The sequence below is a fragment of the Hemitrygon akajei genome, unplaced genomic scaffold, assembly GCF_048418815.1.
Source record: "Hemitrygon akajei unplaced genomic scaffold, sHemAka1.3 Scf000113, whole genome shotgun sequence".
Taxonomy (NCBI): Eukaryota; Metazoa; Chordata; class Chondrichthyes; order Myliobatiformes; family Dasyatidae; genus Hemitrygon; species Hemitrygon akajei.
Genome location: NW_027331999.1, coordinates 69,548 through 141,636, shown reverse-complemented (window position 1 = coordinate 141,636; position 72,089 = coordinate 69,548). Strand labels below are relative to the sequence as shown.

General features: G+C 45.4%; 2 protein-coding genes across 5 annotated transcripts; one reads left to right on the top strand and one right to left on the bottom strand.

Moving 5' to 3' along the window:
* The first annotated feature begins 9,592 nt into the window (after nucleotides 1-9,592).
* Nucleotides 9,593-25,078, top strand: LOC140723442 (uncharacterized). The gene is made up of 3 exons (XM_073038017.1): nucleotides 9,593-9,693; nucleotides 14,873-15,040; nucleotides 23,136-25,078. Exon 3 carries the CDS (start codon nucleotides 23,537-23,539, stop codon nucleotides 25,076-25,078), a length of 1,542 nt encoding a protein of 513 aa, XP_072894118.1. The 5' UTR covers nucleotides 9,593-9,693; nucleotides 14,873-15,040; nucleotides 23,136-23,536.
* Nucleotides 25,079-32,083: 7,005 nt separating this feature from the next.
* Nucleotides 32,084-64,425, bottom strand: LOC140723443 (uncharacterized). 4 transcript variants are annotated; one of them, XR_012097901.1, is made up of 4 exons: nucleotides 64,293-64,425; nucleotides 57,994-58,166; nucleotides 56,620-56,796; nucleotides 32,084-34,741 (listed from the first exon to the last, which is right to left on the bottom strand). XR_012097901.1 is itself a non-coding variant. In XM_073038018.1 (4 exons), the coding sequence occupies exon 4, from the start codon at nucleotides 42,158-42,160 to the stop codon at nucleotides 41,108-41,110; it is 1,053 nt and encodes a 350-aa protein (XP_072894119.1). In that variant the 5' UTR covers nucleotides 42,161-42,559; nucleotides 56,620-56,796; nucleotides 57,994-58,166; nucleotides 64,293-64,425; the 3' UTR covers nucleotides 38,409-41,107. The 4 variants fall into 4 exon arrangements, 3 of the variants coding, with proteins under 3 accessions (XP_072894119.1, XP_072894120.1, XP_072894121.1); XM_073038018.1 differs by lacking the exon at nucleotides 32,084-34,741 and adding an exon at nucleotides 38,409-42,559; XM_073038019.1 differs by lacking the exon at nucleotides 32,084-34,741 and adding an exon at nucleotides 38,409-42,559 and having other exon boundaries at nucleotides 56,620-56,792.
* Nucleotides 64,426-72,089: the final 7,664 nt, after the last annotated feature.

The window sequence follows — 72,089 nt, the reverse complement described above, 5'->3', positions numbered from 1 at the left end:
GGTATGGCGGTGACGAGAGCGGGAATAGGGAAAAAAAAACAGAAAACAAAGGGAAGAGCGAGTGTAATAATTGGTAGCAGGTGGAGGTCGTGAGCTGCTGGTGACGTAGGGTCTGTTCCGGAAACTGTGTCTTGCTCAGGTTCTGAACAAGTTTTATTCTCCCCCGCTGCCACGTTGCCGGTGACCGCCAGTTCTTTAGTGTCCAGAAACAGTGCGAAGCCTCTAAAAACACCTCAGATATATCATTTATTAATCAGTTGGATAACTGACGTGAGCGGATATTTCGCTGCGCTGATGAACTGCTCTCTGAACTTGGACTGAGTCACCCCATAAATAAACGTGTTTGTGCAGCAACTTAACACCAACAACATATCTCCGGAGTGTCGAAATATATATTCCGAATCATTGTAATCATTGTGATCCATTCCGGCAATGGTGTAGTAAAGGAATTCGGCAACATTCACCGACCACAGGATGATGAAGCTTCCGGAGATGGTGAGAAGTAAGATCACAGACCTCCTCCTGCTCTCCATCTCTGGGTCACTGCCGTTCTCCGCCTTACTCTGACCCCTCAGCCCCTTAACGGACGCGACTAGTCACTAAAATCTGTCTGACTGTCAGAGCGTTGAGCAGGAGTATTAACACAAACGGGAGTAATGGCGTTAGAATGGTAGTAAGCCAGTCATATCCCACCCACCCGGGATCCGTATAGTAGCTCGGCTTTCGAATACAGTCCCAGGGTATGTTGCTAATCATTTTCAGAGGTTGGTATATAAAGAGGAAGGGTACATTTTGAAAGCAAAACAGAACGCCGGTGTTGTTAGAACCACAGCCGCAGTTTTTCCGGTGCAATACGTTGCTCTCCGCTTCTGGAAACAGATGGCGACAAACCGATCAAACGTAAAAGTGACCGTGAACCAGACAGAACAGTCAGTGGCTACAAATGTCAGGGCAGAGATCGCACTGCACACGGGGGTGATGTCCAGTAAAGTTCTGGGAAGTAATTAATAACTGATCCGCCACCAGTATAACCTGAGATATGATGGTTAGTAGATCCGCCGTTGCCATGGCCACCAGGTAGCGAGTGGTGCAGGGTGGAGAGGCCGCACTTTCCCCGGGAGAGGATCGCAATCGCCACTAAATTCACTGCGGGAACAGCAAAAAAACAAAATGGGAATTACTGTCTCACCGTTCCGTGGGTCTGAAGCCATAGTTAAGCTGGAAATTGAGCACATTACAACTTGGCAGACAACTCATTTCTAGAAGCTTACAAATGTAAAACGGCACGCTGCTCGGTACTGGAAGAGGAGGAGTGTTTTGGAAAGAAGGCATTGTCAATTGATTGCCGAGAGGGCTTTGGAGAAATTAATGTAAATCTCCAGCAATCAGGTTTTCGAGTGATACGTTGAGCCTGGCTACCAGGGCAAATTTCTCAGCCATGATGGTTGCCGCGTTACTGTCACCTATGATCTGTCACTCTCCCGATACAGCGGTCTCGCTCCCTCCGCCTCTGTCCACTTACACAGTCCAAAGCAAATTTACAGCCACCCGTCGCAAGTCCTCGTCCCCTCTTTGATTTCTGTTCGTCACCCGCCCGCAGGGGCCCCGCTTGCCTCGCTTCTTTTAAATTCTGCAGCTACTCCTTCCCGGGGTCCTTCACACCATGTCAAAGTGTCCGATCAGAAAGTTTCTATTCGCCCTTTTAATAATTTTGCCTGGTCCACTGAATGCCTGATGTATCTTGCATGTTAGTGCTTTGAACATCCAATACATAAAGACAAAAAAAGGAATAACATAGGCGCTTCATAAACATTGTCCTCCTTTAGGCTGATGTGTAAAGTCTGGATACTCTTGTGCATTTCTCACTGCCGCGATCCCGTCACCGATGTACTGACACTCTCCTCATACAGCGAAGCACCGCCTATCCGCCTCTGTCCATTAGAAAAGCAGATTTCCCCCGTTCGTATGTCTTGTCATGACTTGCTCCAAACTGCTACAGCATTGTTCCAAATACTTCAAAGCTCATTGTTCCTGAGCGGAGTATCGCAGGGACCTTACCCCGGCTGAGCTCCATCAGACACCGCTATGTTGTCCCTTCACTCCCTCTTCACTTCACGGATAACAGGTCATAAAACAAATCCTGCTGTACTAGACCTACACAGAACTTTTTCTTTAATCTTTCGAAACTCCGGATGTTTGAGACTGGCAAGTGATGTCTGTGTTTCTTCCCGAAATCTCAGCGGCGATTCTATTCTCGCATTCCCTTCAAACTTGCAGTGATTTCTAAAGCACAGCGCAGTACCTTTCAATTTGAATTTAAAGTATCCTACAGTATTGATACGGAATTACACCAATAGTCCGTAAAGGTGCCCAGCGCTCCGGATTATCGGAATTTACTTTAGCAGAGGCTTTGCATTGATAAATTAAAACTGCCCGCCATGAATCCACAAAATAAATTCGTCTCCGCGATCTTCCACTCTACATCTGTTTCAGCTGCCGATCTATTTTCGGCCGAGTCCACGGATCAAACTGCAAAGAAACTTCTGAACGAACGCGGAGTGTTGTCACAATGCCTCCACCGCACTCATAACCGCATAACAACCGAACTAGTCAAAAGAACGCGCAGTCACAGCCGCAAATGTTACTTCGCCCATGTTCTTACCTGGAACACCGATAACGGCGATGATCATGTACCATATCTTTCTTACACGGTAAAAAGCTTCAAGCATGCTGCGTGAGATTCAGCCTGTCTTCCAGCTGCCCGTGATCTCGCTGAAGAAACTCTGAGCTGATGAATCTCCACGGTCATTCATTTATACTCGGTCCGGCACAATGAATATTCAATACTACACAAGGCTGACGTGTCTTCCAACAGCTGAGGTAAAAATACGCATGATGTCATTCAAGTAAAATCCCAATTGTGATGAGGTATGGCACTAAATTGTAAAATCTCAATGTACAAATCTAAATTGGACACTTGGACTGAACGCAGGGAAACTGTTAATCATATTGATTAACACTTTCTGGAGCACCTCAGCTCTATCCACAAAAATGCGGAAATTCACAGTGCCAGACACTATCAATACATTTCCCCACTCCGTTTCCGATATGTTTGTCCATGGCCTCATCTTGTGCCATTATGAGGCCACTTTTAGTTTGAATAAATAACACCTCATTCCGTCTAGTATCCTCTAATCTAATGGCATCACCATCGATTCATCTAACTTCTGATATGTTTCCCGACTTCCTTCCTTATTCCTCATTTCTCCACCTTGGTATCTTACCTCTTCTCCTCTCCTGCAAACCTTCATATTCTGGCAACTTCTACTTCCTTTTCAAGCTCTGATGAAAGACTATGGGCGAAAACGGAAACTGTTTATCCATTGCCATAGATGTTGCTTGACATACTAAGGATCAGAAGTGAGTCCTCCAATCACACACCAGTTAACTTCGCGTATTACCATCATCCATTCAACCATTAATATCCCCACTCAAATACCAATCTTCTTTCCCTCTGATCAAAGATTCCCGCACCATTATTTCAAACCCGTTCTAACCTAGCTCCACACTCCGAGTAATATCTCCCGTCACCGAACACCCCCGACACAACGATTGCTACACTCGTATTACAAACTCATTCTAACATCCTTCCACAATCCGATTAACATCTCCCGTCCCCTAACGTCCTCTCCCTATACAGAACGATTACTACACTAGTGTTTCAAACCCATTCTAAACTTCCTTCAGACTCCAATCAATATCTCCCATCCCCTACCAGCCTTTCCCTCTATACATCCATTAACCCATCAATGAGTATCGTTACACCTAGATCTCCCTTCGAAAAAAAATAATTTCGCCGTCTATTCCAACCCTTTTCTCTCCCTTAATACCTCACCCTGCACAATGTCACCTCCTTAGACCAGACAGAATTCCAAATTCCGCTTTATCCACTTAACCTGGTACACTTCACCTAGTGTAATTCCATAATGTCCTTCCCACACGCCCCTTAATGCTGTACCCAATGTAATCCTTTTTGCCTCTCTCTCAACCCACCCACTAATATTCCACCGTCTCATCAAACTCTGCAATTCATCCACACGCCCATTAAAACAATAATTAGTATAATCCCTCTTTCCTTTGACGTAACGATGAATCTAATATTTCACATCATTCTGCAGCGTGAATGACACCAGCAGTATGAAAGAAGGTTGCGACTGTTATTGATGGAAGTGAGTGTAGTTGCTATTGCTAAGGAGAAGATGCTTGAGAGGCTGAAATACGGGAAGTTAGCAGCACTAATCAGCTGGACCAGATGGAGGAGACCAGGATGCTCTGTCTGGTTCACTGCCACATTGATATCTGATCAGTTTGTCGCCATCTGTTGTTAGATGCAAAGTATTTGCACCGGGGAAACTGGGGCTGTGGATCTGACAACAGCCTGCGCTTTCTGAAAGACGTGGCTGAGGACGGCATTTGCGGTGAACTTTGAATAATGATTGGATTTTGGAATAATCCGGAAGAGTGAGAAGTATCAAATGTCAATCTATTCCACTCTGAGAAGAGAGGTGGACAAACGGCAGGGAATTATAGGCTGGATAGCCTGACCCCACTGGTTGGAAAGATGTAGGATCCATTATTAATGATGAGATTTCTCGTATATGCAGAGTAACGATAATATAGAGCGGATTTTCCGTGCGTTCCTGAAGGGGTAATGTAGCTTTATAAGTCTGTTGGAATTATTTGAGGGTTTCAAAAGGCAGATTCAATACAGGAGAGTCAGTTGCTTACTTGTATTTTCAGAAGGCCTTTGACAATGTGCCGCGCTTGAGGCTTCTAAACAGTATAAAATGCCCTTAATACAAAAATATACTGTGATGGATGGAAGATTGTCAGAATGGCAGAATGCAAGAACTGGGACTGTACAGAGTTGATTAGTGATGTCCGGTAAGTGTCGGATTCGGGGCAGTTTCTGTTCGCTTTGAGTGAAGGGAAGAATTCTATTGTCAACAAATAAAATCTCCCATGGTGCAGGCGGTCAAACTGTGATTTATTCAACTATGGATTCCGTCATGGAGTTTTTTGAAGAAACTTTCACATTTATTTCACATAGATGCTTAGTCATTCTTCGGGCCAGCTATTCAATTCTCCTTCCCAACCTGCTTCCAGATTGAGTGTTTTTCCCTCTGAAAGAGGAGGCAATCATTCTTCAGAAAAGTCTTTATTCTCATCCGACATTTCAGATATTCAAAGCCCGCAGCCCCCTCCTTTGTCAGAATCGCAAGGGCACTAGTGGGTTGGGTCAGTGGACCCAGGAAATGGGAGAGAGACGTGCCGAATGCCTCGTTCCCCAGCGATGCAAAATGACGCAACATTGGCCATTGTCTCTTGGAGACACATTTATGGATTGGGGACTAGGATACGAGCAAGCCCTCGGGCAAAGTGGGCTGGTTGAGAGAGAGATTGCATCACCCCCATCCTGATTGACATCTACTACCCTGCGAGTCAAGATAAAGAGGGGCTGTAAAGACGGCCCCTCAGACGCACCAGAAGAAACGCTAGCGATCCCGTAATAGCGGGAAGCCATTTGAAGGAAGCCACATGCGTTCGGTTCCCTTGTCTGGGAACCGGTGGCTGATACCACAGAAAACGACTTTGAACTAACAACGGGGAACCAACTCCCCCGACTCAACGGATTGGCCTCATCAAAAGACCCGGGCAAGTCTCTCTCCCCAACCCGAAAAAGAGCTGCATCTTTAATGACAATTGACTTTTATTTCTTCATCGGACAATACAGTAACCCCTAGACAAACGATAGAGTTATTTCTTATTGATGATTATGATTATACCCGCGCTTTAGATTGAGTATTGACGACATATATTATCTGATTATTTGTATTAATCCTATTTTTGTGCCCCTTTATGAATAAAGACTTTTAAAAATAGTGCCATCAGACTTCAACAGACCTCTCTATCTTTGCTGGTAAGTGACCCAGTTACGGGGTTCGTAACAGCAGCCACAATGCTTAGCTACAGTGAGTGTTTTGTCGTATATCAGCTCAATGTAGTGTTGTAATGTATCTATCTGTGTGGATGGTACATCAGGCAAGATTGTCACTGTAGCTCAGTACATGATGATAATAAACAAATTCCCCATTTTAATTGTGTGGAAATATTAGACAGACTGAGCTTCTGCTCTGGAACCAGAGAAGGAAACTGAACTGCTGTCATTTCAGTGGAAAGCAAATATATGGAAAATGCTTCAATCTCACATTACGATCTGCAGTAACTGGGATCAGGTGACCGGTGGTGTGTCTCCCATATCAATATCAGAATCAGGTTTAATAGCACCGGCATGTGTCATGAAATTTGTTGTCCCTGCGGTAGCAGTAGAACCTAATTCATAACAATAGATTTTAACAATTGTGATTTAAAATAAGAATATACATATATATAGTACAAAAATTGAAAAAAAAATGTAATAAGCTATTATAATTGTGTGGAGCAATTTGACTGACTGGGTGTTGCTTTGGAAATTCTGAAGTGAAGCTGAACTAAACTTTACACATTTATGAGCTCAGATAAATACAAATGGCTAAATTCTCACATAAAGGGTCAGACACCCAGAAACATTGGCTGCACTTCAGCACCTCAAAACAGTGGAATGAAACAACAGAAACTATTGCAGAAAAAAAAACATTGTCCACCCACAACGAGAGGATGTGACAGATCCGGATCTCACTGACTTGTCTGAACGGGGAAAGGTGAAACTACACGTACACATAGAACAGTGACCCACAGATGCTGCAGATCTGCAGAAAAACACGAACAGGAAAGGGGATCAGGTGACGGGTGGAGGGTCTCCCACCTGAACCGGTGACTCTGCTCCTCTCCCCTCACATGCTGCCTGACCCATCCACCACATTCCCCACATTATTCCATATTTACCCCAGATACATGATTATTTTTCCACACCATATCTTCCCCGATCCCTTTCCCTCCACCTCCAGGTCACAGAGTCACCAGCTCAATTCCCGTCCAGGCCCAAAACATAATTCAGACCCAAACAGGAAATGTTCACGTTTCATTTAAATCAGTTCTGTGTTTATAAACACTAATTTCTGTTCACATTCCTCCGGACTCAGTGGACAGGAACACTGAAACATCAAGTGAGAAACAGCAGGAGGTGGCCATTCGGCCCCTGTAACCATCAACAAGATGGCGGCTGCTCTTATCCACATGTTTCTTTCCATTCACCGCCCTTGGAGTGGAGACACTTCCCCTCATTTCAGTCCCAGACAGTCCATCCCTGTTTCAGAGACTGGGATCCCTGGTTCAGCCGGTAATGATGTTGTGCATTTCAATATATTCACCTCTCAGTCCTCGATTCCCTAAATGAAAGGGTTATCGCATTTCATCTTTCTTCATATGATGACCCCACCACTCCAGGGATCGGTCTGGTGAATATTCATTACACTCTCTATAACAAATACTCTCTAACCTCTTTGTTAATCCTCTATGGAATTAATTTCCATCTTCTGCAGCCCCATGTTGCCCCAACCACTCACCTCCCACCCCTGTCACTATTTCCATCTTCCCACCTCCCCCCTCACCTGGATCCACCTCTCTCTTCCCAGCTCTTGCCCTATCCCCACCCCTCACCTCTGTTCTCTGACTATTCCCGTCCACTCTCAGTCCAGAGGGAGGGTCTCAGCCCGAAATGTTGACGGTCCATTTCCCTCCACAGATGCTGCCCGACCCACTGAGTTCCTCCGGCAGTTTGTTCTTTGGTCTGTATAACCCGTGTTAGTATGGGGAGCGGGATTTTACACCATATTCCAGGTACAATCTGAACAAAGCACAAATAATTGTCACTTTGTCCGGACCATCGGCCCCGCTTGCAGGGCAACAATCTGCCGGTGTTTGCCCCCAATGTGGTGAATCCCTCTGCTCGCCACCACCGTGGACTCAGACATTTCCACAGATGAGCCCCTCCTGTCCCCATCGGGACAAACATCCTGTCCGCCCCCTCTCTCACCATCTTCATCCTTTCAATAAAATCCCTCCCCGGGGAACTGGCATCAAACCGACGGGCCGAGCGGTCTCCTCCTACCTCTCGGCGATACATCAGACTCCGGCCGCGGGAGACGCTTCACAAACGCCCCAACTTCCCTCGGAGGGAAATGGAAATAAATCAGAAAGCGGACATTTCTCCGCACTGTGGAGGCGGTCGGCGCTTGAGCGGGAGACGGACTCAGCGGGGTAACGCCCACTCGGCCTGTCCGCCTCCGCAAATGGTTGTAACCTGTGATTGACATCTCTTCGCACTAATGGGAATAGCGCAGCTCCTGAATCCTCTGTTGACAGCGGTGGGGGAGGGGCTGGTCACGTGATTATTAGCCCAGCCGTTAAACCGATAAAGCTCGAGCACAGCAGCGCGTGGGTGACGTAAGACACCGCGCACGTGAGGGCAGATCCCGGTGTGGGGAGCCCATGTGTGACGTCAGTCGCGCGTGGGGGGAGGTGCTGTGTGACATCACCTGTGGGATTGCGCTGGCATTTAAAAGCACCTTAATGGACTTTTCAGTGGGACAACAACATTAATCCCGGGTTTCATCGCTGAATCCAGTGTTGTGGGATGTAAAGTCCCCTGTTATGTGTCCGGCTGTGCCGTGTTGTTGGTGGAGTGGGCAGCGTGGTGTTTGTCTTGATTCGGGTCACAACACCAGAATTGCCAGCGGGGTCCACACACAGTGTATTAGTCAACAGAAAATCTCTCGTCCCTGCAGTCTTTGTCTCCTGGTAAACTCAACACCCTGACAGTGTGGACCATAGATACCCCTGCCTCTCAGAGTCAGGGAATCACTCAGACAGCTGTTCGCTGAGAGGAATTATATTTATTGGTCATTAAAGTTCGCCCAGATTCGATTGGACGGATTTGATGCGGAGTTCGGGGGTTTCACAGTGGACGGCCGAACTCTCTCCGTTGTCCAAACATCCTTCCAGGTGAGGCGACACTTCACCTGTGAATCTTCCGGGGTCGCCCGTTGTGTCCGCTGCTCCCGATGCGGCCGCCTCCACACTGGTGACACCGGCTCCTCCGCGGTTGTGCGGGGTAGGGGTGTTTTTATCGGGTGTCGATATTATTGTTCCCTTTTGTGCGGGAGGTGTGGTTTTTGGGGTTTGAAGATTGGGATCCCGTACTTCTTGATCCGGGGGGTGGGGTAGGTTTGATTTTTCTCTGTGAACGACTTTCATTCTCTTTCTTTGTTTCGTGGTTCTCTGGAGAAGTAAAAAAAAACACAGTTGTTTATGGATATCTGCTTTAATAATAAACTAACCTTTGAACTATCCGCTCCGAGCGGGACTTCCCGGTGTCCAAACATTTTCATTCCGATATCCATTCCCGTTGCTACCCGGCCTGCTGTGTTTGGCCAGCATTTTGTTTGTGTTGCTTTGGATTTCCAGGATCTGCAGACTTTGTCGTGTTTGTGATTTACCTCTCCGTTGTCCCTCCGGCCTCCGGCCACTGGAGGCGCTGTGTGGATCTCCGGCCACTGGTGGCGCTGTGTGGATCTCCGGCCGTCGGCAACAGTTAGCAGACCTCCGGCCACCGGTGGTGCTGCGGAGAAACGCCTGTGAACGCATGCGCGGTGCCGACTGCAGCTGTTTGGCGGTTCTCTGATTCGAGCAGGGGTGAGTAGGGATTGATCCCGGTGTTGTGTAAATGTGGGCCGGTTGCATTGGGAAAGGGCCGGGTCCGAGCTCTACCGGACGGCTGGAGCAGGGGTGCAGTGGCAATTTTTTAGCTGCCGGATCTGTCCGGGGGGAGGAGGTTGGTTGATTGATAAGTTCGCGGCCTGAAGTTATACAGCGCTCGGTACCTGCACGTGTAGTTCAACTCTTTGAGTGATTATGCAGAAAGTTTGAAATTAATAACTTTTGTGGTATTTCTGTTTTAGATAATTGAAAATTGCTAGGTTTTGTAAAATTGAATCCTTCCACCTTAGGCCACGAACTTATCAATCACCCCTAGTTTGTGACACCCAATTTGTGTACTTGCTCATTTCATGTACTGGGCAACTGCCTTGCCCCATTCGTGTAATGAGCAGGTACACAAATTGGGTGTGACATATATAGGGCTTCTTGTAACGTCAAGCAGTAAACCAAGATGAAAGAAATATATGAATTCCAGAGCTCCACAGAAATATAGTGATAGTTAAGACATTAACAAGATTACAGCCTCTCACTACATTTCAGTGTATAACTGGTACAATTAAACATATAATACTTAATAATATGACAAAGTATTGCACGGTTGCACTTAGCTGATTATCATAGAATATAATTATCAAGCAAGTAAAATAACTTTGTTTGCTTAGAAGTCAAAGGGTTGTATGTGAGAAAAACTTACCTTAGGATTAGCGAATAATCCACGGACGACTACAGATGTAGCCTCACTAATACGACTGAGTCGGAGCAGACGGCAGGGCCCGCAGCGCTTAGCAGTGTTCCTCAGAGGTATAAAAATAACAGAAATAAACCAATTCATTTTTTTACACTTTTAGCCCCTAAATTGGAACCAAGTAATCAACTATGAAAAAAGAACATCTGATGAACTATTGCTAAAGCCACGAATATTGCTGAATATTAGTCTCAAAAGTGGTAGGTTGGCAACTCTGCCTCGTACCGTTTCTCTCGCAGAAATGGTTGGACAGGAAGTGTACCTGTGAGTGTTGATAGTCACAATATCCTCACATGACGGGTGTTACATGGTTAGACCTATACAGACCCTGTTTAGTCTTTAAATATATAAAAAGTTAAAGAAGCTTGAATCTTTATTATTATTGCATCTATACGAATAGAAAATATTGTATTTTGAAAGTGATAAATGTTAACAGGGGAGGACAGCAATTATTTGGGAGGTTTGGAAATGTGTTTTGTCTCATTCATTGCCTCACTAAATTATTCTTCTTCCCATCAACACAAAGAGAAAAAGAGCCTCTTTCCCATCAGCTACAGTTGGTGGAGCGAGGCCAAGGGGTTGATCCGCTATTAATGATAGTTGAAATGACGTAAAACCAGCTTAAAGCCGAGAAATGTCTTTTTTTTCCATTTGGCTTGTAAAGCAAAACTAAATTTATCCAGGTGTAGAAGAGGATTTTGGATGATTAGCTTGTGTATTTCATCAAAATCAGGATGAAGATGAGCGAGCAGTGAATTTTTCTTTCATTATTTTTGACTTTTAAACTTGGGTTTCTGTGTTCATTCCTTGCTTAATATAGCTCTTTCCTGGAATCCAATGGTACCCATTGGAAAGAGCGGAGAAATGCTCGCACTTCTGTGCAGGTATTTCCCAGCTTCCAAGGACAACGGGTCGAGCGAGAAGGAATATCACAAATACCTAAATTAAAAACAGTCACAGCTCCAGGATTTCACCAAAAACGATCAAATATCCTAATGTTATTATGGTATTTTCCCCACCAGCCAACACCCCCTCTTCCCAACCCCCGCTTCCGTAAAATTCCCTCTATTTAATATGCGGCCGCTGTTAAATTCCCCACTTGTTTATTTTGACTTTTTTACAGAGGTGTCGGAGCGGCTCTCCGGTGAGCTCTGGTAGCACTGCACCCCTGAATGTATGAGACAGTACAGTGTTAAATGCAAAACCCTGAGCAGTGTTGATGATCAGAGGGATCTTAGACTCCAAGTTCATCAGTTCCTGAAAGAGACTGCACAGATTGATCGGGTGGTTAAGAAGGCAAATGGCACGGTTGTCTTTATTAGTTGAAGCACTGAGTTCAAAACTCATGAAGTTGTGTTGCAGCTTTGAAAAACTTGTTAGCCCACATCTGGAGTGTTTCATACAGTTCTGGTCACCCCCATTCTCGGAAGGATGTTGGGGCTTTGGACAGGGCGCAGAAGAGGTTTACCAGGACACTGCCTGGATTAGAGGGCATGAGCTATAACAAGAGGCTGGACAAACTTGTGTTGTTTTCTCCAGAGTGGCGCAGGCTGGGGTGAGACTGGATGGATGTTTGTAAGATTATGAGAGGAATAGATAGAGTGGACAGACGATGTATTTTTCCTGGGGGTTGAAATGTCTGACACATTTAAAGTGAGAGGAGATGTGAGGGGCAAGTTTGTTTATTTCCACAGAGTGCTGGGAAGCTGGAGAATATGCCTGGGGTGTTAGACCCCACCAGTCACGTGATCTCATTTGCCCCTCCCATTTTCTGCAGATATAACGATCTCTTTGTGCATGTTCACAATCTCCAGATGGGTGGTCACACATCCTCCATGTTGTGTTGGGAAATCTGATGTTGGCCACTGAGTCCCATTAACTTCCCCCAACTCACCTCGTTTCCTGAGGCTCCTCACATTTGTCCTGGAGCTTTATGGCTGTTGTGTCTTCTCCCAGACTGGGGTGGGTGAGAAAGGAGAACGTCCCAGGTTGTGGGGATCTTTGATTTCACTGCCTGCTTTACCGAGGGACTGGGAAGTCTAGGGGGGAGAGTGGTTTCTGTGATGTGCTGATCTGGATCTAAAGGTCTTACCAGTTCCTCGCAGTCACGGGCAGAGTAGTTACCATGCAAAGCGTGAAGTGTCCGGATGGGAAGCTTTCTATGGTGTGTTGATAAAAATTTGGTGAGGGTCAAAGTATATCTGGCAATGTTCTTGTTATTTTTGCTAATTCTGTCATTTTAGATTTTTTTGTACAGTCGTATGTACTATTCATTCAGTACCTATGTGTTGCTGGAGGACCATCAGTGATTATCCTTGATCCCTTCTCCCACCTGGTTCCATCTGCTCATCTTGTTCAACCTCTGTCCAGTCTCCTCACACCCCCCAACCCCGCTTCAGTGATATACATCTCCCATCTGGGTCATCCTCAGTCCGCCTCGTATCCCACCTCCTCAATGTTATGTATCAGCAAACTTTCTTCCAACCCTTGTCTTCATTGTGAAGTGTTCTTTTGTACCTTTGGCCTCACTGAGTCATTTCCAGAATCGGTTATTGTTAGCTGGAATGCCAGAGGGTCATCAGGTCCCAGTTCTGTTGTGCATTGGTGTGGAGGTGCTAGTTTATGAACAGTGACGGGCTGACACACTGCAGCATTTTACTGGCAGCAAAGGGTACTGGGAGAGTTGGTGCTTGGGCTCTAATCCTGTGATCGGCATTCCAGGCAAATGGAACTGTTGGTGTTTTGGCTTTGACGTTGATTTGAGCTTCTACAGATGGGGCTGGATGCTCGTCCTGCAATGAAGCAGAAATTTTGAGCAGCTGGACATTGGTTGTGGTGAAATCCTAGATTGCACTACCCAGTGTGAGATGTGGGGCCGATGTGTGAAACGTTCAGGGTCGGTGAGTGGCAGATTCAGCTGTGTGAGTCTGTGAGGTTGGGTCCTGGGAGATCACGGTTTTTGATCCAGGTAAAATGGACCACGGATTGAGCTGTTTGGGCTTGTGAGGTGTTGATCGAGTATTTCTGGTCTGGGATCAGATGTTTGTTTCTGGAGTTCCTTTGGAAGCAATGACTGCCAATCTGAGGAGAGGATGAGTTCCCATTCCATCCTCACAGGAAGAGGCTGTGAGTAAATGGGCTGTTCCGTGTTTACAACAGTAGAAATAGACCCTGAGTCTGGTGTTCAAACTGTGTTTGGAAATCCCCCCCTCACTGTCACACAGTGGAAATCAGGCAGCTGTGCTGGAGATCTACACTAAAAACTGAAAATGTTTGAACTCAATCTGATGAAATGTTATTCATTGAATTGTATTGTAAGCTGTTCCTTACCTGCTGAGTGTTTCTGGTAATTCCAGTTTCTTTTTATTTCTTGGTTTATATTTCATGACATGGACCTGTCTTAACCTGGAAATGAAAATGGCTGTGATAGTTTGTAGGCCTCCATTGGAGTCTCTGCAAGTCACCCCTCTCCACGCCACCGATGTTGTCCAAGGGAAGGGCATTAGGACCCATACAGCTTGGCACCGGTGTCATTGCTCAAGGACACACACGTAGCATCAGCCAAGGCTCGAACTAGCAACCTTCAGATCACTAGACCAACGCCTTAACCACTTGGCCACGCGCCAACACGTGATAGTAGAACAGTAAAGAAAGCACAACGTTTCCCTTTAAATTATCCTGATACCAATCTGTCTGTTATTCCTGGAAATGTGCTCAGTACAGTTGTTGCTAACAAGGTTTACATAAGTAATCTCAGGAATGATCGATGGAGCATTTGATGGTTCTGGACCTGTGCTCAATGGAGTTCAGAGGGACGGTGGGGGTGGTGGAGGGATGTATGGTTAAGTAAACCTACCGAATGCTGAAAAGCCTGGATACAGTGGACATGGAGAGGATGTTTCCATTAGACAGGGAGTCTGTGATCTGACAGTACGGTCTCAGAATAAAGATGCTTCCCCTAAAAAGTAAGATGAGAAAATTTTTTTGGCGAAAAGATGTCTGATCTGTGAAATTTGTTGCCACAGAGGTTGGATGAGGCTGCCATTTGGGTATATTTATGACAGAGATTAATATATTCATGATTGCTAAGTAGCTGCAGGGTTACAGGAGGAAGGCAGGAATGTGGTGTTGGAATAAAAATCAGCCGTGATTGAATGGTGGGCAGACCAGATGGATCGAATCACCTAATTCTGTTCCTGTGTCTTATGTCTTACCATGACTGAATGATGACTCCTTCTAATCCCATATTATCCTGTGACGTGTGAGGGACAATAAAAGATTGTTCACTGAGATCATTAAATCTGCCTTCAGTGTTTAAATTTCAGTGAGTTTTGTTCTTAGTAACATTAAGCAGAAGTGTTTAGTTCTCCTTTTCATTATTAATGTGCTTCATTGTCTCTCTGGTTAAAGTTAGACCTGTGGTGAGAGATTTATTTGAAGAAAAACCCCAACTGGAGGCAAACCACGACTGAAGACGAGGGAACAGCAACAAGTGAACCAGCCCGAGGATTGAGAGCATCAACTGGAGAGAACCCATCTGACTCGGAGATTCCATTGATTCAGTCAGGAGAAAGTTTGGTGAGTCTCGTTTACTCAAACACTGGTCCTTTAGACATTACGTACCTGTGTAAGGGAAGGTAGGAAATGGTTGGAGTGAGACTGAATGTGCCCAGAAGTACCAGTTATGCCTCTGTCAGACCCAGTTGCAATCACTCCAGGTCTGGTAATGTGCTTCCAGCAGCCCAGCCCTTTAAAACCACTCCCATTCCCTCACAGTGGTTACTCAGTTCAAGATCTTGCATCCTCTGATGTAGCTGTTGGTCAGTTCTGAGTGGGGAGAGGGAAAGAGAGGGGAGTGTTTATGCTGACTGCCTTTCAAAAAGATTAATTGTTTGAACTTGCTGCAAACTCTCTACCCATACCCTGTACTTTCTCAACCAGATTATTGACATAGATGACAAGTAGCAATGGGCGTAACCTCAGGAAACGTCACTAAGCACGGGACTTGAGTCCAAGAAACAGCCTCTCACCATCACCCTCTGCCTCCTACCACCCAGCCATTCCCAGACCCTGGGGCTCTGTAACAAACTCAGTGTTAACAGGAAGATTAGTCAGTGATTAAGATGATGAGAGAATTGTGGCCTCCTGAAAGGACACGCGAGCTGAGCTGTCTGATCCAGTGGACCAGATCCACCCTCGTTGACAACGTAATTTACCCCTTGCCCATCCACCCAGGTCATGTTACTTCCGATAACCCACAGTACCCCAACCACCCTCCGTCCCGCCAGTGGCCCCACACCCTTCTGACCATTCACCCCACACCGACACATAGACAGGCCCCCTTCACCCACGTCCACCCTCCCAGCTTGGGGAACCAGAGCAAACTGATACCGCAATCCCGACTCAGTGCAAAACTAAATCCAGGGATGCAAGACTGGAGAGCCCGGAGCCTCCAGCTGTCCGGCTCGGTCCCGGCCCTTTCCCACTGCAACTGGTCCTCGATTTACACAAACCCGAGATTAACACCTTCCTCACCGCCACCTGAACAGGAGAAACACCCGCATCAGCTGGGGTTGAGTTGCAGTTGGTCCCCGTATGTGTTAAAACTCCCCGCTGTCAGATATGGAGACCAGAATCGTACACGGTAAAACCATATAACAATTACAGCATGGAAACAGGCCATCTCAGCCCTTCTAGTCTGTGCCGAACGCTTACTCTCACCGAGTCCCACTGACCTGCACTCAGCCCATAACCCTCCATTCCTTTCCTGTCCGTATACCTATCCAATTTTTTTAAAATGACAATATCGAACCTGTCTCTACCACTTCCATTGAAAGCTCGTTCCACAGAGTTTCCACTCTCTGAGTAAAGAAGTTACCTCTCGTGTTACCCCTAAACTTTTGCCCCTTAACTCTCAACTCATGTCCTCTTGTTTGAATCTCCCGTACACTCAATGGAAAAAGCCTATCCACGTCAACTCTATCAATCCATCATAATTTTAAATACTTCTGTCAAGTTCCCCCCTCAAACTTCTACTCTCCAAAGAATAAATACCTAACTTGTTCAACCTTTCTCTGTAACTTGGGTGCTGAAACCCAGGTAACATTCTAATAAATCTCCTCTGTACTCTGTTGACATCTTACGTATAATTCGGTGACCAGAACTGTAGACAATACTCCAAATCGGGCCTCACCAATGCCTTGTACAATTTTAACATTACATCACAACTCCTATACTCAATGCTCTGATTTATAAAGGCCAGCATAGCAAAAGCTTTCTTCACCACCACGTGAGTTTCCACCTTCAGGGTAATATGCACCATTATTCCTAGATTTCCTCACACTGTCTACAAGCTTTCTCTATTTGTGAACTAACCTCCTCTCTCCCGGTCTCTTCAATTTGATTCCCACCCCTCAACCATTCTAGGTTAAAGTCTCCCCAGTAGCCTTCACAGATCTCCCCGCCAGGATATTGGTCCCCCTAGGTTTCAAATGCAACCCGTCCTTTTTGTACAGGTCACACCTGCCCCAAAAGAGGTCCCAATGATCCAAAATCTTGAATCCCTGCCCCTGCTCCAATCCCTCAGCCACGCATTTATCATCCACCTAATTCCATTACTACTGTCACTGCCGCGTAGCACAGGCAGTAATCCTGAGATTACTACCTTTGCGGACCTTCTTCTTAACTCCCTTCCTAACTCCCTATATTCTCCTTTCAGGACCTCTTCCCTTTTCCTACCTATGTCATTGGTACCTATATGTACCACAACCTCTGGGTCCTCACCCTCCCACTTCAGGATATCATGGACGTGATGAGAAACATCCAGGACCCTGGCACCAGGGAGGCAAACTACCATCCGGGTCTCCTGACTGCATACACAGAATCGCCTATCTGACTCCCTAACTATCGAGTCCCCTATTGCTACTGCCTTCCTCTTCCTTTCCCTACCCTTCTGAGCCACAGGGCCGGACTCTGTGTCGGAGGCATGGCCGCTGTCGCTTCCCCCAGGTAGGCTGCCCCCCCCCAACAGTACTCAAACAGGAGTACTTATTGTCAAGGGTTACAGCCACTGGGGTACTCTCTAGTACCTGACTCTTCCCCTTCCCCCTCCTAGCCATGACTCCCCTGTCTGCCTCCCATGGCCCTGGTGTGACCACCTGCCTGTAACTCCTCTCCATCACCTCCTCACTCTCCCTGACCAGACGAAGGTCATCGAGCTGCATCTCCAGTTCCCTGGCACAGTCCCTTAGGAACTGCAGTTCGGCGCACCTGGTGCAGATGTGAACGTCCGGGAGGCTGCGAGACTCTGGGACCTCCCACATCCGACACCGAGAACAGCAATCTGCCCTCACACTCATCATTTCCAGCATGGAACCGTAATCCCACGGTGGATTTGTTCGGTGACTTGTGAACATACATGATTAATGACCCTGCAACTGGGGACTGAGTGAATAGTTAGTCTAACAATTCAAATCATACACACCAATCTCCTTGTCTTTCTCCCTCACCCCTAGCTACTTACCCCATTTCCCTCACCACACCCTCTTCACAGTTCCTCTTCCTCTACTCCAGCCCTCCCTTCTTGCTCCCTCTCTCCCTCACTGTCTCAATTTTCCCTCACCCCTTCCTTATCATCGCCCCTCAATCATTCTTGTTTCTTCACCGCCACTCTCCCTCCCCTCTTCTCTTCCCTATCCCTCTCAGTTACACTGCTACTCGACCAGCCTCCCACTCTTTCACCCCTTTCCTCATGCTCTCCTTCTCTATCACCACTCTCTCTACTCCTCTAGTAACAAATCGTACTCCTCTCTCGTCTCTCTTCATCTCCTCACTCTCTCATGCCTCTCTTCATTTCTCTCACACTCTCTCCCCTCTATCTGGTTCTCTTACTCTTCCATTCTCTCTCTCCCATCCCACAATCCCTGCCCCTACCCCTATCACCCGCCATCTCACTCTCAGTCACCCTCTGCCTTCCCATCTCCATCTCCCCCTCTTGCACACGCTCTCGGCTCCCTCTAACTCTCTCTCACTCACTCACCTCCACCACTCTGTACCCTCCTCCATTTCCAGCCCTCTTCCTCTCTATCTGTCTCCCTACATCCCCCCTCCCCCCCAAACACTCTCCCTGCTGGCTCCCGTATCCCACACTGTCTTGCCTTCTTTGTCACCCTCTAAATGCACCACTCACCCCACGCGTTCACCCTCTCTCTCTCTTAGTCTCTCAACCCCCTCTCCCTCTCTCAATCTCTCTCTCGCTCTCCTCTCCCTCCCTCCCTCCTGTCACACCCCTCACTTTGCACCTCATCCCATACATACATCAACAATATTTAAATGCAAAGTGGAATTTATAACAAGGATCCTTGTAGGTTGTAGATCTTCAGTAATGGTCTTTATATATGAGGATCAGAGGGATCTTGGGGTCCGAGTCCACAGGACACTCAAAGCAGCTGTGCAGGTTCACTCTGTGGTTAAGAAAGCATACGGTGCATTGGCCTTTAATAATCATGGAATAATCAAGAGCCGAGAGGTAATGTTGAGGCTATTTAGGACCCTGGTCGGATCCCACCTGAAGTATTGTTTTCTGTTCTGGTCGCCTGCTGGCTCCTGTATCCCACACTGTCTTCCCCTCTTTCTCACCCTCTAAATCTACCACTCACCCCACGCATTCTCCCTCTTTGCCCTCTCTCAGTTCTCCTCCTCCTCCTCCTCCCCCCCTCTCCCGTCACACCCCGTGCTCTGCACCTCATCCCATAGAGTGGTATGCGAATGGCTGGGCACCACTGGTCAAACTTCCTGTTACTGTGAATAAGTGAGTAGAAGGTGAACTGGTCTCCAAAATTCATAAAGATGAAATATTATTTTCCAAATTTAAGCAATATTAGTGTACTATTATGTTTTATACAATTTTAGAGTGAGAAAAAGGAAAGGAGCACCATGGAAAAGTTTGGGCACCCCAAGAGATTTGAGCTCTCAGTTAAATTTTACCAAGGTCTCAGACCTGAATTAGCTTGTTAGGACAATGGCTTGTTCACAGTCGTCGTTAGGACAGGCCAGGTTATGCAAATCGCAAAGCTTTATAAATACCCTGACTCCTCAAACCTTGTCCCAACAATCAGCAGCCATGGACTCCTCTAAGCAGCTGCCTAGCACTCTGAAAGTTAAAATAAATGATGCTCACATAGCAGGAGAAGGCTATAAGAAGATAGCAAAGTGTTTTCAGGTAGCCGTTTCCTCAGTTCGTAATGTAATTAAGAAATAGCAGTTAACAGGAATGGTGGAGGTCAAGTTGATGTCTGGAAGACCAAGAAAACTTTCTGAGAGAACTACTCGTAGGGTGGAAAGGCAAATCAAAACCCCTGTTTGAATGTAAAAAGACCTTCAGGAAGATTTAGCAGCCTCTGGAATGGTGGTGCACTGTTCTACTGTGCAGCAATACCTGCACAAACATGACCTTCATGTAAGAGTCATCAGAAGAAAACTTTTCCTGCATCCTCACCACAAAATTCAGCGTCAGAGGTTTTTCTGACATTGAGGGAGAGGTTGTTTTCTTGACACCAGACAGATGTTGTTCAGACCTCAGATACAGTCAGCAACCAAATGCTTGAGCATGGTGCGATGGATGTGCTGAGCTGTGGAAATCACGATGCAAGAAGCATCGTAGGAAAGCCAGATGAGCCCAGGGCATGGAATTGTGATATCGTAGGCATTACTGGGAATTGGTTGCACCCAACAGTCTGAGGGATGTAGGGGAACAAATTTGTAGAGAGATCACAGACTACACCAAGAAACAATAGTTGATATAGTAAGTGATTTTAACTTTCCATATATTGACTGGGACTCTCATACTGTAAAAGGACTAGATGAGGTAGAGTTTGTCAAATGAGCCTTAATCAGTACGTAAAACATCCGGCGTAGAAGTGTGCAATAAGCTGTTGGGAAACGATCCAGGGCTGGTGACAGAAATTAGTGAATGGGAACACTTTGTGCATAGTGATCATAATGCCATGAGATTCCAAGTAAGTACCGAAAACCAGAGGTCTGGACCTCTCTTGAGATTCTAAATTGGAGAAAGATCAATTTTTATGGTATTTGCAAGGATTTGACAAGTGTGGATTGGAACAGGATGTTTTATGGCAAAGGAGTACTTGGTAAGTGGGCGATCTTCAGAAGTGAATTTTTGAGGGTGTAGTGTTTGTATGTGCGTACCAAAATAAAAGTTGAAAGGTAACTGGTGCAGGGAACCTTTGTTTTCAACTGATATCGAGGCCCCGGATATTTTGTTCCTCTAAATTCCTCAGGCTGTTGGGTGCTACCAAGACACATTAATGACTACAATATCATATTTCCACACCCTGAACTCATCTGACTTTCTTTAGTTGTCTTCTGTTGGTTTCTAAAAGCTTCCCAATAGTTTTTGCTCTATTATTTGTCCTCTCTTTGGCTTTTATGTTGACTTTGGCTTCTCATTTCAGCCACTGTTGTGTGCTCCTACCTTTCCATTTCTTCCAATTCTTTGGGATGTGTCTATCACTCAGCTCCCGAGTTGCTCCCAGAAACTCCAGCCATTGCTGCTCTGTCGTCACTCCTACCAGATTCCCCTTCCAGTCAGGTTTGGCCAGCTTCTCTGTCACAGAAACATGGAGAAGGTCAGAACAGAAACATGCCCACTCTGGACGATCAGAATGGTAATCTATACGGGAGACAAAATAGATGGGGGAGGTTTTAAATAGTAGTTTTGCATCTGTATTTTCTCAGGAGATGGACACAGAGTCGATAGAGTTGAGGCAAGGCAGCATCAACTTCAGGGACCCTGGACAAATTACAGAGGTGGAGTTGTTTACTGTCTTAAGGCAAATTAGCGTGGATTAATCCCCAGGGCCTGACAAGTTGTTCCCTAGGACCCTGCGGAAGACAAGTGCAAAAATTGTCGGGGTCCAAGCAGAGATATTGAAATAATCCTTAGTGACAGGTGAGGTACTGGAGGATTGGAGGACAGCCGATGTTGTTCCACTGTTCGAGAGGGGCTCTAAGGAGAAACGAGAAAATGTTACGTTAGTGAGCTTGACATCAGTAGTGGGAAAGTTATTAGAACATATGTGCAGGAACCGGATATATAAGTATTTGGATCGATGTGGACTGATTAAGGATAGAGAGCATGGCTTTGTGCATGGTAGGTCATGTCTAACCAGTCTTATAGAGTCTCTCGAGGAAGGTATCAGGAAAGTGGATGAAGGCAAGGCAGCTGATGTCAAGAAGGCTCAGTCATTCAGCATTCAAGATGAGACAGTAAATTGGATGAGACACTGTCTTTGGGAGAAGCCAGAGTGTGGTAGCATATGGTTGCCTCTCTGGCTGGAGGCCTGTGACTAGTGGTTGCCACAGGGATCAGTGCTGGATCTGTTGTTATTTGTTATCTATATCAGTAATCTGGATGATAAAATGGTTAATGATCAGCAAATTTGTGGATGAAACCAAGACTGGGGATTCAGTGGACTGCGAGAAGACTATCATGGCTTGCAGTGCGAACTGGACCAGGTGGAAATATGGCTTGAGAAATGGAAAATGGAATTCAATGCAGACAAGTGCGAGGTGTTGCATGTTGGTGGGACCTACCAGGGTGGGTCTTACACAGTGACTGGTCGGACATGGAGGAGTGTTGTTGAAGAATGGGATCTGGGAATACAGGTTTATATTTCACTGAAAGTGGTGTCACAGTTCGATAGGGACAGAAAGAAAGATTTTGTCACATAGTCCTTCATAAACCAAAGCACTGAATGGTATGTTATGTTGACTTTGTACAAGACATTGGTGAGGCCTAATTTGGAGTATTTGCAGTTTTGGCCACCAACCTACAGGAAAGATGTAAAGATTTTGAAAGAATTCAGAGAAAATTCACAAGGATGTTGCCAGGTCTGGAGGACTTGGGTTATAAGGAGAGATTGAACAGGTCCGGACTTTATTCCTTGGAATGTAGAAGACTGAGGGGAGATTTGATGGAGGTATACTACAATTATGAGGTTTATAGATAGGGTAAATGGAAGCTGGCTTTTACCACTGAGATGGGGTGGGACTACAACCAGAGGCCATGGGTTAAGGGTGAAAGGTGAAACATTCAGGGGAACATCTGCCGGGTGAGTTTCCAAAGAGATCACCAGCTCGTAACCCAGCACGGATGGAAAGCGTGCAGGGGAACCGGCTGGATTCGAACTCAGGACCTTTCGTCCCGAAGTCTGGCTTTGATGCCACTACGCCACCAGCCAGGTCAGGAGATATTGACATGGCATTGAAACTCTGGCACTTTAAATGAACATTACATAAAGGAAAACCCCAGCTGCACGTCAACAAAGGCTATTTGTGTGAGAGGGTTTCTGTTACTGTGGGGCCAGACACCCTTTCAGCTCAGTGGGAAGAGGGAATAATTCAAATGGACAGAGTCAAACAGAGCCAAGTCACAGACTGGAAATGGCATAAGTGCCCCATTCTTACAGAGCATTGGAGAGTTTGGGGGTCATTCCAGATACCAGCACTGTGCCCAGTTAGAAGGAGATTTTGTTCTCCAATGTGTTGAACTTCACTGTAACAGTGTGATGTCAGATCACACCTTGGCAACTCAAGTGATCTCATCTGAAATGTTGTCCTTCACCCACTGATTGATTTTTAAATCTTTTTACAGGTTAAAATCGACAAGGAATTTGTCTATGGGAATTCAAACACAACACACCAGTTGTGCTGTCTCTGACTAGATATTTAAGGAGCAAGGGATTCAATCAACCATCCTTCCTGCTCAGACTGTGGGGAGGGATTCACTCGGTCATCTGACCAACTGGCACGTCCATCATTTTGCACAGGGGAGAGACCGTTCACCTGCTCAGACAGTGGGAATGGATTCAGTCGGTAATCTCAACTGAAGGTACATCAGCAAGTTCACACTGGGCAAGGCCATTCACCTGTTCTGTGTGTGAGAAGGGATTCAGTCGGTCTTCCCACCTGTGGACACACCAGTCAGTTCACACTGGGCAGAGGCTGGTCATCTGCTGAATTTGTGGGGAAGGATTCACTCGGTCATCTGACCTAATGGCTCACCAACGAGTTCACACTGGGGAGAGGCCGTTCACCTGCTCAGACTGTGGGAAGGGATTTACTCGGTCATCTTACCTACTGGTACACCAGCGAGTTCACACTGGAGAGAGGCCATTCACCTGCTCAGACTGTGAGAAGGGATTCACTCGGTCATCTGACCTACTGGCACACCAACGTGTTCACACTGGAGAGAGGCCATTCACCTGCTCAGACTGTGGGAAGGGATTCACTCAGTCATCTTACCTACTGGTACACCAGCGAATTCACACTGGAGAGAGGCCATTCACCTGCTCAGACTGTGAGAAGGGATTCACTCGGTCATCTGACCTACTGGCACACCAACGTGTTCACACTGGAGAGAGGCCATTCACCTGCTCAGACTGTGGGAAGGGATTCAATCAGTTATCTGCACTGAAGGTACACCAGCGAGTTCACACTGGAGAGAGGCCGTTCACCTGCTCAGACTGTGGGATGGGATTTACTCAGTCATCTCACCTACTGAGACACCAGTCAGTTCACACTGGGAAGAGGCCGTTCACCTGCTCAGATTGTGGGAAGAGATTCACTTCGTCATCTCAACTGAAGATACATCAGCGAGTTCACACTGGGGAGAGGCCGTTCACCTGCTCAGAATGTGGGAAAGGATTCACTCAGTCATCCACACTGAAGGTACATCAACGAGTTCACACTGGGAAGAGGCCATTCACCTGCTCAGACTGTGGGAAAAGATTCACTTCGTCATCTCAACTGAAGATACATCAGCGAGTTCACACTGGGGAGAGGCCGTTCACCTGCTCAGAATGTGGGAAAGGATTCACTCAGTCATCCACACTGAAGGTACATCAACGTGTTCACACTGGGGTGTGGCTGTTCACCTGCTCAGAATGTGGGAAGGGATTCACTCGGTCATCCAACCTACAGAGTCACCAACACGTTCACACTGGGGAGAGGCCATTCACCTGCTCAGACTGTGGCAAGGGATTCAGTCATTCATCCACCCTACAGAGACATCTGCGAGTTCACACTGGGGAGAAGCCATTCACCTGCTCGAACTGTGGGAAGGGATTCACTCAATTATTTGATCTACAAAATCACCAGCGAGTTCACACTGGGGAGAGGCCATTCACCTGCTCGAACTGTGGGAAGGGATTCACTCAGTTATCCACCCTACACAGTCACCAACGAGTTCACACTGGGGAGAGGCCATTCATCTGTTCAGACTGTGGGAAGGGATTCAGTGATTCATCTGCCCTACGCAGTCACCAACGAGTTCACACTGGGGAGAGGCCATTCATCTGTTCAGACTGTGGGAAGGGATTCAGTGATTCATCCACCCTACGCAGTCACCAACGAGTTCACACTGGGGAGAGGCCGTTCATCTGCTCAGTCTGTGGAAAGGGATTCACACAGTTATCCAGCCTACACAGTCACCAACGAATTCACACTGGGGAGAAGCCATTCACCTGCTCAGAATGTAGGAAGGGATTCAGAGATTCATCCGCCCTACGCAGACACCAGCGAGTTCACACTGGGTAGAGGCCGATCACCTGCTCAGACTTTGGGAAGAGATTCTCTCGGCTACCTCCAGCAAATGTGCATGATTGTCAAGTCATACTTGAGTTTCAGGAAGGTATTAAGAAAGAGCAAGAATTCACTGGCAGAGAGGACGGAACCTGCTGCCTGAGGGTGGTTTCTGCCCAGAACATTTGGGCAGAACCCACAGCGTCACATCGGCAGCCAGGAGCAGCGTCACAACCCGCGGTGAGATGCCGAACTTTAAATAATTGTTGAGACTGTTTCAGGGAAAGGAGCACAGCTGTCACTGTGTTTGGGTTAACTCCGCCATCGGGATCATCGCATGCAGGCACTTTTTGAAAACGGCGCGAGGCTTAAGAAGAGCTCGCAAACGTTCGAGAGAGTTCACCCAGTTTGGAACCATAACGGTCCAGTAGAGAAACGGAGGTGCAGGTCCGAAATCGTCTCCGAAGTCCGAGAGGCAGCCAGTTTTTCACCTGATCCTAATGCTAATGCTACTGCCACTGCTTTCTGTCTAATGCCTTATGACTATCCTTGACTAGACTAATGACTGACTTACCGCTGATTATTTATGACTACTGACTAATAATTACCAACTGCCACACTTGCGAAAATAAAAATAAAAAAGGAAAACGAAGGAAAGTTGTTTGGTCATTGAGTGGAATCGTATTAAAACCTTCGGGTAGGCGTATTCAGTCCCTTTCAAGTGGGGAAGCTGCACATGGGAGCAAGAACTCCGACTTGACAGTGAAAAACTGGTTGACAGTGAAAATACTGCTTGACAAAACTGTTTGACCAGGAAACAGAAATCTGGGAGCTTTGAGCTGGAACAGCAAGAGCAATAACCTGGAGTCCTGAAGAAGGAAGGAAATCAAGTTCAGATAAAACAACATCAAAACATCACTAAAAAGTTGTACTCTCACCTGTGAACAGCCTGCAGAGGGAATCAAACATGGCTGATCAAGCTATTGGGAAATCAGTTGAGCAACTCAAGCTGGAGAGAATGACAGCAAAAAGATTGTTTTCTCGTCTGGCCAGCAGCATTACCAGGACCTATGAAGACATGTCTGAAGAGGAGCTCATAGTGAGTTTCCATAAACTCACAATGGAAGCCGAGAGAGTCATGGAAGCCAATGATGATGCGGAGGCCGGACTCACTGCAGAACGGGAGGCGGAGCTGAACACAGAGAAAGTAGCTGTGTCAACTGAACAGCAAAAAGCCGACCTGGCAAAGACGGCAAATGAGTGTGAGTTGAAACTAAAGGAAATCAGAAGGCTGATCCAGGAGACTCTTTGGACCAACTTTGGAAATGTTGAGTTGCTCACAGCACTACAAGCAGCAGAGGATGAATGTGAAGATGTCGCTGCTGTACAACCCGATGGCCACCAGGAGGCGTATGGCTTCATGCTTAACCACCTGCAAGGACTGGTAATGACAGCAAAGGAGTTAGGAACGATGGATCCCGCCAGGGGGTCGGAAGCACCTTCAGAGTCGCCTAAAGGGGCTCGAACTCAACGTCCCTAAGTTGGTTTCCAAGAAGGCCCACTTCATACAGGCAAGGAGAAAGGAGGATGCTGAAAGACTAACACCGACAGCATTGGGCTTTTCCTCCAATTTTCCCACGCCAGCCATCAGACTGAAACCGACGGCCCTTCCCAAGTTTCCTGGCAGCAGACGTGATTTTCACAGGTGGAGAAAGGACTGGGAAACACTCTAGAGGCAGGGAGAGCCGACCGGTTCAAGAGAGGTGAAAAAGGTTCAACTGCTGGACAGTCTTGACGACAAAGTCAGAAGAGACCTTTGCCTCAGTACTTATAAAATTGCAGATGACATCTTTCGTGTTCTAGAAAACTGCTGTGGAAATCGGAAGTGGGATAGTATTGGCGCAGCACGCGAGCCAAAATGCGGGGATTGCAGCTGCGGAAACTGCCAGCCGGGTGGCAAAGGAATGACTCTTGCTGAAGAGAGGGAACTTGTATACAAATTCATATAAAATCAAAGCAATAGTGATAAGGGAGAAAGAAAGGCACAAACATTGACTTCTCTAACTTCCGTTAATGCCCCTCCTCCCCTTCTTACCCCATCCCTGACATATTTAGTTGCCCATCACTCTGCCTGTTCTCCATTTCCCTCTGGTGCTCCCCTCCCCCTTTCTTCCTCCCTAAGCCTCTGTCCCATGATCCTTTCCCTTCTCCAGCTCTGTATCACTTTTGCCAATCACCTTTCCAGCTTTCAGCTTCACTCCGCCCCCTCCGGTCCTCTCCTATCATTTCGCATTTCCCCCTCCCCCTCCTACTTTCAAATCTCTTAGTATCTTTCCTTTCTGTTAGTTCTGACGAAGGGTCTCGGCCTGAGACGTTGACAGTGCTTCTCCCTATAGATGCCGCCTGGCCTGCTGTGTTCCACCAGCATTGTGTGTGTGTTGTTTGAATTTCCAGCATCTGCAGATTTCCTCGTGTTTGCACAATATACGAAGGATACTTCACATTATGGATCATATATACAAAAAAATAAAATCAAAGCAATAGTGATAAGCGTGTACGCTGAAAAGGCATTTGATTCGGTTAATTGGAATTTTCTTTACAGAGTTTTACATAGATTTGGTTTCCATAACAATTATTAAAACTATACAGGCACTATATGACAACCCTACCGCTAGGATTAAAATCAATGGATATTTATCAAATAGTCTTACCCTGGAAAGGGGCACAAGACAGGGTTGTGCATGGTCAGCACTACTCTTCGCATTATATCTGGAACCATTAGCTCAATACATCAGACAAAATGGGGAATTACTAGTAAAGGGACAGAGCATAAATTGGCTTGTTATGTGGATGACATTTTGATCTATCTAGGGCAACCAACATACTCTACCTGATTGATGCAATCCTTTGAACAATATGGTCAATTATCAGGATACAAGATCAACACAGATAAAACCCAATTACTTTCATATTACTATAGCCCACCAAGAGAAATTGAAAGTAGATATCCCTGGGCATGGCAAACAGAGTCTTTCAAATATTTGGGCATCATTATGCCAAAAGATTAGGCAACATTATCAGAATGTAATTATCAGCCTTTATATAAAAAAAACCATTAAGGAATATCTAGCAAGATGGAACCTGATTCCTTTCTTTTAGTTTCAGTTCAAGGATTGAGTCTATTATAATGAATATACTGCCCAGACTGTTATATCTCTTTCAGACCCTACCAATAGATATTAATCAAAATCAATTCAATGAATGGAACAAGATGTTATCAAGGTATATTTGGCAAGGTAAAAGGCCTAGAGTTCGTCTCAAAACTTTGCAATTAGCAAAGGAAAAGGGTGGATGCGGCCTAACTTCTCTTCGAGGTTATTATTTTGCAGCACAGTTGAGAGCTGTGATATGCTGGAGCAACCCATCATATGACGCTCAATGGAAAAACATTGAGGAGCGAGTACTTCCCATCCCCATGCAAGCAATTTTGGCTGATAATAACTTGCAAAGGTACATAAATACTATTGATAATCCATGGGTGAAATTGACTCTTAAAATATGGAAAACTACTATAAAAGAATATAATCTCGAGCGAGATACTGCAATTCTTAAATGGTGTGCATATGACTCGGATTTTACACCAAATAAATTGGATGCTAGATTTAAGGACTGGACAGCTAAAGGAATAACAGTTCTTTGCAACATAATGAAAGAAGGAACACTGTTCAGCTTTGAAATGCTGAAAGAGAAACATTTAGAAAAACAAGATTTTTATCAGTATATATAGATGCGTCAGTATGTTAATAGGATGCTTAAAATTGTAACCAAGGCAAGTATATGCATGTTAGAGCTATTTAGAAAAGCATATAATTCAGATAACGGTAGTAGAATTATTTCAAGCATGAATAAGGGTTTGTCAAATCTTAAAATACATTTGACTTCATACATTAAAACAAAATGGGAGAAGCAAGGAGAGAAATTATATCTGAGGAAGAATGGACAATGGAGGTATCAATGGAAGTGTACCAGTTCTCAGAAATGGAGGGAGTTCGGACTGAAAAACTTGATAAGATATTTTATTACACCCTTTTAGAAATCCCATTATGATAGTAATCTCGCTGTTTGCTGGAGAAACTGGAAATCGAAATGCAAATCATTATTATATTTTTTGTGACTGCCCTGTTATCAAAGACTATTGGAGGGGGATACACAATGCCCGACCTGGCATCTTTAAATGTGAAATACCCTTGGGGAGTAAGTCCATATATTTTGGATATATACATCAAGAATGGTTGAAAAAAAGATAAATATTTAATGAATATATTGTTGGCGGCTGGTAAAAAGACTGTTACTAGGAAATGGTTATCACAGGAGAGCCCAACTTTAAATGCATGGATGGAAATTACAATGGACATTTACAAAATGGAGAAGATAATCATAATCTGGAACAATTTGATTCATACTGGGAAAAATGGTTTAACTACATAATGCCTCATAGGCCTGATTTTATTCTCACAAATCAATGAATATGTTGTAAAAAAAAGATCACTCCCGACTTGTACAAAGTTTTTTTTTCCTTTTGCTTGTTTTTTCTTTCACTCTTTTCTATAAGTGTATAGCTCAGATAAATTCTATGCGGAGATTTGTGGCATATATGATTATATGATATATATCTACAATATCTGAGATACATCTTCTGGAAATGTTTGATGATGAACTTCAATTAAAAAAACAAGAAAAAACAGTCAGATAAAACTTTTAAGTATATATTTTCATCAAAAATGAACAGGATTCAGCACTCCATGTGTGTATATGCAATCGTGATAAGAAATACAGACCAGAAAACTTAAATGAGAGGCCAACTCAGAACAATAAATCATCACTCTGGAAGAAAACATTAACCAGTGGAATGAGTACGATCCTCCATGGGAGACATCCCAACGATCTGAGCAGACTAGATGGTGACAAGGAAGCCTTGGGCACCTGACTGAGAGTTGGAGACTCTCAAAAAGGGGTTCCCTGCAGAAATACAGGACAAGATGTTTGACAAAAGGGGGAAAACATCAAAAATACATGAAATATAAACAAACAAGGCAGTAAGTGCAGAAAATGCCAGAGAAACCAGACACAATCCAACACATTCCAGGATCCTGCAGCAGTAACTCAATCACATTACTTACAAAGGTACAAACAAATGGCAAATATCATTCACCAAAATCTTGCTTTAAAATACAAACTCATGAATGCCCTCCATCACTTCATAGAGGTACCATAAATTCAAGCCCGATACAGTTTTAGTGTCAAAATCTTACAAATTATATGATAATCAATACATTATTTCAGATAGGACAATCCATAATAACCATCCGGATATAGTATTACAGGATAAACAAGCAGAAACAACTCCCCCAACAGATTAAACCATTCCCAGCACACCTGTGTTCCTCGACCAGTGGAGTACCTCACCACAGGCATTGTTTGTGTCATCAGTCAGACAACCGAAAGATTTTCTCTGTCAATCAGCTTCCAAATGTTGCGACTCTGTCATTCGTTGCCACGTCCCACTACTGATTCCCTTCTCTTCATCACCCGACCATTGCCCAGAGCCCCAAACTCTGCCCTGTGTAGACCCCCCTCGGGTTTCTGACCCTGCTTCGTTGAACATCTGACAGGTGGTTCCCCATTCCGCTTTCAGTCTTTAAAGGACGGGTGTTTTCAACAACTTTTAGAAGCAGGGAAAATGACCCATAATGTGAAAATGAGTCGTGAATAAGGAAGTTAACTACCAAAGTAATTCTTCCTCAGTCCAGAGATGAGAGGGGCGAAGAACATGTTGGACAGAACTGCAGTCAGCTCGTCTTCTTCAGTCTGCAGGGAATTCAAGGGGAACCTCTTCACCCAGAAAGTGGTGACTGAAACCCATTCCACAGGGAGAACGAGAGGGGAACAACAGGGGAGGATTTAAAAGGACAGTCTTGGAACAGAATCAGTGGTAGGGTTTAGCAGGCCTGAGATGACTCTCTACAGTACACTAGCAGTGTTAGAAATTCAACAGATTCCGAAGACTTACTAATGAGGCCGACATTATGCAGGTGTTCCAAACTATAAGTGTACAAAAACGGAGAATGTGCGCAGTTGAGAGAATTCGGCCTTTTCTCCTTGGAGCGACTGAGGATGAGAGGTGACCTGATAGAGGTGTACAAGACTATGAGAGGCATTGATCGTGTAGATAGTCAGCGGCTTTTCCTCAGGGCTAAAATGGCTGCCACAGAGGGCACTGGTTTAATGTGCTTGGGAGCAGGTACAGAGGAGATGTCAGGGGTAAGTTTTATACTCAGAGTGGTGAGTGCTTGGAATGGGCTGCCGGCAATGGTGGTGGAGGCGGCTACGATAGGGTCTTTTAAGAGACTACTGGATAGGTACACGGAGCTTAGAAAAATAGAGGGCTATGGGTGACCCTCGTAAATTCTAATTTAGGGGCATGCTCAGCACAACTTTGTGGGCCGAAGGGCCTGTATTATGCTGTAGGTTTTCTAAGTTTATTTTTTTCTTTTACCCCATTTTTGTGGAATCAACAACCAGAGAGGACTGGTTTAAGGTGAGAGAGGATTGATTTAATAGAGATCCCAGGGGAAAATTATTAATCCACTCTCCCTTCCGGTTCATTGTTTAACTAACACGATGAGTGCACTCTCTGGTTGGAGGAGCAACACCTCATATTACATCCGGATGGCATGAACATCGATATCTTTAACTTCTATCTCCATGTTTTCATTTCATCAACCCACACGCCAGTCTCCTCCATTCTGTCTCCTCACTTCTCTCTCCTCCGCTGCGGATTTTCTCCGTCTGGTTCCCCTTTACTTCCCCATTGTCCGCTCTCCTCCCCTATCAGATTCCTCCTTTTCAGCCCTTTGCATTTTCCACCTACCACCTCACAGCGTCTCACTTCATCTCCCACCTCCCCCACCCACTCACCTTCACTCTTATCTGGCTTCACCTATCATCTACCAGCTTGGACTCTTTCCACTCCCCGCACCATCTTATTCCGGCTCCTCCCCACTTCCAGTCCTGATGAAGGGTCCCGGCAGGAAATCTCTGTTTTGCTTTATCCCCCTCTATAGAAGCTACCTGACCTCCTGACTTCCTCCAACATTTTGTGTCTGTTACTTTGCATCTCCAACATCTGCAGAATCTCATCGGGACAGAGTGCAGAATGCAGAGACTACATCGGGTCTCACTAATGTCGAGGAGGTCACACCTGGAAAACTGGAAACAGTAGATGATCCCAACAGGCACGATGTTGAAAAGTTGCCTCAAATGGAAGGACTGTTTGGGACCCTGACTAGTGGTGAGGAGAGTGGTTAGGGGCAGGTCTGGCACTTCATCCACTTGCAGTTGGCTTCCAGTCCACTACACAACTCTGCCGCTGTAAACCGCTCCCTCTTATGGACAACACTGCCCCTTAGTGGTGATTTGCCATAATAACAGGACCCCCAGATCGGTGGACTCCATTGTCACCCGATGGCGCTCTGCCGCAAAAACGCTGAGAGACAGAAATGTGACGCTGCAGCCTACTGAAATGTTTATTCAAGATTCAGGGTTGTTTAATTTCATTTCCAGCAGACACGTGTAAATGAGGTTGAAATAATTATTACTCCAGTTCCAAGGCAATACAGAAACACAATAGTAGCAACATATATCCACTGCTTATATACAGTGCACGGATTGATTGTATGTTCATAAAGTGACGCTCGGCATAGGATGCCTGCATATAAGATGACAGACAGGAAATGTTAAAGTAGAGGTGTTTGGTGTTGTGGAAGTGTGGGTTAGAGGGTAGAGATATTTATCAGCTTTACTGCTTGGGAAAAGTAGCTGTCCCAGAGGCTGGTAGTCCTGGTGAGGACGCTGCATATCTACCCCCGATGGGAGTGAGACAAATAGTCCATGAGTGGGATGGCTGGAGGTAGATTATGAAAATTAGGTTGGTGCTTGATCACAAAAGAGGGAATTTGGAAAATACTAATGAGATGCTTTTAGAATAGCTTGTAATTGTGCCCTCTTGAGAAATGTTGATTCTGGATTGGGTGTTGTCAAAAGAACCAAATTTGATTAGGGAGATTATGGTAAAGGAAACATGTTGACGCTGTGATCATAACTTGTTGCAATTCACCCTGCACTTTGAGAAGGGAAAGGTACAACAAGATGCATCATTATTAGTGGGGTGAGGGGAACTACGGAGGCACGGGAGAAGAGCTTACCGAAGTTGATTGGAAGGGGACACTAGCAGGGATGATGGCAGAATAGCAATGGCTGGAGTTGTTCAACGTGACAGCCTCAGGGTTGAAATGAAACACATCATATTCCAACTGCATAGCTCCAACCTGAAGGCATGAATATCGATTTCTCCTTCCAGTAAAAAAATCACAGCTCATCGCCTTTCCTTCTACTTTCCCCCGAGTAACGTAACTTTACACATTCTGACCACTGACATCTGGGACTTCGATACTCCTGCCAGCGTCTTCCAAAGAGTACGATACTGATTCAGTACATCAGCCATCACCTTGTACCCCCACCCCATTACTACCTCTCCAGCATCATTCCCCAGTGGTTTGATATCCAATTCTGCCTCTCTTTTACACTGTACGTACCTGAAGAAAAAATGATATCTCTTTAATATTACTGGCTAGCTCACCTAAGTATTCTATTTTTTCCTTTTTAATGATTTTAGTTGCACTCTGATCATTTTTAAAAGCTTCCCAATCCTCTAACCTCCCAGTAATTTTTGTTCTGTGCCCTCTCTTTGTTTTATATGTTGTCTTTGGTTTCTCTTATCAGCCACGGTTTTGTCACCTTACCTTTAGAATACCTCTTCCTCTCTGTGAGTTCCGAATTGCTTCCAGAAATTCCAGCCATTGTTGCTCTGTTTTCATTCCTGCCCGTGTTCTTTTCAAATCAATTTTGACAATTTTTTCTCTCATTCCTCTCTAATTCTCTTTATTCCACATCTGACTTTAGTTTCTCCTTCTCTAATGTCGGGGTGAATTTGATCAGATTAAGATCACTTGTCCCGAAGGGGGTTCCTTGAACTCAAGTGACCTAATTAATTCCGGTTCATTACAACACCCAATCCAGAATAGCTGATCCCCGAGTGGGCTCAACCACGAGCTGCTCTAAAAAAGCATCTTGTAGACATTCTAGGAATTCCTCCTCTTGAGACCAACACCATCCTGATTTTCCTAATCATCTGCATGACAATCCCCCATGACTATTGTAACATTGCCCTTTTGGCACTCATTTTCTATCTCTCATTGTAATTTGTGGACCACATACTTACTACTGTTTTGGGGTCACTATACAATTCCCATCAGGGTCTTTTTGTATATTTGCTATTCCTTAATACTACCCACAGATTCTACACCGCCCAACCCTATGCCACCTCTTATTTAATGATTTTATTTAATATTTCACCAACAGAGTCACACAACCCCACGGCCGGCTTGTTATTCCACTAAACATATAAATATCTGGGAAACAGGAAGACCTGCAGATGCAAGAAATCGAGAGAAATTCACACAAAATGCTGGAGAAGCTCAGCAGGTCAGGCAGCATCTATGGATGGGAATCAACATTTCCGGCCATGACCCTTCACCGGGACTCGTGATAACCACGTATCTGAAAAATCAACAAGCAAAAACAACAGAAAGTAGTGCAATATTGGGAAAATCGTCGACAAAATTTATTTCAAGGCTTTAAAAAACTGCCAAACAGAGCTCAATAGTTAACAATTACAACAAAGGCAATAAACACTTCCATCAATACCGACATTGACTTTTTTTAATGAAAATATCTTAGTCCCATTTCAATCAGTAAAATTTACAAAGATAAGTAAGAACTGAAATAACAAGTTTAGAAAAGAATATTTACACTCAAACCCACTGAGATTAACACGACTTTGGACAGAAGGAGGAAGAGGAATAACACAAATGAGAAAAAAAATCACATAAGACCATAAGACACAGGGGCAGAATCGGCCATTTGGCCCATCGAGTCTGCTCCACCATTTTATCATCAGCTGATCCAATCTGCCCTTTAGTCCAATTCCCCCACCTTTGATGCCCTGACTACTCAGATACCTATCAATCTCTGCCTTAAACACACCCAATGACTTGGCCTCCACTGCTACCCGTGGCAACAAATGCCACAGATTCACCACTCTCTGACTAAAAAAAATTCTTCGCATCTCTGTTCTGAATGGGCGCCCTGTAAACCTTAAGTCATGCCCTCTTGTACTAGACTCCCCCAGTCACTCTCGAAATTGCATTCAGCAACGGGTATGGGCAAATATCCAGCCTACAGCTTATTGAAACTTTCTCCCCAATGTGAACCCGGTCGTGTGTTACATGGTTAGATTACTGAGTGAATCCCTTCCCATATTCACAGCAGGTGAACGGCCTCTCCCCAGTGGAACACAATGATGCAGCCTTGGTGGAGACGGTTGAGAGAATTTCTTCCCAAAGTCTGAGCAGACGATCGGCCTCTAAGTGGTGTGAACTCGCTGGTGTTTTAATAGATGAGATGATCGTGTGAATGCCTTCCCACATTCACAGGTCGAAGGCCTCTCCGCAGTGGAACTCACTTGTATGCCAGCAGATCAGCTGACTGAGTGAATCCCTTCTCACAATCTGAGCGGGTGAAATCCCTCTCTGCTGTGTGAACTGACTGGTGAGTCACTAGGTGAGATGATTTGGTGAATCCCTTTCCACAGTCTGAGTAGGTGAACGGCCGCTCCCCAGTGTGAACTCGCTGGTGTCTCTGTAGGTTAGATGACTGAGTGAATGTCTTCCCACAGTCTGAGCAGGTGAACAGCTTCTCCCCAGTGTGAACTTGCTGGTGTCTCTGTAGGTGAGATGACTGAGTGAATCTCTTCCCACAGACTGAACAGGTGAAATCCCTCACTGCAGTGTGAACTGACTGGTGAGTCAGTAGGTGAGATGATGTGGTGAATCTCTTCCCACAGTCTGAGCCACACAACCCCATCAGTTCCATTATCCAGATCACTGACAAACCATGTGAGAAGTAGCGGACCGAATACTGACCCCTGAAGACCACAAGTCACTGCTGGCCAACCAGACAAGGCTCCTTTTATTCCCGCTCGCTGCCTCTTGGCTGTCAGCCATTCCTCTGTCCATGCCAGTATTACTTCGGATTTTTATCCTGTTAAGCAGTTTCATGTGTGACACCTTATCAGATGCCTTCTGAAAATCCAAGTAAATGATATCCACTGCCTCTCGTTTGTCCATCCTGCTTATGACTTCCTCGAAGATCTGTAACAGACTTGTCAGGCAAGATTTCCCTGTACAGAACCTATGCTGGCTTTGTCTTATTATATCATTAGTCTCCTAGTACCCCAAAACCTCAACTGTTATCATGACTCCACGCTTTCCCAGCCACTGAGGTTAGGCCTACTGGACTATAATTTGCTTTACTTTGCCTTCCTCCCTTCTCAAAGAGTGGATTGACATTTGCAATCTTCCTGTCCCCCAGGACTATGCCAGGATCAAGTGATTCTTGACGTGTCATGACCAATGCATCTGTTATCTCTCCAGCAACCTCTCTCAGGACTCTGGGATATAGTCCATCTGGCCCAGGTGACTTACCCACTTTAAGAACCTGAGTTTGCCTAGCACGTTTTCCTTTGTAATAGCAATGGCACTCACTCCTGTTCCCTGACACTCACGGATCTCTGGCACACTGGTGGTGTCTTCTACAGACAAGACGGATGCAAAGTACCTATCAAGTTCATCTACCATCTCTTCCCCATTTGTACCCCATGAGCATCATTTTCCAGTGGTCCAATATCAACTCTCGCCTCCCTTTCGTATATTTTATAACTGGTTTATATTATTGTATAGTTTGCTGTCATATTTCACCTTTCCGCTTACAGCTTTTATTTTAAATTTGCCTGTTGTTGGATGTTAAAAGGTACCCAATTATACAACCTACTACTCACTTTTGCTACCTTATATGCTTTTATACGGTCCTTAACTTCCTTTGTCAGCCACGACAGCCTAGCCCCGCTGTTTGAGAACTACGTCTGTGGGACATATCTATCCTGCACATTATGAACTATTCCCAGAAACGTCAGCCATTTCTGCTCTGGCGTCTTCTCCACCTGCATCCTCCAATCCACCTGGTGAATCACCTTTCTCACGCCTCTGTAATTCCCTTTCATTCCTTTGTGATACTACACATGTGACCTGTGCTTCTCCCTCACAAATTGCAGTAGGAATTCAATCATATTATGATCACTGCCTTCTAATGGTTCATTTACATTAACCTCCATAATAAGATCTGGGTTATTACACAACACCCAATGTAAGATAGCAGTTCCCCGAGTAGGCTCAACTATCAGCTGCTCTAAAAAGCCATTTCGTTTGCATTCAATACATCCCCTCTTTTGTGATCTCACGCCAATCTGACTTTCCCAATCCTCCTGCAGATTGAAGTCACCCACTACAGCTGTGTCATTAAATTTATTACATAAATGCCAAACATTCAGCTGTACCTGGGGCAGAAGTGAGGATACATGCTTTTACCAAGGAGAGAAGGTGTTTTTGAAGCTGAAAGGCCTGAAGGTAGATAAGACACCGCAGAGTTCAGAAAGAGGTAGCTGAAGAGATTGTGAAGGCATTAGAGTCGTAAAACACTACAACACAGGAAAATGCCATTCGGCCAGTCTAGTCCGTGCTAAAGCATTAATCTTCCGAGTTCCAACAACTTCCACCTGGACCATAGCCCTCCATATGCTTCTCATCCAGTGACCTAAGCAAACTTCTCTTAAAGATGACAATCGTCCCTGCCACTTGCTCTGGCAGCTCGGTGCACACTCTCCCCGCCTCTGAATGAAGAAGTTCCCCCCTTAGTTTTCTCTTCAAGTGATGAGTAATGATCTATCAGAAATCACTAGATTTTGGAACGGTTCTGGTGGACCAGAAATTTGCAAATGTCACTCCACTCTTTAAGAAGAGAGGGGGCACAAGAAAGAAAATTATTGGACAGTTAGTCTGACCTTAGTGGTCAGGAAGATGGTAGAGTGTACTAAGAGTGTGTTTTGGGTACTGTAATTGGGGAAACATGATGAAGTAGGCCAAAGTCAGCCGGATTGTTTCGAGGAAATCTTGACTGACAAATCTCTTGGAATACTTTGCGGAAATAACAGGCAAGATAGATAAAGCAGAGGCAGTGTATGTTGTTTGCTCGGATTTTCAGATGATCTTCAACAAGGTACCCCATGCAAGGCTGATTGAGAAAGTAAGGAGGGACGGGATCCAAGGGCACATTGCTTTGTGCATCCAGAACTGGCTTGCTCACAGAAGACAAAGAGTGGTTGTAGACTGGTCATATTCTGCATGGAGGTCGGTGACCAGTGGTCTGCCTCAGGGATCGGTTCTGGGACCCCTACCCTTCTTGACTTTTTTCCTGGATGAGGAAGTGGAGGTACGGGTTAGTAAATTTGCTGATGACACAAAGGTTGGGTTACGTTGCAGGGGGATATTGATAGTCTGCAAACCTGGGCTGAGAAGTGGCAAATGGAGTTCAACCCAAAGAAGTGTGATGTGGTTCATTTTCTTCGGTCAAATATGATAGAATATAGTATTAATGGTAAGCCTCTTGGCAGTGTGGAGGAACAGAGGGATCTTGGGGACGGAGTCCATAGGAGACTCAAAGCTGCTATGTAGGTTGACTCTGTGGTTAAGAAGCCATACTGTGCATTGGCCTTAATCAAACGCAGGCTTGAGTTTAAAGCCGAGATGTAATGTTGCAGCTTTATAGGACTTTGGTCAGACCCCACTTGGAGTACTGTGCTCAGTTCTGGTCGCCAAACTACAGGAAGGATGTGGAAGCCATAGAAAGGGTGCTGAGGAGATTTACGAGGATGTTGTTTGGATTGGGGAGCATGTCTTTTGAGAATAGGTTGAGTGAACTCTGCCTTTTCTCCTTGGAGTGATGGAGGATGAGAGGTGACCTGATAGAGGTGTTCAAGAAAATGAGAGACATTGATCGTGTGGATAGTTCGAGGCTTTTTCCCAGGGCTGAAATTGCTAGCATGAGAGGACATAGTTTGAAGATGCTTGGAAGTAGGTACAGAGGAGATGTCAGGGTTAAGTTTTTTACACAGAGAGTGGTGAATGCTTGGAATGGGCTGCCGGCAATGGTGGTGGAGGCGGACACGATAGGCTCTTTTAAGAGACTCCTGGATAGGTACACGGAGCTGAGAAAAATAGAGAACTGTAGGTAACCCTTGGTATTTCTAGAGCAAGGACATGTTTGGCTTTGTGAGCCAAAGGGACTGTAACGTGCTGCAGGTTTTCTATGTTTCTAAGGTGCTGCACGTGAGGCTGCTTAACAGGATCACAGCTCATGGAATTACAGGAAAGAAACTTGTACTGACAAGGGAGAAAGAGTCAGAATAATGTGGGCAATTCTGTTTTGCTGTCGGTAACTAATGCTATTCTGTAGGGGGTCAGTATTGAGACCGCATCGTTTCATGTTAAATCTGAATGATATGAATGATGGAATTGATACCTTGGTGACGAACATTGCAGTTGATACAAAGATAGGTACGGGACAGGTAGTTTAGAGCAAAGCGGGAGTCTGCAGAAGGACTTTGATAGGTCTGGAGAATGCCAGCAAAGTAGCAGTTGAAATACAGTGTATGCAAGTCATGTACATTTGGTAGAAGTAATTGGGTGTAGAAAAAAAATAAATGGGAGAAACTTGAAAAAAAATAGAGGTGCATAAGTGCTTTTGAGTCCTTGAGCAAAAGGCGCTAAAGGTTTGCTTGCAGATTGAGTTGATTAAGGATGACAACTGCAATGTTAGCAACATAAGAGCAAGGATGCGATACTATAGCTTTATAACGTATTGGGCAGATCACTGTTGGTGTATGGTGAGCAGATTCCGACCTGTACTTCCGACTTATTATCTGCGCAAAAGATGTGTTCGTATTGGAGTGGGTCCGGAGAAGTTTCAAAGAATGATTCCAGGAAGACCAAGAGTGGATGACCTGGATGAGGAAGTACGTGGGAAGGGATTCACTCAGTCATCCAACCTACAGAAATTTATCAATATCCACTGCTGCTGATTTCCACACACAAATAAATCAAAAGGGATTTCCCCAATCAAATCGATAATTAATCGATCAATAGCCCCCAAATTTGTTCATATCCCAGACGCAGGCCCCAAATCTGTTACGAACTATAATGCTTTAGAAACAAGCCAGCAGCAATAGTCTACACCTGGAGTCTGGTTTTGATGTTAAATCTATCTTTAATAGAATCTACTTGTAATATTGCAACTTAAACAAGATAAACAGAAGTTAACAGTGTTAAGGTTATAAATGTGAGTAAATATAACTCCCAAACTATTGAGCTCGGGGGAAACAAGGCTTAGAGTGTTGAGATGGTAAAGTATGAAAGTTCAGTTCAACTACAGAATAGGCGATGAGAGAGAGAGATTTGTAATCCAGGGTAAATGGCGAGAGAACGCAAATATGTAGAATTCCACAGGTTCCACGATGGTAAAACGAGAGAACAGTCACTGTAGATTTTATCCGTCATCGTTCCAAATCCACATACAAATTATCACCGAAAGTGACTTGTCACAAGGTGTATCGTCTTCAAGTGAATTACCCCAGGCAAGGGCTAACACATAAGTGGTCTCCACAGGATGCGCCAAATCCGATCCACTCCTATGGACCAAACGAGGTGACAACCACACATACGATGTACGGTGAACGATATTTAACACACCCTTTTGGGCATAAGACAGTTGCAAACAGTGACCCTTGGCCACTAATTCCCTGGTTTTGATCCTTCCATTTTTCCTCCTTCGTCTCCGTCTGACTCTGAGTGTCTGTGTCCCCGGTTAAAACTAAACAAGCTGCGAACGATGTAAACAAGCTGCAAGTCAGACTGATTCGCCTTCTTAATCTCTCTCTCTTAAAATGACAGTCCACAGTAAATGAAACCCAGGGATTCATAACAACGGCCAGTCCCCACTGTGAACTGACTGGTGTGCCAGTAGTTGTGATGACTGAGTGAATCCTATCCCATAGTCTAAGCAGGTGAATGGCTTTTCCCCAGTGTGAACTCGCTGATGTACCTTTAGGTTAGATGACTGAGTGAATCCCTTCCCACAGACTGAGCAGGTGAATGGCTTCTCCCCAGTGTGAACTCGCTGATGTCTCAGTAGGTGGGTTGACCGAGTGAATCCCTTCCCACAGTCTGAGCAGGTGAATGGCTTCTCCCCAGTGTGAACTCGCTGGTGTCTCTGTAGGTAGGATGACAGTATGAATCCCTTCCCACATTCTGAGCAGGTGAATGGCCTCTCCCCAGTGTGAACTCGCTGGTGTCTCTGTAGGTGGGATGACCGAGTGAATCCCTTCCCACAGACTGAGCAGGTGAACGGCTTCTCCACGGTGTGAACTTGCTGATGACTCAGTAGGTCGGATGACTGAGTGAATCCCTTCCCGCAGACTGTGCAGGTGAATGGCCTCTCCCCAGTGTGAACTCGCTGATGACTCTGTAGGTTGGATGACTGAGTGAATCCCTTCCCGCAGACTGTGCAGGTGAATGGCCTCTCCCCAGTGTGAACTCGCTGATGACTCAGTAGGTCGGATGACTGAGTGAATCCCTTCCCGCAGACTGTGCAGGTGAATGGCTGCCCCCTGGTGTGAACAAACTGGTGTGCCATTAGGTAGGATGACAGTATGAATCCCTTCCCACATTCTGAGCAGGTGAATGGCCTCTCTCCAGTGTGAACTCGCTGGTGTCTCTGTAGGTGGGATGACCGAGTGAATCCCTTCCCACAGACTGAGCAGGTGAACGGCCTCTCTCCAGTGTGAACTCTCTGATGTATCTTCAGTTTAGATGATGAAATGAATCCCTTCCCACAGTCTGAGCAGATGAATGGCCTCTCCCCAGTGTGAACTCTCTGGTGAGCCATTAGGTCAGATGACCGAGCGAATCCCTTCCCACAGTCTGAGCAGGTGAACGGCCTCTCCCCAGTGTGAACTCGCTGGTGAGCCATTAGGTCAGATGACCGAGAAAATCCCTTCCCCGAAATTCAGCAGATGACCAGCCTCTGCCCAGTGTGATCTGACTGGTGTGTCCACAGGTGGGATGCCCGGCAGAATCCTTTCTCACACACAGAACAGATGAATGGCCTTGCCCAGTGTGAACTTGCTGATGTACCTTCAGTTGAAATGACCAAGTGAATCCATTCCCACTGTCTGAGCAGGTGAACAGCCTTTCTCCTGTGTAAAATGCCGGACTTGCTAGTTGCTCAGATAACCGAATGAATCCCTCCCCACAGTCTGAGCAGGAAGGATGGTCAATTGGATCCACTTCTTAAATATCTAGACAGAGACAACAAAACTGGCGTGTCGTGTTTGAGATTCCTGAAGACAAATTCCTTCCCGTTTTTAACCTGTAAAAGATTTACAAAATCCATCAATGGGTGTAGGACAACATTTCAGATGAGATTACTTGAGTTGCCAAGGTTTGATTTGGTATCACACTGTTACAGTGAGGTTAAACCCAAGTTGGAAGAAAAATCATGTCCTGACTGGGCAGAGTGCTGGTATCTGGAATGACCATCAATCCCCATATGCGTTTCAAGTTCCAACTCCTTAAAGTGCAGGGTTACAAGCTGCAGCTGGATGCACATCTTGTAAGTGAGGGCATCAGGGACACTACAGGTCTCCCCATCTTCCCTCCAATACCCCCTCTAATTGTAATAACCAGTGTGTACATAAGTCTTGCACTGTGCATTTTTTTTACCCAGTGACAAGATGTGCACAGTGAATTTTTTATAGAGAGGTATTTTTTTTCACAGCTACAAAATTACGGTCAATAGGAACTTTGATCTCCTCTGGGTTCGATCCAGTTCATCTGCACTCTCACACAACCTATGTAGCAGGCCTGGAATGGGTAATGGAGGATTTTCTCACCAAAGATTTTGCATATTGTCCATATGTGGTTTGCTTGCGAATTTACACTTTAAAAAGTCAGATTTCCAAATATCACTCCACTTCTTCGCACTTGTAAATTCTCCAGCAACTTTTGCAACACCACAATAGAGACAGGGGGCTCAAGTATCACCAGTTTCTGTATTCTACATAAATATTTCCCCTGAACCCTCCCCCACTCAATGACTGACAGTGGTGAACTCAGTTTCTATATTCCCCTGAAGCCTCCCCCAATTCTCCAGCACTGTTTGCATCGCCACAATACACACATCAGACAAAGACTGACAGTGGTGAACTCAGTGATGGCAATGCCACTGAATATGAAGGGAAGGGCAGTAGTCTGTCTCACTGGAGTCTGGCACATATGTAATGTGAAAGCTACTTGCTGCCCAAGGCAAAGATGTTTGATATCATCATGTACCCAGAGAGAATGGGACAAAACATGCTCTCACGGGTAGAAAAGTCCAGAACAAGAGGAGGTAGAACAAGCAACAGACACAAAATGCTGGAGGAACTCAGCAGGCCAGGCAGCATCTACGGAAAAGAGTACTAATGCTGAATTTTGCCGGCATTTTGTGTGTGAGTTGCTTGGATTTCCAGCATTTTCAGATTTTCTCTTATTAGTGATTGGAGGTAGAACAAAGGTGATTTTCTCAACTGGTGATGTAAAAGATTTTGTTCCCTTTCTTCGAGTTCCTAATCCTTGCCTTTAGATAGCTGGAGCTCAGCTCTGTCTGAAAGATCCATCGGTTCCCATTCACTCATCAGCCGGAAGCTCCCCGGGGCCCGTATACAGATCGTGGGGCTGAGAGAGAGGGACGAGAGCAGGACAGCCCTGGGATTGTTGGCCACGGTGTCCGGATTTCACAGGAATTGTCCCGAAGTCAGTGTTTAATATAAAAAAACGGAGAATCGCTCTTACCTGCAGCCGACATTTTCAAGGCCTACTGTGTACTGCGTGCATGCGTGAAACTCAGGGACGTCCTCAGCCTGACGCCTGCGCATTTCATTGGCGCTTCAGCACCGGTGAAATTTTTAATGCATGGCCCTATGGTAATCACGGTGCCATTAAACATTTCTGCAAGCTTTCTTCAATGCCCATACCTCATTTTTTTTTTGTGTGTGTATAGAAGAAATCAGCAGCTGTTTTAACGCAGAAAGCGGCTCCCATAAACAATATACTCAATACCAACGTGTATCTAACACCAAAGTAAAATGCAGATATAAAACACAGGAGATACTGCAGTTGCTGGAAATACAGAGACACACACACACAAAACGCTGGAGGAACTCTGCAGTTCAGAGAGCAACTAAGCAGCGGAGTACACAGGCTAGGCATGCTGAAAGGAGCTCGGCCTAAGCGTTTTCTATTTATTCCTCTCTCCACAATTGCTGCCTGAAATTAACCTCCTTTTTTTCCGGTCAACCAGTTTCCAAATGTTTCTGACCTTTCTTTTATAGCCACATCCTGCTGGTCTGATTCCTCCTCCTCCTGGTAAACTCTAGAACCCATCTCTCACTGGAGCCCCAAAGCCCTGACTCAGGCTGGCAACACTTTGGTTTCTGACTCTGCTCCATCGAAGATTCACTCGCTAGTCTGCTGTCAGACTTTAGAGGTGCCTTGTGTTGCGAGACCGCGGGTTCGTTTACTGTGAGTGTCACTTTAAGTGCCTGAGTGAGGCGGGGCTGTGACATCAGACACAAGGAGAGAGAGAGAGAGAGAGAGAGAATGTCAAAACCACAGTGAGCTCATAGTCTTATTCAGCCTGGAGAAAATCATGCAGGAAAATCATGCAGGTGTCTAAGATGATGAGAGGCATTGGTCGTATGGATAGTCAGAGGCTTTTTCCCAGGGCTGAAATGGCTAACATGAGGGGAATAGGTTTAAGCTGCTTGGAAGTAGGTACAGAGGAGATGTCAGAGCTAACTTTTTAAGCAAAGAGTGGTGTGTGTGTGGAATGCACCGCCAGCGACGGTGGTAGAGGCGGATACAATATGGTCTTTGAAGAGACTCTCAGATAGGTACATGGAGCTTAGGAAGATAGGTGGCTATGTGGCAGGGTAATTCTGAGCAGTTTCTAGAGTAAGTTACATGATCGGCACGGCAATGTGGGACAAAGCATCTGTAATGTGTTGTGCATTTATATGTTTCCATGAAATTCATGGGAAATCTCCTATCCGACGGAGTGGTGACTAGTTGCAACCTGTCATCTCAGGGAGAGTGAGAGGGGAACAGCAGGGGTAGATTTTGATATACTGATATGGAACAGAAACATGGGCAGGAACCAGATGGGCTGAGTGGCCTTTCTAGTGTACATTGTGAGTGTGGTAGAGACAGTAAGTACCTGAGACACGGGATTTGACACAGAACTGATTTATATATCACAGCTCCACAATATTAATCGCCTGTCTAGTTTAAGGCTAACATCAGCAGAACGGACACCTCCAATGCTCAGTGACCAGGGTTCAGTCCTGGGTGCAATGAGCAGCCGCAAGAACTGCAGAATCTGACAGTAACAGTCCCTCATGAACCTACAGCTGCCTTCAGTCACCATGATGGCTGAACTTTTAACACACAGATGATTTGAACTTCCTCCCTGATGTAGGAGCATTCAGACTGAAGATGTAGGGGAGAAGGCAAGAAAAGAGATAATAAAGTTATTTGCACCGTTACGGATAAACAGAGAGGAAGAGGTGGAAAGTTTCTTGAATGCATTTATTTTAATGCTAGGAGCATTGTAAGAAAGGTGGATGAGCTTAGAGTATGGATTGATAACTGGAAATATGATGCTGTATCTATTAGTGAAACATGGTTGCAGGAGGGGTGTGATTGGCAAATAAATATTCCAATATTTTATTGCTTCTGGTGTGATAGAATCAGAAGGGCAAGAGGGGAAGGTATTGCAATGCTTGTCCAAGAAAATATGACAGCGGTGCTTTGACAGGATAGATTACAGGGCTCATTTAGGGAGCCTATTTGGGTGGAATTGAAGAATGCGGAAGGTATAGTAACACTTATAGGGGTGTATTATAAACAACCTAATTGGGAGCGAGGAAATTTGTAAGGAGATAGCAGATATTTGTAGTAAGCACAAGGTTGTGATTGTGGGAGATTTTAATTTTCCACACATAGAAACATAGAAAATAAGTGCAGGAATAGGACATTAGGCCCTTCAAGCCTGCACCACCATTCAGTATGATCATGCCTGATCATCCAACTCCGAACCCTGTGCCTGCTTTCTCTCCATACCCCCGATCCTTTTAGCCACAAGGGCCATATCTAACTCCCTCTTAAATATAGCCAAATGAACCGGCCTCAACTGTTTCCTGTGGCAGAGAATTCCACAGATTCACCACTCTGTGTGTAAAGAAGTTTTTCCTCATCTTGGTCCTAAAAGGCTTCTCCTTTGTCCTTAAACTGTGACCCCTCGTTCTGGACTCCCCCAACATCGGAAACAATCTTCCTGCATCTAGCCTGTCCAATCCCTTTAGAATTTTATATATTTCAATCAGATCCCACCTCAGTCTTCTAAATTCCAGCGAGTATAAGCCTAGTCGATCCAGTCTTTATTCATATTGTTAGGGTTAATTTGCGACTGCCAGTTCAGGTCAGCGTGATATTAGCAGACAGAAATACAAGGGAGGGAGCGAAACAAGGGATCCTTTGTCTCCAAACTGCTAGTCTCACGTGATTCAGTAAAACAGGGAATTCGTGAAAAAATGATATCAGACCAATTAGAAGGGCAAAAGTGTCCAATATTACCAAATATGTATAACAAAGTTCAGCATTATCAAATATGTGTAGCGGGGGGTTGGGCAAAGGGAAAAGGGTATAAATAAGAAAAGAATGTAAGGGGAGGGCAGAACGCGCCTTCCCCAGCAGGGGTCTTGTCTCCTCGCTGTGCCAGTTACGCTTCTGCATTAAAGCCAACATACCATTTGCCTTTTTCACTGCCTGCTGTACCTGCATGCCCACTTTCAATGACTGGTGTACAATGACACCCAGGTCTCGTTACACCTCCCCTTTTCCTAATCGGCCATTCAGATAATAATCTGTTTTCCTGTTCTTGCAACCAAAGTGAATAACCTTACATTTATCCACATTAAATTGCATCTGCCATGAATTTGCCTACTCACCTAACCTATCCAAGTCACTCTGCATCCTCTTAGCATCCTCACAGCTAACACTGCCGCCAAGCTTCGTGTCATCTGCAAACTTGGAGATGCTGCATTTAATTCCCTCGTCTAAATCATTAATATATATTGTAAACAACTGGGGTCCCAGCACTGAGCCTTGCAGTCCCCCACTGGTGACAGCCTGCCAATCTGAAAAGGTCCCAGCTACTCCCACTCTTTGCTTCCTGTTTGCCAACCAATTCTCTATTCACATCAATACCATACCCCCAATACCGTGTGCTTGAAGATTGCACACTAATCTCCTGTGTTGGACCTTGTCAAAAGCCTTTTGAAAATCCAAATATACCACATCCACTTGTTCTCCCCTATCCATTCTACTAGTTACATCCTCAAAAAATTCTGTAAGATTCGCCAGACATGATTTTCCTTTCACAAATCCATGCTGATGTTGTCCTATTATTTCACCTCTTTCCAAATGTGCTGTTATCACATCTTTCACAACCAACTCTAGCATTTTCCCCACCACCGATGTGAGGCTAACCGGTCTATAATTCCCCGGTTTCTCTCTCCCTCATTTTTTAAAAAAGTGAGGTCACATTAGCCACCCTCCAATACTCAGGAACTAATCCAGAATCTAAGGAGTTTTGAAAAATTATCACTAATGCATCCACTATTTCTTGGGCTACTTTCTAATGCACTCTGGGATGCAGACCATCTTGCCCTGGGGATTTATCTGCCTTTAATCCCTTCAATTTACCTACACCACTTCCCTACTAACATGTATTTCCCTCAGTTCCTCCATCTCACTAGTCCCTCGGTCCTCTACTATTTCCAGAAGATTATTTATATCCTCCTTAGTGAAGACAGAACTAAAGTAGTTATTCAATTGGTCTGCCAGATCCTTGATCCCTATGATCAATTCACCTGTTTCTAACTGTAAGGGACCTATATTTGCCTTAACCAATATTTTTCTTTTCACTTATCTATAAAAGCTTTTACAGTCAGTTTTTATGTTCCCTGCCAGCTTTCTCTCATAATCTTTTTTCCCTTTCCTAATTAATCCCATTGTCCTCCTCTGCTGGACTCTGAATTTCTCCCAGTCCTCAGGTGTGCCGCTTTTTCTGGCTAATTTGTATGTTTCTTCTTTGGACTTGATACTATCCCTAGTTTCCCGTCAGCCACGGGTGCACTACCTTCCCTGGTTTATTCTTTTGCTAAACTGGGATGAACACTTGTTGTAGTTCATCCATGCAATCTTTAAATGCTTGCCATTGCATAGGAATGTTGAGGAACCAACTAGAGAGCAGGCCATTCTACATTGGGTATTGAGCAACGAGGAAGGGTTAGTTGGCAATCTTGTTGTGCGAGGCCCCTTGGGTAAGAGTGACCATAATATGGTGGAATTCTTCATTAAGATGGAGAGTGACATAGTTAATTCAGAAACAAAGGTTCTGAACTTAAAGAAGGGTAACTTTGAAGGTATGAGACGTGAATTAGCTAAGATAGACTGGCAAATGATACTTAAAGGGTTGACGGTGGATATGCAATGGCAAGCATTTAAAGATCACATGGATGAACTACAACAATTGTTCATCCCAGTTTGGCAAAAGAATAAACCAGGGAAGGTAGTGCACCCGTGGCTGACAAGGGAAATTAGGGATAGTATCAAGTCCAAAGAAGAAACATATAAATTAGCCAGAAAAAGCGGCACACCGGAGGACTGGGAGAAATTCAGAGACTGGCAGAGGAGGACAAATGGCTTAGTTAGGAAAGGGAAAAAAGATTATGAGAGAAAGCTGGCAGGGAACATAAAAACTGACTGTAAACGTTTTTACAGATATGTGAAAAGAAAAAGATTGGTCAAGACAAATGTAAGGACCTTTACAGTCAGAAACAGGTGAATTGATCATAGGGAACAAAGACATGGCAGACCAAACTGAATACCTACTTTGGTTCTGTCTTCACTAAGGAGGACATAAATAACCCTCCGGAAATAGTAAGGGACTGAGGGTCTAGTGAGATGGAGGAACTGAGGGTAATACATGTTAGTAGGGAAGTGGTGTTAGGTAAATTGAAGGGATTAAAGGCAGATAAATCCCCAGGGCCAGATGGTCTGCATCCCAGAGTAGCCCAAGAAATAGTGGATGCATTAGTGATAATTTTTCAAAACTCCTTAGATTCTGGAATAGTTCCTGAGGATTGGAGGGTGGCTAATGTAACCCCGTTTTTTAAAAAAGGAGGAGAAAAACCGGGGAATTATAGACCGGTTAGTCTGTCGTCGGTGGTGGGGAAATTGCTAGAGTCGGTTATCAAAGATGTGATAACAGCACATTTGGAAAGAGGTGAAATCATCGGACAAAGTCAGCATGGAGTAGTGAAAGGAAAGTCATGTCTGACGAATCTTATAGAATTTTTTGAAGATGAAACTAGTAGAGTGGATAGGGGAGAGCCAGTAGATGTGGTATATTTAGATTTTCAAAAGGCTTTTGACAAGGTCCCACACAGGAGATTAGTGTGTAAACTTAAAGCACACGGTATTGGGGGTATGGTATTGATGTGGATAGAGAATTGGTTGGCAGACAGGAAGCAAAGAGTGGGAGTAAACGGGACCTTTTCAGAATGGAAGGCAGTGACTAGTGGGGTACCACAAGGCTCATTGCTGGGACCCCAGTTGTTTACAATATATATTAATGATTTAGATGAGGGAATTAAATGCAGCATCTCCAAGTTTGCGGATGACATGAAGCTGGGCGGCGGTGTTAGCTGTGAGGAGGATGCTAAGAGGATGTAGGGTGACTTGGATAGGTTAGGTGAGTGGGCAAATTCATGGCAGATGCAATTTAATGTGGATAAATGTAAGGTTATCCATTTTGGTTGCAAGAAAAGGAAAACAGATTATTATCTGAACGGTGGCCGATTAGGAAAAGGGGTTCTACATCAAGACCTGGGTGTCATTATACACCAGTCATTGAAGGGAGGCATGCAGGTACAGCAGGCAGTGAAAAAGGCAAAAGGTATGCTAGCATTCATAGCAAAAGGATTTGAGTACAGGAGCAGGGAGGTTCTACTGCAGTTGTACAAGGCCTTGGTGAGACCACACCTAGAATATTGTGTGCAGTTTTGGTCCCCTAATCTGAGGAAAGACATTCTTGCCATAGAGGGAGTACAAAGAAGGTTCACCAGACTGATTCCTGGGATGGCAGGACTTTCATATGAAGAAAGGCTGGATCGACTAGGTTTATACTCATTGGAATTTAGAAGATTGATGGGGGATCTTATTGAAACGTATAAAATTCTAAAGGGATTGGACAGTCAAGATGCAGGAAGATTGTTTCTGATGTTGGGGGAGTCCAGAACGAGGGGTCACAGTTTAAGGATAAAGGGGAAGACTTTTAGGACTGAGATGAGGAAAAACTTCTTCACACAGAGAGTGGAGAATCTGTGGAATTCTCTGCCACCGGAAACAGTTGAGGCCGGTTCATTGGCTATATTTAAGAGGGAGTTAGATATGGCCCTTGTGGCTAAAAGGATCGGGGGTATGGAGAGAATGCAGGTACAGGGTTCTGAGTTGGATGATCAGCCATGATCATACTGAATGGCAGTGCAGACTCGAAGGGCCGAATGGCCTACTCCTGCACCTATTTTCTATGTGTCTATGTTTCTATCCACCGTCAACCCTTTAAATATCATTTGCCAGTCTGTCTTAGCTAATTCACGTCTCATATCTTCAAAGTTGCCCTTCTTTAAGTTCAGAACATTTGGTTCTCAATTAACTATGTCACTCTCCATCTTAATGAAGAATTCCACCATATTATGGTCACTCTTACACAAGGGGCCTCGCATGACAAGATAGCTAATTAACCCTTCCTCATTGCTCAATACCCAGTCTAGAATGGCCTGCTCTCTAGTTGGTTCCTCGACATGTTGGTTCAGAAAACCATCCTGCACACATTCTAAGAAATCCTCTTCCTCAGCACCCTTACCAATTCGGTTCACCCAATCTATATGTAGATTGAAATCACCCATTATAACTGCTGTTCCTTTTTTGCACGCATTTCTAATTTCCTGTTTAATGCCATCCCCAACTTCACTACTACTGTTAGGTGGCCTGTACACAAATCCCACCAGTGTTTTATGCCCCTTAGTGTTACGCAGCTCTACCCATATCGATTGCACATCCTCCAGGCTAATGTACTTCCTTTCTATTGCATTAATCTCTTCTCTAACCAGCAACGCTATCCCACCTCCTTTTCTTTCCTGTCTATCCCTCCTGAATATTGAATATCCCTGGATGTTGAGCTCCCATCCTTGGTCACCCTGGAGCCATGTCTCTGTGATTCCAACTATATCATATTCATTAATAACTATCTGCACATTCAATTCATCCACCTTGTTATGAATGCTCCTTGCATTGACACACAAAGCCTTCAGGCTTGTTTTCACAACACTCTTAGCCCTTATACAATTATGTTGAAAAGTGGCCCTTTTTGATTTTTGCCCTGGATTTGACTGCCTGCCAGTTTTACTTTTCACCTCACTACTTTTTGCTTCTACTCTCATTTTGCCCCCTTCTGTCTCTCTGCACATTCCCCTGCCACATTAGTTTAAATCCTCCTGAACAGCAGTAGCAAACGCTCCCCCTAGGACTAGCAGGAGGGACAGCCCTCAGTGATTCCTGTGTATGCACCCTGGAAGCCTCAAGAAATGATAATGATCATGAATCAGGCCCCAGATAGAAAGGAAAAACAGCACAGTTTGCTCAGTGTGTCCACAGTACTATACAAATGTTTAATGCGACTCCGCAAGATTTATTCGGTCTCTCCTGCATGATTCTCTCAGCTGATGAGGGGCGGAAATGGAAGGCAGAATTGAGATACGAAACCTATCAGGAGTTACAGGTGGGAAAACAAAATGAGAATGAACAGACAGACCAGATCATTCAAGCTTTGTAAAGGGCTCTCCAGCAACCTGTAAACATCACTAAAGTACCTGAATGCAAACCTAAGCCTGGGGAGACGGGACCAGACTATTGAGAGCGATTTGTGGCCTGCTACGGCACCTTCACAGGAGACCAAGACTTTAATGATGGGAATCTGTCCCCCCAGTTCAATGCCCTACTGCTCCAATGCTTACCAACTAATTTAGCCAACATGATTAAAACAAATAACATGGATTGGCCTGACAATGACCGAAATCAAATGCGACGAGCTTTGACATATCATTAGGACCCAACTTTCGAATCTCGATCAACCCCAAAGGGAACTAATATTAAAGGTGAATATGCTCAGCGGGAAGAAGGACGCGAGCGGGCTATATCTGAGGAACAGAAATGGGAGCAAAAACCTACCAAGGGACAGGTGGGGGACAACTACCCGTTTAGAAATTGACAAGAAGATGATTCCAACCATGAGTGCCAACCCTCAGGAAGAGCCCAATGTAATATTGCAAGTTGCTGGAAATCCAGTTCCGTTTATGATTGATATGAGGGCAACCACGACCACTCTCGATCAGGAAATAGTATCGGAAAAGGGATTCCAGCTATCAGACGTTATAATCACTCTGTCAGGGTTTGAAGGCATGGAACGTACGTATTCACATACCCAGCCACTGCAGGTGGATTTCCAGGGGAGCCAGTGTGAGGTTTCATTTACAGTCACCACCAGACAGGGGGTGTAATCTAGCATGGAGAGACTTGCTCTGTCTGTTGGAAATCGAGATTCTTTGCACAGACAATGCTGTCACCCTTGACAGGTGACCAACCGACAGCTTCCCCAGTTTCCGACCCCCAAGTGGAGGGCACTTAATTTGGACTCCACTCCTTATGCCAGCAGCCGACCCTCAAGTGACTCTGTGCTTTGACCCTACAGAGTGCGCCACAGAGGAAAGCCAATATTATGCACCCCTCGACGGACAGAAGTTCCCAGTCACGGTGATTAGACAGGTTAAAGGATGAGACGGTATTGCATTACTGGCCGAATTTCCAGATTTCCTTTGGCGACAGACAGAACTGGTAGTTCCTCATACCACCATTAGGGTTTACACTGGGTTTAAGCCAAAGAGCCCAGGGTTCCTGGCCTACACCCTAACGAAACAAGTCTCCAGCACCGAGGGAGACTGGCAAGACTTGGCCGTGGGTCTAGTCCAATACGGGAGGGAGTCTGAGGTGAAGACGAGATATCTGGTAAGACAACCTTTTAATATTGACCGATCCTAAGACGCTGTACCCCATCTCTGTGCAATTTCAGGCCAAGAAGTCTGTCGCACCAACTGCCCCCTGTCTGGATCACCACAAAAGAAGGTCAGACTCTCCCATCCATTTAGCAATATCCCCTCAATCCCGAGGCAACGTTTTCTGAGGATGGAAGCTCTTTTGTGGGTCCAGCAGGAAAACGATGCGATAGTGACGGACAGTGAAGTAATTGAGCAGGCCTCTTTTGAAGCAGCTGTCTCCGCCCAGAAGGCTGAGCTGTTTGTTCTGACTCATGCCTGTATCCTAGCAACAGACTAAAGTGGGAACATTTACACAGACTCCCGTTATGCATTTGGAATTGTACATGACTATGGGGCTCTCTGGGAACATGGGGATTCCTGACTTCCTCTGGCCACCCCATTAGTAATGCCACCTTTGTAAACAACTTACTCACCACTCTACAGCTACCTCGAGTTTTGTTCTTCTCAGGGGGACACCTCTGAGGAGGAGTGAAAACTGTGGTCCCAGATGGGGTGCCAAAGACCCTGACCTAGCTTTTTGGATCACCCCAGTGGGACAGATTTGTGTTCCTACAGAGTTTTTACCAATATTGGTCGATTAGATACATAATTGTACACACCTGGGAAAGGAGGGAATGGTTGGTAACCTGTACCCTGCACATCGGGTATGACTCCCTTTCCAGGTGGACATTTTTTTGTCTACAAGTTGATTTTATTGAATTGCCTAGAGTACATTGCTATAGATACTGCTTAGATATTATAGATGTGTTTAGTAGATGGGTTGAAGCTGTTCCAACTACCAATAATACTGTTATGACTGTTGTGAAGGTATTATTACGGGAAATACTTCCCAGGTACGGCCTGGCAGAGATGCTGAGCTCTGACAATGACCCACACTTCGTGATGAAAGTAAACAAAGGCGTACGTAACGAACTAGCTATCAAGCAACAATTCCACTGTGTACACCACCCACGGGCCGCTGGCACAGTGGAGAGAGCCAATGGCACTCTGAAGAGTAAACTGGCCAGACTAACAGTGGAGACTGGACTCACTTGGTTGATGGTCCTACCGTTACCCAGTTCCACATGAGGGTTACCCCACAGGGGAAAACAGGGTTGTCACCAGCTGAAATCATTTCTGGATGGCCCATGAAGACACCCTGGGGACTAAGACCTTGTGTACCATTGCTCCCAGAAAGTCTACCAGCAAAATTGGATATTCATACCCGAGGGGAAGACATGGGGAAATATATATGCCAACTAACCAAAATTTTCCAAGTATACATTCACAGGTATGACAGGCTTACAAGGAAGAGAACTATTCCACAGAGAGGAGTGACTATCCCACCATGGAACCTGGGATTTTTTTTCCTGATGAAGAACTGGGATTAAGGGAATCTTGGACCTCGGTGGAGAGGACCATATTAGGTGTTGCCGACCACTCACATGGGTGTGAAACTGAAGGGGCAATCTCGGTGGATACATCATTAGGCGCCAAACATGTTACTGAAGGAACTGAGTAGAAGGTCTCTCTCGGACTAATGGAAAATGTATTGGTTGCTAGTGGTGTTCTTGTTTATGTCTTTGCGAGGGCTCACCCCAGCATCCGGGGGCCCCCATGTTAACACATTTCCGTCTTTCTGTCATACCTATACCAAACAGGTAGAACTAGGGGCCTGCTGGGTTTGTGCTGAAATTCCACAGCATGGTAAAACTATGGTTCCAATTCAGTAATCCCGCTCAACCAGAGTGAGGAACTCTCAGCCTGGGCTTTCTCAAATAACATCCGGGGAAGTGAGATGAGGACCTGTGGTCCAGTCAGAGATGACTGTGGCTGTCAGTGTTTTGAGGAAAGGTGTCTCAGGCCCCCACCAAACGGAACTTCCTGTCCTGGGAAACATGCATCCTGGCCATACTTGCAGGTGCCCAGCAGCCGAGAGGAACAACTGAGACTGATTGATTTTGGATGATTACTTTTCTCTCCTATGGAGTAGCCGGGAATTCATGAGAGATGATCAATTTGGATACAGCACTTGAGGAGCTGGCCACAATACTGCAGGGGCCCTGACAGAATCACAGGCCCAAGTAACAGAAATATCCACTGAAATTATTGCAATATGACAAACAGTCCTACAGAATTGTATGGCTTTAGATTTTATCCTAGCTGAGAAAGGGGGAACCTGTGCTATTATTGACACAGAATGTTGAACCTATATCCCTGATGAATCTGCTAACATTACATCCCTCTTCGAGCACACCGCAAAGGAGATTGACAGCATCAAGAAAGTAGGGCAGGATTTACACAGGTTCACCGAAGGATCGAAACGGTGATCTTGAAGGCCTGTTTGGTAATATGTGGGGCATGATACTGCATTATGGCCTAATAGTTGTACATATCTTTGTTATAATTACTGTTGTACACTGTCATTACCCACTGAGAAGTCAAAGCTGTACTCAGTTGCTTTCTCTGTAAAAAGTTACTGCTTTGTTGATCATGTAATGATCTAAAAGATGGAATGATAAAGTATGTAAAAGGGTTAACACTTCATTAAACAATAGCAGCCTGTTTTTCTGAAAGAAACTGCTGATGATCAACAGATGTGCTAAGCCATGCTGAGCCATGTTTCTTCTTGAAGGTAGCTAGCTAGGGTTTCAGGATGCTTATCTCCATGTGCACTCATGCGAAGAGATAGGACAGCTTCAGTCTGTTCTGTGTCTGGAAGCCATTATGACTGTTCTGTAACTTGTCTATAGGGGCGGGTCATGTAGTAAATATCTTTGGCTCCAGCCTGTGTTGCGTGGGGAGTATCTGGATGGATATATCTGTGGTGTAAGGGGAATTGTTAGTCAGTTAGTGGATTGGGTGGGGACAGTCATCGACTGTGCCTGTCTGAGTGACCAACTGAGTAAGCCTCAGGTGCTTGGAACAAAGCATTTGTACTTATACAGTCTCTGAGTGACTCTCTCCAGATTCGACTTCCACAGAATAGGAGTGGTTTTAAAGGGCTGGAAGCTGGAAGCTCATTACCAGACCTGGAGTGATTGCAACTGGGTCTGACAGAGGCATAAATGGTTCTTCTGGGCACATTCAGTCTCGCTCCAACTATATCCCACCTTCCCGTATACAGGTATGTAATGTCTAAAGGATCAGAGTTTGAGTAAATGAGACTCACCAAACTTTCTCCTGACTGAATAAATGGAATCTCCGAGTCTCTTGAGGCAGAGCTGTTCTCTCCAGTTAATGCTTTCAGTCCTCAGGCTGTTTCACTTGTTGCTGTTCCCTCGTCTTCAGCCGTGGTTTGCTTCTAGTTGGGCTTTTTCTTCCAATAAACCTCTCACCGCAGGTCTAACTTTAACCAGAGAGATAATGAAGCACAATAACAATAAAAAGGAGAACCAAACATTTCTGGTTAATGTTACTAAGAACAAAACGTTGAAGGCTGATATAATGATCTCAGTAAACATTTTTTTATTGTCATTCACACATCACAAAATAATACGGGATAAGGAGGAGCCATCATTCAGTCAGGAACAGAATTAGATGATTCGATCCATCTGGTCTGCCCCACGATTTAACCACAGCTGATTTTCATTCCAATACCATATTCCTGCCTTCCTCCTGTAACCCTGAGCTACTCAGCAATCAGGAATATGTTAATCGCTGTCATAAATATACACAAATGGCAGCTTCAACCAGCCTCTGTGGCAACAAATTCCACAGATCAGACATCTTCTGGCCAAAAAATTCTTCTCCTCTCAGTTTTAAAGGGAAGCTTCTTTATTCCGAGACTGTGCTGTCAGATCACAGTCTAATGGAAACATCCTCTCCATGTCCACTGTATCCAGGCTTTTCAGCAGTTGGTACGTTTACTTAACCAAACATCCCCCACCACCCCCACCGTCCCTCTGAACTCCATTGAGCACAGGTCCAGAGCCATCAAATGCTCCTCATACATAACGCCGAACATTCCTGAGATTATTTTTGTAAACCTTGTTCGCAGCAACTGTACTGAACACATTTCTAGGAATAACAAACTAATTGGTACCAGGGTAATTTGCAGGGGAAAGTTGTGGTTACTTTACTGTTCTACTATCACAGAGTGAGCCATTTCCATGTCCATATTAAAACCGGTACATTTCAGGAAACATAAACCAATCCAGAGTGAATGTAATAAAAAGAAATTGGAATTACCAAACTGCTCAGCATGTAAGGAACACCTGTGGGGAGAGGAACAATATTTACAATTCAGGTTAAAAACATTTTGTCACGATGACTTCATTTTCAGTTTTTAATGCAGATCTCCAGCAACTTGAGATTCTGCCCGATTTCCACCATTTTATCCAGATCCGACTTCCACAAAATGCAAGTGATTTTAAAGGGCTGGGCTGCTGGAAGCACATTACCAGACCTGCAGTGATTGCAACTGTATCTGACAGAGGCATAAATGGTTCTTCTGGGCACATTCAGTCTCACCAACTATTTCCCACCTTCTATTGTACAGGTATGTAATGCATAAAGGACCAGTGTTTGAGTAAATGAGACTCACCAAACTTCCTCCTCACTGACTCACTGGGAACTCCAAGTCAGCTGATTCAGAGGTGTTCTCTCCAGTTGATGCTCTCAGTCCTCGGGCTAGTTCACTTGTTGCTATTCCCACATCTTTAGCCATGGTTTGCTTGCAGTTGGGGTTTTTCTTCCAATAAACCTCTCACTGCAGGCCTAACATTAACCAGAGAGATAATGAAGCACATTAACAATGAAAAGGAGAACCAAACATTTCTGCTTAATGTTACTAAGAACAAAACTCACTGAAATTTAAACGTTGAAGCCAAATATAATAATCTCAGTGAACAATCTTTTATTGTCCCTCACACATCACAAAACAATATGGGATAAGAAGGAGCCATCATTCTGTCATGGTAATACATAAGACACAGGAACAGGATTAGGTGATTTGATCCATCTGGGCTATAAATGTGCAGGAGCATTGTGTGGTTAAGTGCCATGCTCAAGGATACAACGCACTGTCTGGCCTGAGGCTCAAACTCATGACCTTCAGATTGCTTAACCACTTGGCCATGTGCACATCACAGAAACCACTCTCCCCCCTAGACTTCCCAGTCCCTCGGTAAAGCAGGCAGTGAAATCAAAGATCCCCACAACCTGGAACGTTCTCCTTTCTCACCCACCCCACTCCGGGAGAAGACACAACAGCCAGAAAGCTCCAGGACAAATGTGAGGAGCCTCAGGAAACGAGGCGAGTTCAGGGAAGTTAATGAACACAGTGGCGAAAATCACACTATGTGATCTTGCGTCACAAAGCAGAGGGCGGGGCAGATCTGCGGCACACAGCCTCACATGACCTATTGGCGGGACTTCCATTTCAACTTTGCGGAAATAGACAGCCTGGGCTCCTGGTTTGAATCGTTCAATGCAGGTTAAGTGAAGTCCACACATTTTTGACAAGCCCAGATAATCGGAAAATAAATGAGTAATTAGTGATCAGTTCAGGGCTCACGGCCAACAATGGATCTCGCTGCTCGGGACTGGTCTCAATACTCAACAATGGGAACGCAATATCTTCGGCCCGCAGACAGTGATCCAGATCCCTGGCTCCCCCACCCAGAAGATGAGGACCCTTTCCCAATCCCACAGATGAAGTACTTCAGCACTGAGCGGAAATGAAAACACCGCCCAGCCGGAGACAGAGAGCATGCGCGAAGTGAGTGCCTCAGAAACAGATGGGCAGATGCTGCCCATCTGTTGTTAAATGGGAGGGGCAAATGTGATCATGTGACCAGTGGGGTCTCCCACCACTCTGTGGAAAGAAGCAAACCTGCTGCTCAGATCTCCTCTCACCTGAAATGTATCAGACATTTCAAGCCCCAGGAAAAATGTATCATCAGTCCACTCAGAATCACAATCAGGTTTATTATGAATGGCGTGTGTCAGAAAATTTGTTAACTGTGCAGCAGCAGTTCAATGCAATACATAATATAGAACAAAAAAACCCTAATTAAAATAATAAAAATAACTAAATCAATTACAGTATACATATATCTGGGGCCCTTACTCTTCATGATTTTTATGAATGACCTGGATGAGGAAGTCGAGGGATGGGTTAGTAAATTTGCTGATGACACAAAGGTTGGGGGAGTTGTGGATAGGGTAGAGAGCTGTCAGAGGTTTCAGCGGGACATCGATAGGATGCAAAAATGAGCTAAGAAGTGGCAAATGGAGTTCAACCAGCATAAGTGTGAAGTGGTTCATTTTGTTAGGTCAAACATGATGGCAGAATATAGTATTAATGGTAAGACTCTTGGCAGTGTGGAGGATCAGAGGGATCTTGGGTTCCCAGTCCATAGGACACTCAAAGCTGCTACGCAGGTTGACTCTGTGGTTAAGAAGGCATACGGTGCATTGACCTTCCTCAATCGCGGGATTAAATTTAGGAGCCGAGAGGTAATGTTGCAGCTATATCTGATGCTGGTCACACCCTAATTTGCTCAATCTGGTTGCTTCACTACATGAAGCATGTGGAAACCATAGAAAGGTTGCAGAGATTTACACAGATGTTGCCTGGTTTGGGGAGCATGCTTTTTTAAAATTGTTTGAGTGAACTCGGCCTTTTCTACTTGGAGCAACGGAGGATGAGAGGTGACCTGATAGAGGTGTATAAGATGGTGAGAGGCATTGATCGTGTGGATAGTCAGAGACTTTTTCCCAGGTCTGAAATGGTTATGACAAGACAGCACAGGTTTAAGGTGCTCGTGTGTAGCTGCAGAGGAAATGATAGGGATAAGTTTTTTATTCAGAGAGTGGTGAGTGTGTGGAATTGGCTACCAGCAACGGTGGTGGAGGTGGGTATGATAGTGTCTTTTGGATAGGTACCTGGAGACACTGGAGAAAAATAAAGAAAAACTAGCTTAGAAAAATAGAGGGCTATGGGTAACCATAGTAATTCCGAAGGTAGGGACATGTTGGCACAACTTAGTGGGCCGAAGGGCTTGTATTGTGCTGTAGGTTTTCTATGTTTCTGTTGTTGTGAGTGATGAACAGACCTGATGGACAATGGGGTGCAGAGTTAACCATTCCCAACCGCCCTCCTGAGAACTACGAACTATTGCTGTTGTTATGCTGCTCATGAAAGAGAGAGATAAAGCCCAGGCAAGAACATCTGCTACAGATAAGAGGGGGAGAGAGACTGTTGATTTACTGTATTATGACTCTTCCTGGATTATTTACCTTCCACTACAAGATAGAGATAGATAGATAGATAGATAGATAGATAGATAGATAGATAGATAGATAGATAGATAGATAGATAGATAGATAGATAGATAGATAGATAGATAGATAGATAGATACTTTATTCATCCCCATGGGGAAATTCAACTTTTTTCCAATGTCCCATACACTTGTTGTAGCAAAACTAATTACATACAATACTTAACTCAGTAAAAAAATATGATATGCATCTAAATCACTATCTCAAAAAGCATTAATAATAGCTTTTAAAAAGTTCTTAAGTCCTGGCGGTTGAATTGTAAAGCCTAATGGCATTGGGGAGTATTGACCTCTTCATCCTGTCTGAGGAGCATTGCATCGATAGTAACCTGTCGCTGAAACTGTTTCTCTGTCTCTGGATGGTGCTATGTAGAGGATGTTCAGAGTTTTCCATAATTGACCGTAGCCTACTCAGCGCCCTTCGCTCAGCTACCGATGTTAAACTCTCCAGTATTTTGCCCACAACAGAGCCCGCCTTCCTTACCAGCTTATTAAGACGTGAGGTGTCCCTATTCTTAATGCTTCCTCCCCAACACGCCACCACAAAGAAGAGGGCGCTCTCCACAACTGACCTATAGAACATCTTCAGCATCTCACTACAGACATTGAATGACGCCAACCTTCTAAGGAAGTACAGTCGACTCTGTGCCTTCCTGCACAAGGCATCTATGTTGGCAGTCCAGTCTAGCTTCTCATCTAACTGTACTCCCAGATACTTGTAGGTCTTAACCTGCTCCACACATTCTCCATTAATGATCACTGGCTCCATATGAGGCCTAGATCTCCTAAAGTCCACCACCATCTCCTTGGTCTTGGTGATATTGAGACGCAGGTAGTTTGAGTTGCACCATATCACAAAGGACTTCACTTTGCTCCTTAACATTCCTCAGGAGATAGCAGTAGTGGCCTGATTTGATGGACACGGTCATTCAGAGTTGATGGATAGCTGAGACCCCGTGAGTGGGGATAAAAGGCAGGTCTGGAGAGACACCCTTCAGACACCACCTTCGGAGACCGAACCAGGAGATCGGTCAGTAAAGCTCACAGTGTTACAGCAGGGCCAGTGGGGACTTGTGTGTATGTCCACTCATGCCAGAGTGATGAGTCCACCACAGAAGAATGGTCTAGCTGAAGGAGGGAGGGGTCATAACTGAATGGCCATAACAATATGATGGATTAAGAAAGCCACAAAAGGTTTGCCTGCCGCAGCTGTTGCTGTTACATCTCGCTCGCTCTCACTCTCTCTCCAACGATTTCAATACAACAGCCATAACCACCTCAGCATTTATGAACTGAACTCTATACTTTCCTATGACAATTCATTTACCCCTAGACATCGATAGAGCTAGTTTATTATTGATTATTATTATTCCTACACTTTTAGGTTTATTACTGCTAACTTGTTTTATATGTATATTTGCAATTTTGATAGTGTATTGTGTAGTTTACTAATAAACACCTTTAGTTTGGTACCACCAGACTCCAACGGATTCTTCTTTCTCTGCTGGTCAGACACCCAGTTACGGGGTACGTAACACTGTGAATAAATTAAAAATCGTGCAACAAACAGAAATACTATATATTTTAAATGTGAGGTAGTGTTCAAGGGTGCAATATCCATTTAGCAATCGGATGGCAGAGGGGAAGAATCTGTTCCTGAATCACTGAGTGTGAGCGTTCAGACTTCTGTACCTCCTTACCTGCTGGTAACATTGAGAAAACCACATGCCCTGGGTGCTGGAGGTCCTTGATAATGGACGCTGCCTTTCTGAGACATGGCTTCTAATCCTCTGGTAATCTTATAAACGTCTATCCAGTCTCGCCCCAGCCGGCACAGCTCCAGAAAAACAACACAAGTTTGTCCAACCTCCTGTTATAGCTCAGGCCCTCTAATCCAGGCAATATCCTGGTAAACCTCTTCTGCGCCCTCTCCAAAGCCCCGACATCCGTCCGAAAATGGGAGCGACCAGAACTGTGTGAAACACTCTAGATGTGGTCGAATTAGTTTTATAAAGCTGCAACGCAAATTCCCGACTTTTGAACTCAATGCTTCAACTAATAACTTTAGGAGATCTAGGCCTCATATGGAGCCAGTGATCATTAATGGAGAATGTGTGGAGCAGGTTAAGACCTACAAGTATCTGGGAGTACAGTTAGACGAGAAGCTAGACTGGACTGCCAACACAGATGCCTTGTGCAGGAAGGCACAGAGTCGACTGTACTTCCTTAGAAGGTTGGCGTCATTCAATGTCTGCAGTGAGATGCTGAAGATGTTCTATAGGTCAGTTGTTGAGAGCGCCCTCTTCTTTGTGGTGGCGTGTTGGGGAGGAAGCATTAAGAAGAGGGACGCCTCACGTCTTAATAAGCTGGTAAGGAAGGCGGGCTCTGTCGTGGGCAAAGTACTGGAGAGTTTAACATCGGTAGCTGAGCGAAGGGCGCTGAGTAGGCTACGGTCAATTATGGAAAACCCTGAACATCCTCTACATAGAACCATCCAGAGACAGAGAAGCAGTTTCAGCGACAGGTTACTATCGATGCAATGCTCCTCAGACAGGATGAAGAGGTCAATACTCCCCAATGCCATTAGGCTTTACAATTCAACCGGCAGGACTTAAGAACTTTTTAAAAGCTATTATTAATGCTTTTTGAGATAGTGATTTAGATGCATATCATATTTTTACTGAGTTAAGTATTGTATGTAATTAGTTTTGCTACAACAAGTGTATGGGACATTGGAAAAAAGATTGAATTTCCCCATGGGGATGAATAAAGTATCTATCTATCTATCTAAAGACAACCATGCCATTTGCCTTCTTAACCACCCGATCAATCTCTGCAGTCTCTTTCAGGGAGCGATGAACTTGGAGTCTAAGATCCCTCTGATCATTAACACTGTTCAGGGTTTTGCATTTAACAGTGTACATTCGACCTACCGAGCTGCCAAGATGATCATCACTAATCAAATATCACTGAGATTTCTCAGGTCCTGTTGAATTTATTGCCAAGTGCACAAGTACGGGAAGGTACAGGTACAGAGAAACACTGACTTGTGGCAGCATCACAGGCGAGTACATTCAGATAACACACGGAACACAAATTATACAATTCTCTGTCAGTAACAATACAGAAATAAGTTTTACTTCATCCTGCTAATAGGACCAGAACACCAGGGGCTGAACGGCGGCTCATCTCAGACGGTTCGGTGTGAAGGTCTCACAACCCGGACCGACCCCGGCAGATTCTGTGAAGGAAGCGAGGCGAGGCCGCCAGTTCGGGAAAGTTCATCCCCTCCCCCTTCAGGTTTCACCGATCACCCTGTGTTTCTCTCTTCCCTCCCCACCCCCATCTTTTATTCTCCAGTCCTGCCGAAGGGTTTCGGCCGGTAATGTCGACTGTATTCTTCCCCTAGATTCTGCCCGGACTGCTGAGTTCCTCCAGCATTTTGTGCGCGTTGCTCGAATTTCCAGCAACTGCAGATTTTCTTTTGTTTGAGTTCGGGAAAGTTAAGTCACTGCTCAACGTCAGACCTCCCCGCTCGGGACCGGCTTCAATACTCACCGAAGGGAAATTGTTGGTGTTGCCCCGCAGAGAATAATCCGTCTCCGGCTCGCCGTCCAAGGGGGCGAGGACCCCCTCCGGATCCCGATCCCGAAACCGGACCCACCGCTGACCCACTTCCACAAAGAACGAAAAAAACATCACTGCCTTGCTCGGGCATGTGAGCATGCGCACTGTGCTTCATGCGGCACAGGCGGTGGGCGGGGCCACGGAAACAACCCCGCAAATGCTGCCTATCTGCAGTAAAACATGATCACGTGACGCTGGAGGGTCTCCCATGTGACCGGTGACTGTTCCTCGCCCTTCACATACTGCCCTACCCACTGCCGCATTTCCCAAATTATTTCATTATTTCCCTATATCATTTCCATACGTATTTAGATTTTCCCTCGATATCTTCCCCGATCCCTGTCCCTCCAGCCCCAGGTCACAGAGTTCTCAGAGTTATAGTTTTGATTCACTTCCCATCCCGACACACAATTCAGACCCACACAGAAAATGAGCAGGTTTCTTTTAAATCCGTCAACACTCACAAAATGCTGGTGGCACGCAGCAGGTCAGGCAGCATCTATAGGGAGAAGCACTGTCGACGCTTCGGGCCGAGACCCTTCGACAGTCCTGAACCGTTCCGAAACGTGGACAGCGCTTCTCCCTATAGATGCTGCCTAACCTGCTGCGTTCCACCGGCATTTTGTGTGTGTTGCGTAAATTTCCAGCATCTGCAGATTTCCTGGTGTTTGTCATTTAAATCAGTCTATGTTTATAAACACTCATTTCTATTCACATTTCTCTGGCCTCACTGGACAGGAACACTGAAACATTAAGTGAGAAACAACAGGAGGAGGCCATTCGGCCCCTCTAACCATCAGTAAGATGGAGGCTACTCTCCCATCTCAGCCACATGCTTCTGCCGATCCTCATTTTCTCGATCCCTTGGGTCTCCACGTATCTGCCAGCCTCTGTTTTATGTGAGGACGATCACCGAGTCATCACCGCCCTCTGTGGTGGGGATTTACAGACATTCACCACCCTCGGAGACATTTCCCCTCATCTCAGTCCCGATATTTTCACTGCCATCATATTTGACCTACCAAAATGAACCATTTCACACTTACCTGGGCTGAACTCCATCTGCCACTTCTCAGCCCTGTTCTGCATCCTATCAATGTTCCGCTGTAAACTCTGACAGCCATCCACGCTATCCACAAAACATCCAACCTTTGTGTTATCAGTAAACTTACTAACCCATCCCTCCACTTCCTGATCCAGGTCATTTACAAAAATCACAAAGAGTAAGGGTCCCTGAGGCACTCCACTGGTCACCGACCTCCCTACAGAATATGACCCAGCTACAACCACTCTTTGCCTTCAGTGGGCAAGCCAGTTCTGGATCTACAAAGCAATGTCCAATTGCCTCCCATGCTTCCTTACTTTCTCAATAAGCCTTACATGGGTTACCTTATGAAATGCCTTGCTGAAATCCATATACACTACATCTACTGCTCTACTGCTATACCTTCATCAATGCGTTTAGTCACATCCTCAAAAAATTCAATCGGGCTCGTAAGGCACGACCTGTCTTTGACAAAGTCATGCTGATTATTACTAGTCATATTATACCTCTCCAAATGTTTATAAATCCTGCCTCTCAGGAACTTCTCCATCAACTTACCAACCACTGAGGTAAGAATCACTGGTCTATAATTTCCTGGGCTATCTCTACACCCTTTCTTCAATAAAGGAACAACATCCGCAACCCTCCAAACCTCCGGAAACTCTCTGGTCCCCATTGATGATCATTGCCAGAGGCTCAGCAATCTCCCCCCTCGCCTCTCACAGTAGTCCGGGGTACATCTTATCCAATACCCGCGACTTATCCAACTTGATGCTTTCCAAAAGCTGCAGCACATCCTCTTTCTTAATATCTATATGCTCAAGCTTTTCAGTCTGCTGCAAGTCATCACTACAATCACTAAGATCCTTTTCCATAGTGAATACTGAAGTAAAGTATTCATTAAGTACCTCTGCTATTTCCTCCGGTTCCAGACACACTCTCCCACTGTCACACTTGATATTTCAGGGTGAAATGTGAATTTTTTTCGGGAATCTGAAGGGGAATTCTTCACTCAGAGTTTGGTGAGAGTGTGGAATGAGCTGCCAGTGGAAGTGGTGGATGTGCGTTCAAGTTAGACACTAAAGAGAAATTTGGGTAAGGACATGGATGGGAAGTGTATGCAGGTAGTTGGCAGTAAAAACAAAAACGGGTCGGTATTGACTAGAAGGGCCGAAATGCCTGTTTCAGTGCTGCTGGGCTCTGTGACTCTAATAATATTCTGATTTGTAATTTCCACAGTCATGTGCTTTGCTGCTAATTACCGAACCCGGTAATTTACAGAATAGATAAAGGGGCTGCCCAGTAACTGTTCCTGTGATCAAAGTCACTGGGACGTTTCATCACTGAGCAGATAATGTCTTCTCCATTCTCTTTCACTCAGTCCATCACTCAACACCTTCCATGTTTACAGGAAATCACAGAACTCACAGAGAAGGAAACTGCGACAGAGGATTCCTCGCTTTTCCTCAGACCTGGTGATGGGGAAAGGCTCCCAGTCCCAGAGAGTGATGTGGGAATCAGGAATGAGATTGCAAAGTTGGACAAAAGGTTGAAAGAATTTCTGCTGCTCGGTACGGTAAAACAATGCACCGAACTGAAAATAACATTGAAATATTGCTGACGTAACAAAGTACGTCAACAAAGTTCAGCCCATCATGTTGAGCTCAGCCAAATAAATTAGCAACCAAATGGCCACTAAACTGATTCCTTGTGCCTGCACAATGTCCATCTCCCTCCATGTTCTTCACATTTATGTGCCTGTCTCAGCGTCTCTTAAAAGTGTCTAATATATCTGCCTCTACCATCACCCCAGGCATTCCAGGCACCCACCAATCTCTGTGTGAAAGAACTTGCCTCTCACATCTCCTTTGAACTTACCCCCTCTCAGATTAACTGAGAAAAAGAATCACAATAAACATGCGATTGTACTGGAGTGAGTGTCATGGTCCGATCCGTGAAATCCGCATTCCGGTTTACGGTCCGGTTCATCGATCCTCATTCTGGGATTTCCTGTTTTCCCTGGGTCCAGTGGCTGCCTTAGTCGAGGCACCTGATTCTCGTTTTGTGCTGGCTCCATAAACAGCTTCGGGATTTATCTTCCGTCTGCTGGACTGTTCTCTCCTTTCTTCCTGTCCCTGCACTTCTGAAATTCTGGCAGTTAGTTCGGCATCTTATCTCAACAGTTATTTTGGCATTAACCTTCGTCAGTTTCCTGCACCTGCTACCTTGCCTGTAACCTCGCCTGATACCTTGTCTGTATCGCCGTCAAGTTCAACCGCCGGAGTGAGACTGGAGCCTCGCCATGCCAAGATATGGATGTATCTATTACTGAGTTTGGATCTGTCTCTTTGTGTCCCTGTGTTTAGTGTCCGTCAAGGAAAGAGTCCCGGCCTTAGGAGGGGTCCTGACTCTGTATAGATCCCCGGCCCTAAGTCCTGTTCCCAAGGAGTGGTCCTGGTTCAGTGTTCTGTGTAGAACCTCGGTTCTCAGTCCTGTTCACACGGAGTGGTCCCGGCTCTGTGTTCTGTGTAGAACCCCGGCTCTCAGACATGTTTCCAAGGAGGGGTCCTGGTTCTGTGTTCTGTGTAGAACCCCGGCTTTCAGACCTGTTCCCAAGGAGGGGCCCCGGCTCTGTGACCCTGTACTCCAACACCAAGGCTCTGTGTTCCAAGATCAAGTCAGGGCGCCGTGTTCCAGCCCCGACCAAGTCTGAGCTTCGTGTCCTCATCCAGTTCTGGTGCCTCACCGAGCCTGGTGCTGGGGATTCCTCGTCCAGCCCTAGCCACGTCCAAGATCCTGGTCTAGTCCAAGCCACGTCCCTGTGATCCCAGTGCTATCTTGTGTCTAGTCTGTTCCTAGTCCCGAGTCCTCGACTGAATCCGGGTTCCGAGCCCGAGTCAAGACCCATGTTCCGGGTCACTGTCCAGTCTCTGTCTCGGAGTCCTAGTCCAGACATCTAGTTCCAAGTTCCTCATCCAGGTCCCGCTTTCACAGTCTGAGTCCTAGACCCGGCTCGGTGTGCTTGTCTCGTCCAGGGCCTGTATCCATGTCCAGCATCCTTTCCTCCTGACTTCCCTTGCATTCTGGATAATCTTAGCCCTGCTCCCAGTACTTCAGTGTCTGTGCCTTGCATTTGGGTCCGCTACCAGCGCCCCCCCCCCCCCGCTTGCAACATACATAAACCAGCCCGTGGCGTTCCTAACTGTGATTTCCTCAATATAACGAACATTACCGAGAATCTGGAATCTGCAGCGTTCGCGGTTACAGAGCTACTGACTTGTTAAGTGATCTTTATATGAGGGTGGACGTAGAGGTAGAACGCTACCTCCCTCTATTGCTGAGGAATGGGAGGAGAGTGAGGTGTTGAGAAAGTTGTGTGTGGAAAGTGGAGAGCGGGTAGCTGCAGATGAAAGTGAGTGTGTGGAGAGATGGTGGGGAAAAGAGAGGAGGAGAAAGAGAGACCATAAGACATGGGAGCAGAATGAGGCCATCTGGCCAATCGAGTCTGCTCCGCCATTTAATCATGACTAAACCTTTTCCCCTCCTCCTCAATCCCAGTTCCCGCTCTTCTCCCCGTAATGTTCATTGCCATGTCTAATCAAGAACTTGTCAATCTCTGCCTTAAACATACCCAATGATCTGGCCATCACCGCTGCATGTGGCAACGAATTCCACACACTCAACATACTTTAGCTCGGGAAATTTTTCTGGATCTGTTTTGAAAGGGCGCCCCTCTATCCTGAGGCTGTGCTCTCTTGTCCTAGACTGTCCCACTATGGAAAACATCCTTTCTACACCCACTCTGTCCAGGCCTTTCGACATTCGAAAGGTTTCAATGAGATTCCCCCTCATCCTTCTGAATTCCAGCGAGTACAGACCCAGAGCCATGTAACGCTCCTTGTGTGATAACCCTTTCATTCCTGGAATCATCCTTGTGAACCTCCTCTGGACCCTCTCCAATGGCAGCAGATCTTTTCTAAGATGATGGGCTCGAAGCTGTTCAAAATACTCAAGGTGAGGCCGCACCAGTGCCTTATAAGGCCTCAGCATCTGATCCTTCCTCTTGTATGCTGGACCTCTTGAAATGAATGCTAACATGGCATTTGCCTTCCTCACCACCGAATGAGCCTGTAAGATAACCTTCATGGTGTTCTGCACAAGGACTCCCATCTCCCCCTGCATCTTAGATTCCTGGAATTTCTCACAGTTTAAAAAATAGTCCGCACATTTGTTTCTGCTACCAAATTGCATGACCCTGCATTTTCCCACATTGTACTTCATTTGCCACTTTCTTCCCCATTCTCCTAAACTAAATCATTCTTCATCCTTCCTGTTTCCTCAACACTATTGCCCCTTCACCAACCTTCGCATCATCTGAAAACTTGGCAGCAAAACAATCTATTTCATCATCTAAATCATTTATATAAAGCATAAAAAGAAGCGGTCCCATTACTGACCCCTGCGGAACTAGTGACTGGCAAACAACCAGAAAAGGGTCCTGTTTATTTTAACTCCCTGCGTCCTGCCAATCAGCCAATGCTCTAACCACTTTAGTGAATTTCCTGTAATACCATGGACTCTTCACTTGGTAAGCAGTTCATGTGTGTGCACCTGGTCAAAGGGCTTCTGGAGTTCCAAATGTACAGCATCCAATTCATCACCTTTATCTAATCTACTTGTAATCTCCTTCGAGAATTCCGAAAGAGTCGTCAGGCAGGATTGTCCCTGAAGGAAACCATGCTGACTTTGTATTATCTTGTCCTGTGTCACCAGATACTGCATCACCTCACTATTAACAATTGATTCTAACATCTTCCCAACAACTGAGGTCAGGCTAATTGGTCTATAGTTGCCTTTCTGCTGCCTTCCTCCTGTCTTAAAGAGTGGAGTGGCATCTGCAGTTTTCCAGTCCTCCGACACCTTGCTGGAGCCTAATGATTATCGCAAGATAATTTCTAACGCCAGCAGAATCTCTAACGCTACCTCTTTCAGCACCCCAGGGTGCAGTTCTTCTGGTCCCGGTGACTTGTGTACCTTTAGGTCTTTCAGTATTTTGAGCACCTTCTCTCTTGTAATAGTAACTGCACCCACTTCTCTTCCTTCCCACACCACAATATCAGGCGTGTTGTTAGTGTCTTCCACAGTGAAGAATGATGCAAAATACTCAATTAGTTTCATCTGCCATCTCATTGTACCCGGTTATTATTTCTCCTGCCTCGTTTTCTAGCGGTCCTTGATCCACTCCAATTTCTCTTTTATTTTTAATATACACTTGGGGAAAAACTTTTATATTCCACTTTGATATTATTTCTCAGCTTGCTTTCATATTTCATCTTTTCCCTTCTAATGATTTTAGTTGCTCGCACTCGTGTTGTGATCACCTTTTCCAAAGGTTCTTCTACTTTAAGCTCCCTAATCGCCTCCCGTTTATTATATAGCACCCAATCCAGTACAGCTGATTCCGTAGTAGGCTCAACGACAAACTGTTCTGAAAGATTATCCCTCGGGCATTCAACAAACTCATTCCCTTGAGATCCATTACTGACTTGATTTTCCCAGTTGACCTTCATGTTAACATGTCCCATGACTGCCATAACATTGCCCTTTTGACTCGCCTTTTCTATTACCTGTTGTAACCTGTGGTCCACCTCCCAGCCACTGTTAGAGGCCTCTATATAACTGCCATCAGCGTCTTTTTACACTTGCTGTTTTTTAACTCAATCCACAAGGATTCAACATCTTCCAGTCCTATGTAACATCTCCCTACCTTTACCAGTAGAGCCGCACTACCCACTCTGCCTGCCTTCCTATCCCTCTTGTATAACATGTAACCTTGGGCATTCAGCTCCCAACTGCAATCATCCTTCAGCCACGATTCAGTGATGGCCGCATCATCATACCTGGCAATGTATGATGTTGAGAGTGGACAGTCTCGGGGGATATAGAGAGGGGGATTTAGAGATGGTTGGAGCAAGGGGAGAGAGCTGGAGAGTGAGGTAGAGAGAAAGGGATAGATGGCTAAAAGAAAGGGAGTGGGAGGGTTTTTTTATGGAGACTGGGATGGAAAGGTGGAATTGGTGCGGGGGGAGGCGGCGTGGTGGGCTACAGAAAGGGGTGAGGAAGGATGGGTGTGCAGGATACCGAGATGGTGGGGGTGAGCTATAGGGGCAGCGAGGAAGGAGATGTGAGTGAAAAATGGCGTCAAGAGAAAGGAGAGGGGGAGACGAGTTTGCAGCGTAACTGAGTGAATGAGTGCAGTGTGGAGGGTGTCGTAAACTGACCGGGTTCATAGAAAGGAGGGTTCAGTGTTTTGGGTGGCGAGGAGAGTGGAGCGATTTGGAAGGGAAGAGGGAGAGGCTGGAAGAAGAGTCCATTGTGACGGGGAGCGGCAGTGAGGAGTCATGGATGAGTGAGAGGCGGTGCGTCTGGTCAGAATGATTAAACTAACCAGTTATTTATCCGCAGTGGCGAATATGTTAGTCGTGGTTGAGATTGTGGCCCTCGTCTCGGGATCCCACAGCGACAGTTTTACCGCACATGGCCCCGGTTCTGCAACCCGACGCTGGGGTGGGGTAGGGGGTGTTGTGGGTTGAGGCGGGGGTTGGGAGTATTGCGATTTCCACGCACTGCTCCCGATCACTGTGTCGAACTGTAAATCCGTCAGATCATGCCCTCCCATCCAT

Bases quoted from the DNA above. Each gene is read 5' to 3' on its own strand.
- LOC140723442 (XM_073038017.1), top strand. From the start codon at position 23,537: ATGGCTCACCAACGAGTTCACACTGGGGAGAGGCCGTTCACCTGCTCA.
- LOC140723443 (XM_073038018.1), bottom strand. From the start codon at position 42,160: ATGGCTCACCAGCGAGTTCACACTGGGGAGAGGCCGTTCACCTGCTCA.